At 33.2% G+C, this 72,089-nt stretch overlaps 4 protein-coding genes and 1 long non-coding RNA gene across 6 annotated transcripts in view; 4 read left to right on the top strand and 1 right to left on the bottom strand.

Moving 5' to 3' along the window:
• The window catches only part of UPP (uracil phosphoribosyltransferase), a 4,117-nt gene extending 1,177 nt beyond the window's left edge, over positions 1–2,940 (top strand). Inside the window, exons 4-12 of the mRNA XM_079069623.1 lie at positions 1,093–1,151; positions 1,373–1,450; positions 1,546–1,627; positions 1,877–1,925; positions 2,096–2,157; positions 2,265–2,332; positions 2,448–2,503; positions 2,588–2,635; positions 2,714–2,940. Of these exons, the coding sequence (XP_078925749.1) occupies positions 1,093–1,151; positions 1,373–1,450; positions 1,546–1,627; positions 1,877–1,925; positions 2,096–2,157; positions 2,265–2,332; positions 2,448–2,503; positions 2,588–2,635; positions 2,714–2,765 (554 nt within the window). The 3' untranslated portion in view covers positions 2,766–2,940. The remainder of the gene's footprint in view (positions 1–1,092; positions 1,152–1,372; positions 1,451–1,545; positions 1,628–1,876; positions 1,926–2,095; positions 2,158–2,264; positions 2,333–2,447; positions 2,504–2,587; positions 2,636–2,713) is intronic.
• Positions 2,941–4,092: 1,152 nt separating this feature from the next.
• Positions 4,093–7,229, bottom strand: LOC145128585 (PRA1 family protein A1-like). 2 transcript variants are annotated; one of them, XM_079063397.1, is made up of 8 exons: positions 6,880–7,229; positions 6,552–6,592; positions 6,383–6,461; positions 6,181–6,267; positions 6,016–6,104; positions 5,855–5,926; positions 4,471–4,595; positions 4,093–4,386 (listed from the first exon to the last, which is right to left on the bottom strand). In XM_079063397.1, exons 1-7 carry the CDS (start codon positions 7,035–7,037, stop codon positions 4,492–4,494), a joined length of 630 nt encoding a protein of 209 aa, XP_078919523.1. In that variant the 5' UTR covers positions 7,038–7,229; the 3' UTR covers positions 4,093–4,386; positions 4,471–4,491. The 2 variants fall into 2 exon arrangements, with proteins under 2 accessions (XP_078919523.1, XP_078919522.1); XM_079063396.1 differs by having other exon boundaries at positions 4,093–4,396; positions 6,880–7,228.
• Positions 7,230–23,626: 16,397 nt separating this feature from the next.
• LOC145129302 (uncharacterized) lies at positions 23,627–24,307 on the top strand. The gene is made up of 3 exons (XR_013717441.1): positions 23,627–23,681; positions 23,782–23,863; positions 24,086–24,307. It is a non-coding gene; the product is annotated as an uncharacterized LOC145129302 (long non-coding RNA).
• Positions 24,308–24,946: 639 nt separating this feature from the next.
• Positions 24,947–28,992, top strand: LOC145129896 (Protein kinase superfamily protein). Its single transcript, XM_079064731.1, has 11 exons — positions 24,947–25,491; positions 25,812–25,932; positions 26,012–26,135; positions 26,219–26,312; positions 26,402–26,482; positions 26,579–26,687; positions 26,781–27,203; positions 27,298–27,662; positions 27,735–28,023; positions 28,202–28,272; positions 28,561–28,992. Exons 1-11 carry the CDS (start codon positions 25,246–25,248, stop codon positions 28,810–28,812), a joined length of 2,175 nt encoding a protein of 724 aa, XP_078920857.1. The 5' UTR covers positions 24,947–25,245; the 3' UTR covers positions 28,813–28,992.
• Positions 28,993–30,408: 1,416 nt separating this feature from the next.
• LOC145128239 (heavy metal-associated isoprenylated plant protein 8-like) lies at positions 30,409–32,099 on the top strand. Its single transcript, XM_079063036.1, has 5 exons — positions 30,409–30,477; positions 30,796–31,012; positions 31,251–31,426; positions 31,522–31,612; positions 31,695–32,099. Exons 1-5 carry the CDS (start codon positions 30,466–30,468, stop codon positions 32,051–32,053), a joined length of 855 nt encoding a protein of 284 aa, XP_078919162.1. The 5' UTR covers positions 30,409–30,465; the 3' UTR covers positions 32,054–32,099.
• The last annotated feature ends 39,990 nt before the right edge of the window (positions 32,100–72,089 follow it).

Genomic DNA, 72,089 nt, shown 5'->3' with positions numbered 1-72,089 from the left:
GATTCTGCATTTGGGTTTTCATTTTTTGTAATTTCTTTTGTTTGCTTTTTAATTTTTGCTCAGATTCTGGCTCTGCAGGTCTGATTCTTGCATGTGACATGCTATTGGATGAACATTTGTTATCAATTTTGGTTGGGTCGAATTCAGTTTTCCTTTTTTTATGTTTTGAATTTAATTCAAGCTCTCAAGAAGTTGCTTATTGGTTTTCAATTTTCGTAAATTTTGTTTTCGGGTTTTTAATTTATGCTCAGATTCTGGTCATGCATGTCTGTTTCTTGAATGCGACATGCTATTAGATGAACATTTGCTATCAGATTTAGAATTGTCAAATTCAGTTTTTTTTTTGGGTGTTTGAATTCTATTCAAGTTGTCAAGAAGTTGCTTAGATTGTGATTCTGCTTTGGATTTTCAATTTCGTTTTTTTTTGGGGTTTTAGTTTTTGTTTAGATTCTGGTTCTGCATGTTGTTTCTTGAATGTGACATGCAATTAAATGAACATTTTTTTTATCAGTTTTAGTTTGATCAAATTCAATTTCTTTTTTTCCCTTTGCGTATCTGAAACTAAATTTCATTTAAGTTGTCAAGAAGTTGCTTATATTGTGATTCTGCATTGTGGTTTTCCAATTTTCATAAACTTTATTGTTGCGTTGCGTTTATAGTTTTTATTTTGATTTTGGTTCTGCATGTCTTCTTTCTTGAATGTTCTTCTCATCAGCTTTAGTTGTGTCAAATTTCACTTCCTTTCTTTTTTGTTTTTCGGGTTTTGAATTTAATTCAAGTTGTCAAGAAGTTTCTTTGATTGGAATTCTACATATGTGTTTTTAAAATGTGCCATGCAATTAAATATTGTTAGCATATTTAATCAAATAAAATCCAAAAATAGTTTTAATATAACTTCAATAAAGATGCTCTGAATCAAGATTCATTTTCTGCAAAGAGTGATGGTGCTCTATGTGCAAATTTGGTCCATATTTCTAGGATACACCATTTGCAAATTTTTCATGTAACAAAAACATTAAAATTATATTTCATTCACTCATGTTTTTGTTAAATTGCATGTTATACTTTTGTTTATAATGACTTCATGTTCAGAGAATGCCATGGCTGAGCTGGGAAGGCTTCTTATGTATGAAGCATCAAGGGATTGGCTGGTATACTTTATTTGGTCACTTTTTTCTTTGTTGCTTTTTGCAAGAAATAACAATATGCTTTTATCGATTTATTAACTATAGCATCTTACTTTTACTTCTTCCTATTACAACATTTTGCATTTTATAATAAATGAAATTAAGATGTTATAATACACTAATATATCAAAGTACATTGCAAATTCTTGCTTTAATCATTAATGTAGTAAGTTTATTTATTGCAGCCTACAATTTCAGGGGAGATTCAGTCCCCACTTGGGCCTGCTACAGTTGAATTTATTGATCCAAGAGAACCTGTAGCGGTTAGTATATCAATAATCAATGCCCTTACATTATGCTTTATTATAAACACTTCTGTTATGTGTGTAAATTTACACAAATGCCCTTGTGTTTGCAGGTTGTTCCTATTCTGAGAGCTGGGCTTGCTCTTGCAGAACATGCAGCATCCATCTTACCAGCAACCAAGACATACCACCTAGGTAACTAATTAACTATCAAATTAAATTTACTTTTTTAACCTTGATGGACTTAATGAGGACATGACTTAATCTGGTAAAAGCTATATATGGGTGTTGATTTAATGCAGAAAGAGCAACTTAATACAGAAAATAGGGATTAGCCCTTCGTCAATGATTTTTTCAATAAGTGATGTTTTTTTTTTTTTTTTTTTTTTTTACCTGAGACTAATGCTTGTTTTCTTATTATCTGTTTTTATTTTTTTAATTAAGGTATTAGCAGAAATGAGGAGACACTTGAAGCATCCGTGTATTTGAACAAGTAAGGGGTCCTAACTCAGAAGTTATTTACTGCATATATCTCATGTTTACAAGCTACTCTATGCAGTATAATTTATAAAAAACTAAAAATAAAAAAATTAATACTATTGCATCATTTGTTTATTTTGTGAAAATTTTCATGTTTCACCCTTCTTCATGTTCCTTATGCAGGTTACCTGACAAATTTCGTGCAGGAACTCGAGTGTTTATTGTAGATCCTATGCTAGCAACAGGTAAATCACGTTACTAACCAAATGTCTTAAATACCCTTTAATAATGAAAAAATTACAAAATTTGCTCTTTTTAAATTAATTTCATTTTGCATCTAAATAATCTTCAGGTGGCACGATTATGGCAGCCATTGATCTGATTAAGGATCGTGGAGTTGCCAACCAGCATATCAAAGTGGTAAAATATTTAGTATTGTAGAAAATCAATTATTAAATAATTTCCTCCTTCCAAAATAAAAACCAATAATCAGTTTATTAATTCCAAGATTCCTTAAATTTATCTAAATATTTAGGTATCTGCCGTGACTTGCCCTCCAGCCCTCCAAAAGCTGAGTGAGAAGTATCCTGGGTACAACATTTACTAAATCTCTTGACACTGGATGAAGGGTATATCTGTCTTTTGTGATTTAACTCTTCTATTGTAATTCCTCAGGCTTCATGTATATGCTGGAATCATCGATGCAACACTTACTGACAAAGGGTAAGTTAGTAAATTCAAGAAAATATATAATCTTGTGTTATCAAGTTATCTAAAGATTGTTTGAATGGTGAATTTAAGGATGATTATCCCGGGACTTGGAGATGCAGGAGACCGAAGTTATGGTACATAAATGAAACCGAATGAGGGCGTTTATATGGTACAATGTAACTTTTTTTAAGTTGTGTTGGGTAGTTTTTTAGTTATAAATTTTGCTGAATAAGTTAACACATTCGTGTCTTTCAGTCTGATTGTTGTTGTTATTATTGTGACAATGTGACTTATTTATGCTGAGGTTTCTTTCAGTACCTTTTGCTTGATTTGCTTTACCATAGCATGTATGTATTTATCTTTCTCATTTAGAATTGCAACCAAGTGAACAAACCTTATATTTTTTTAACCTTTCATTTACATTTTTTTTTTAAAACATGGTAATAGTTGGTCTCAAACCCACACATAGTATTAATAATATTTGTTTTGACGGAGAACATTTTGTTTACTGTTAGTCTTAAACCTTTAGATTTCGACATTGAACTTTTTGAACTTTTTGTTTGGACGTTTCTAGAATACTTAAAAATTAGTATGAAGTTACTTATTTTTGTATAATAGTATTTATAAAACTATGTATTTATACAAAATAAAACTTCTCTTCTTATTTATACAAAAATTACACATTTATTCAAAGTTTAAATTTTATATGTATTTATATGAGTAACTAGTTATTTACACCAAAGTTCCCCTGGTTCATTTCCCATTTTGGCCTTCTTATTTATTTCCTCTTCTCTAAAATCTCACATCCCATGAAAAGCTAACATGGGGTTTAATGTTAAAAATTAAAATAATTGTACATTTTTCCAAGATGTAGCGGGTCTGTGCTAATTAGCTAAAGCTAACAGAAAGCAAGAAGGAAATTACAAGTGAGAAGACATAATTGGGTTTTTTCAACAACTCAACGCGACTACTCTTAAGTTTAGACTTGCTACTCATAAGCCAATTAAAAATAAAATGTAATCATGTCTTGGAGAATATCCTTGATCTTAAGTTGTGTTAGTTATTAAGGGTAGAAATTTTGTGCAAAAATTAGGACCAAACATGAATATGAAATAAAACATAAGGGCTTTCTTAAGAAGCTATTAGCTTTTATATTTTATGTCATTTTACACATTCAAAAGCTTATGCATATTTTTTGTCAAACATTTCTATACAAATAAAAACTCCAATTTAGGTGATGAAGATTAACAGAGGGTTGAAGATGAGATTAAGGCTATGTTTGTTACATGGGCCAAAAGACTAGACAAGCCTTGTACTTATATTTTTGGATGATGAAGATTAACAGATGGCATTCAAGTCTTTTGTTAATTCTTTCCTTTTTGAGTGAAAAATTAAAATTTGTCTCATTGAGACTTGTCCAAGTCCAAAACACATCAAACACAATTCAATATGTTATGGCATGTCCTACGTATCAATATCATATGAGATATAACGGTTCAATAAAGATCTCACATTGTATGAAACAATACCAAAAAAAAAAAAAAAAGTTCAAAATTTGATCCATTCACAGGTTTCTGAACAAAATTGAATTACCCTTCCACATAAGCTTTCCCTCTTCTACATTTTTGACTTTTTCCCAATTTTATACCCACTCAGGGGATATTAATAACCAAATATATTATTTTATGTCATGTTATCCAAGACTTCGACCTTCATGCAGCTTTCTACAAGGATTATTCCCTCAAAAATACCACCACATGTTTCTTCGTAACCCTAAAAAGGGATAATATTAATAAAATCATATATATTATTATAAAACATAATGCATTTTTTAAGGTAATACGCACAATCACATGAATAGAGGAGGATTAAAGTTCACTGTAGTTGCGCCAAACTGCACGAAATTCCTCACGGAATGTATTGAGACGAGCTTTCAGGTTAGGTGTTCTAAAGCTTGCATGCACTATAGTAGCTGAACAACAGATGAAGTCAGCAAACAATACTTGATATTGTTACACAAAGTTTATAGAGTAAATTACACTTGCTTTTACCCCTCATCAAAATTATTAACCCACAAAACACAAAAAGACTCCTTTTTAGACTATATCTAAAAAATCTATATAGCGTAGGGACCAAAATTGTAATTTTATCAAGTCCAATTCATGGGATTTGTTTAGATTTTGTTGTGTATTTGGTATTTGAGTTCTGATTTTGATTAAACTTCGACATTGATTTTTGGGGTTTTGGTGGTTTTAGGGTTTGAAGGTGAAGAAAATGGAGAAGACAAGTGTAAAATTGTCAATTTCATAAATTTAACAGTTAGGTTGTTAATAGGGGTGGTCAAAAATATCCGCATCCGAACATCCGATCCGAAAAATCCGAAAATCCGATCCGAAAATATTCGAAAAATCGGATATCCGAAAATTCGGATACCCGAAATTCGGATATCCGGTTTTTCGGATTCGGATACGGATATTAAAAAGTGAAAATTTCGGATATCCGAAATCCGAAATATATAATATAAAAAATTATTAAAAATAGTTTTAATGCATTGGGATTTTTCATTTGAAATTCAAAAAGACAAATTATTAACATTTTTACTTGGTACGCAAAGTGAGGATGGTATAAATGTTATCTTTTTTATGTTGATTTTAGTAATTTGAGTTTGATTTCTCAAGATCTTGAGGTATCATGAGGTAACTTGCATTTAACCGGACCAAATGAAGTCTTATTATACCTAACAAATGCATGGAAACGTTCTTGTTCTTGGAGGGTTTATTTTATTTATTTAAAACTAATGAAATTCGGATATTCGGTTTAATATCCGAATCCGTATCCGAAATTCGGATATCAAAAATCAATTATCCGAATTTTCGGATATCCGAAATTCGGATATCTGAATTTTCGGATATCCGGTTTTGAACACCCCTAGTTGTTAACTCAGACTAAGGTTTTATTTAATTCATGGGATTTGTTTTGATTTTGTTATGTTTTTGTTTATGAGTGATTGAGTTATGATCTTGATTTAACTTTAAGATTCAATTTTAGCTGGGCTGTTAACTTAGACGACCCACGGACTAAAGGCGTATGAAACAGGAAAATAGGGACGAAAGATGCAAAAAGATTTATTTTTGGACCACACCCAAAAAAAAACTAACATAACACAGGGACCCAAAGTATAATTTACTCAAAGTTATACCAGTCATGAAATAAGAAGGTTGTAAGATATACCAAGAAGGCCGGTGGTCAACGCCCATAACAAAGTCAAGAGTCCGCAAGAAACAAACCAAAGAATGAAACTCACTGTGAAAGGACAAAATGGTCAAAATACTAAATTAGCATTTAAAAAACAGAAAATTTTCACCATTAAAGAGAATTAGCAATATCCATACCAGCAGAAAATGCCAGAACAAATGTCCAACGAGGCTGTCCACATATATATATTGTCCTCTTAGATGAAGGGCGCCCACGAAGAACAGGCCTGGAAATTGCAAATCACCATTAAAGAAGATAAGCAGTATATGTTTAATGAGATATTTAAATGGAAAGAGGCTCACGTTAGTGGATGTCTCATTTTTGCAGCTAAATGTGGAGAGAATTGCCTTATAGTTCTTGTTACTTTTTCACTGAATGTGCTTGCAAAGCTGTAAGCCAGTGCAGTATCAAATCAGATGATCTTGATCAAGTTAAGAATGAACATGAATATCAGTATATATAGTAACTTAGGTGAAGATTGGAGCAATGTATGTATGGATGTACCTATCATTTAAGAAAGCCATAGTTAGAGCGGTTGACATAGCTGCAACTATAGCAAGTGGTCTCCTAAGAAATCCCAATCCTACACATGAAAAATTCATAATCATGGCATCTGAAAGAAATTTCAAATTTAGATCATGCCATTTGAGTGTCTTTTATTCAATCGGCTTACCAAGAATGAACAGAATCATGAGAAAGTAATTTGTCCGATAGCTGCAAAAAACACAAGTTCTTGTAAGTTATGTAACCGATTACCCCACTTCAAATTTCTACATCTATTTTCAACAGAAGATATGGAGCTCAACGATGTAAATTACGACAGTACTATTCAGATTAAGTACGGAAAAAGTTGAAACGATATTTAGGGTTTACAGCTGTTCATTCCCCATTCTGATCTCCATAATGATCACCATTCAAACCTATAACTAATTAGATAACTACTCGAAATAATCAAACAAAACGAATGTAAAATGTTAGTAGAGATGAAAATCAGAACATACTAGTAAAGATTACACTTCAGGCGACTGTTCCATTTGTTAGAAGAACGAGGGACTGTGAATTTGGAGACGAATTCATTGAAAGGACGAGGAGGCGACGACCAATCCACTTCTTTAAGTGCTTCGATCAGGTCTTCTGTTGTTACCGTTCCCCAATCCATTTCTTTGATTCTTGTTTTTTGATCGATGAGTCATGAAACCCCCAAAACGAAATCTGATCTCGAATTTCTAGAAAATGCAAAGAATGAATTCGTGAAATGTGAATTTAGATGTTGTGAGCCCCGGAGCCCATCAATCAACAAATCCGATTGGAAATGGTGTCGTATTCATCAGAAGAACTTTTGAGAGCGGGTTTAAAAATTGAGCATGTTACGAAAAAAAAATATATATTTTTTGAATTTTTTTTAATATTTTATAGGGTAAATTACATAAAGGCCCCTATGGTTTGGCGTTATCTACACGTTTGGTTTCTAACTTTATTTTTACTCGGAAGATCCTCCAATTTGGTTTTGTTACGAGTTTGATCCCTAGTCAATGTAGAATGACTCACTGTCTTTTACCTTTTTATATTATTAATTAGATAAAAATATTAATAAACTTTATTATAAATGTATTAGTAATTAAATAAATAGGTCCATTTTAATAGAAAAACCCAAACTACCCTCACCCCTCTTCCCCCCCCCCCCCCTTGTGTTCACCGATCGGGAAACCACGTCTTGCCACCACCAACAAAAGCTCTGACCACCACCTCCATAACTAACCTCTAGAAATTCACTCAGTAAATCAAAAACTTATATAAAACGCACATGCACGTTGGCACAAAGCGCGCAACATCACCAATCTTCAAATATCTGTGAGAAACATCGTCTTCTCCACAAACCACCATCCACTTGTAAATTTGAAACCCAAACCACGATACCCAAAAAAATAAGAGTATATGACAGGAGGGGTATGAAAGGAGATTTGAGAGAAGGACATGTGAGGGTGGAAACAAGAACGAGTTCAGTTTGTCAGGATAGATCTAGTTCGGCGAAATGAGATTCAAGAACTAGTAGTGGGAAAGAAGGTAGTCGTTGGTGAAACCACTCTTTCACGTCGTCGTGGTTCTCGACGTTACCACTCCTTCATGAAAATGTTGTCGGCAATAATAGTAAGGGATCAAAGACATCGCCATCGTCGTCGCTCCAGATGGTGGTGGTTCAACTTTAGGGGCCCAAAGGTAGTGGGTGGATACCTTATCGTCGCCATCGTTCAATATCGGTGACACTCCAATGTCAATAAAGCAGTCAATTACAGTCTCCATTGGCGGTGGGTGGTGGTCCATATTTAGGGTTCTTGAATTGCTTTAATCTAAAGTAAGGGAGAAAGATATAGTGGGTGGGTAGATGGCTTGGGGGATGTGTGTTAAAATGTTTCGGACGTCTTAAGCAAATAAAATTTCACTGTTTGGTTGCACTATTGGGTAGCACATGGAAGCAGGGTTGAATCCCGGGGACACAGCCTAAAAGTCAATGCCTCTTTGCGTAAGGCACATACTAGTCATAAACATAAAATGTGAAATGGGGATTTTTTATTATTAACTAAAACTAATATAGCAGTGAAACAAACTTAAACAAAATTCAGTAATAAGAAGTGAATTCAGTTCTTTGACGACTTTCCTAATCATGCAATCAACACATACCTGATTATTCAAAATGTATTCTATATAAGCTGGTACTGAGAACAGCTAACAAGCTCTATGTTATTCTCTTTTACCTAATTAATTAACCAAAACAAACTCTTCAGTTAATCCTAACTTTTTTACTAATTCAATTACACAAGCTCTTAATTAAAATCAGAAAAGTAACATTAATATATGTGTAAATTCCTAGCAATATTCAATACTTCTCACAAGCTCGGAAGCGTAAAAATATGAAATTTTAGTTTATATCATAATTAAATCCCAACATGGAACCAATCTGATACTTGTTGCTTATTACCAGTTGATTAGAACAATTACATATTCCATTAACTGATTAAGTAGATTGATTTAATCCTATTTTAGGCGATCAGGCTAAAAAGAACCGGAACCAAACATTCATTAAAATCAAAAGTGAAATAACTAGATAGAATCACAAATCAAAAACTAGGCCTAATGATTGATCACATAAAAAGTATTGATCTATGTAGAACTGAAATCTTGGGTTTAGCCAGACATGGCTAAAATCCGATCAAAACTAATGAAAATAGACATTAAACTACTAATTCTTACTAAACTGAATGATTGAGATGATCCACAGCCTCCAGATCTTCAGAAAGTGATGAAAAAGTGTAGAAAATCGCCTTCAGAAGTCGTTTCATCGTCTGGGAATGTCTAGGGCTTAAACTGATCAAAGATGTCGAATTTATATCCAAGCCAACAACTTCCGGAGCAAGAAAAAGAAAAGCACAATCACATTTTGGGCAAAAATGTGATCACATTTTAGGAAAAAATGCGATCGCATTTTTGGTCAAAATTCCCATAAACCCCGTTTAATGAAGTACGTTGATATTTTTGAACTTTTTAAGACATCGAAGGAGAAATGCGATCACATTGTTTTGCTAAATTCGTCAGACTAATTTTTGGTCTAGCAAATCCTTGAAGCACAAATACGATTGCATTTTGGTGAGAAGCACGCTCACATTTTTCATAAAACGCACGTTTCGGACGTGAGCTCTTCAATTTTAGCAAATCCAACCCAACTTCTAGCTTCCTCGGGTGTTTTTAGCTCCACTAAGCTCCAAATATGCATCCAAAGCTGCTTCCAATGTACCGCTCCACTCGAAATATCTAAAAACGACTTAAAAACATGTGCAATACGGGAATTCTGATGATCAACATGACTTGAACATTATTTAACGAACGTATATGAAATAACATAAAATATGATGCAAAAAGTCCCACCGAGATTCGAAGCTTTCAAGAATTAGATGGATATTACAGAAGGTTTATCCAAGGCTTTTCTTCGATAACTGCTCCATTAACAGCTTTGCCCTAGGAAAACCTAAGAAGAGATTTAGAAAATTCGAGTTTCGAGTTTCGGGCTGTGCACCGCTAAGCCAAATCTTAGAAAATTCATAACTTCCTCATACGAAGTCAGATTTGGGCGTTCTTTTTTTTTTTGTATGTTCTCGGTTTAACGTATACTACAACTTTTGTTTAGATTTCTAAGGCTAAAAAGTTCTCCATCGTAAATTCACTATTTACGTCTCCCGGTGCCGTGCCGGTTTTGCCGTAAAACTTCGACGGACCATAACTTCTTCGTTATAACTTGGATTTCAACATTCTTTATATGTACGGAACCCTTGAGACGTATTCTACAACTTGGTTAAGATTATTTATTCTAAATAATCTTTTGTCAAAAAGTCGTTTTCGACCCTTATTATCTCTAAATTGACTAGCTCAGATCTACGGGAGTTACAGGTCAGACTTGCTTCCTGTCTTCTATCGAGACTGGTAGGAGGAGGTTGGACGCTCAATTAGTGATGAGGCTGTTGATTCGGTGACCTGGGATGATTTTACGACCAAATTCTGAGCTGAGTTCGCACCAGTGATTGAGGTGTAGCAGCTGGCGAGGAAGTTCCAGGACCTTCGCCAGACTACTGAGACGGTGGCTGAGATCACTGCGATGTTTCATGAGAGGCGTTATTGGTTCCACAGTATGTGGCGGATGAGGAGATGAGGAAGGCGAGATACCATGAGATGTTGAGGAGCGATATTCGGCAATTTGTGAGCCGATCCAGTTGCAAGATACTGGAGGATATGATTGCGAGAGCCAGAGAGAGGGAGATTGATCTTGAGATGGAGAGGAAGAGGAAGCCAGATCAGGCTCAGGTTTCAGGGGGTTCGGGCAAGAGCCCAATGTATTTGATTCTAGGTTGAGAAGCCAGCAGGGTCGGAGCCACTGTGGCAAGTGCGACAAGACGCACGATGGGGCATGCAGGGTGGGTGGTTATGGCTGCTTCAAGTACGCCGAATGGGTCATATTAGCAGGAATTGTACTGCTACTAAAACAACCATCACCTTAGTATTTGATCCGATTTGCTTCCATTGCAATCAGATGAGCCACAAGAAGGCCCATTGTCCGAGTTTGGTAGCAGCGGGACCAGTGGTAGAAATCGCTCTTCTAACGCCAAGGATCACCGATGGCCGCCAGGGCAAGGCAGATGCGCCTGTGGTAAAGAGCAGGGCTTTTCAGCTGATGGCCGAGGAGGCTCGCGCATCACCTGATATGGTGACGAGTATGTATCTTCTCCTTATCTCTTTATTTATATTGAATTGCCTACTTATATTTATGTGTTTTATTTTAGAATTGTTCCTCACGAACGATATTTCTGCCTTGGTATTGTTTGATTCGGGGGCTACCCAATCTTTTGTATCGCTTGCGCTTAGCAAGAGGTTTGTTGGAGCCCCGGGGGAACTGGATTGTCCTTTAGACGTCGAGATTGCAGATGATCGATCTGTCCGGGTATCACAAGTTCATCACGGTTGTGTTCCTCAGATGTTTATGATGGGATTTAGGTACAACAAATAAACTAGAAACAATTCCTAAGTTCACATGCAACCTACTTTGGATCTATGTTTTAACTATTGAACATACAACTTTGAATTGCAAAACAAGAACCCTAGAGGAGAGAGGCTAATTTCGAAATTAACAAACTAGGGTTTAGGGTTTACATACCTTTCAATTGTTATAGCAAACAATTGATATTCCCTTGATCTTGATCTTGATCTTCTTGGAAGCTTTAGCACCACAAGTGTAATGCCTCTAATGGAATCACACCCAAACTAGCAAGAAGGAAAGTAGAAGAGAGAGGGGAGAGGGAGTATGCAAAATCTCGGCCTTAGGGTTTCTTTAAAAGAAAGAGTGACCAAAAACATGAACCAGGAGGCTCCTTATATAGCTGAGGGATCTAGGGTTTAAGGGAAACCCTAGTTATCCTTTGCTTAGGGCCTAAGCAAACCCAAGGGCCTTATCCAAGCCCCTATGGACGAAATTATTAGGGTTTCCCCTAAAGATTTCGTCCACCCTCTTCCAAGGGGGTTCTATAGCCTTCCACTCAACTATTAGATAATTGCAAACTAGTCCCTGCACCTTATAATTAATTCTTTTAACCCCAAAATCAATTCTGATTAATTTCTGGCTAACAATTAATTAAACATAATGATTTCTAATTAATATATTAATCCATTAACATATTAATAAATCATTTATATATATATATATATATATATATATATATATATATATATATATATATTAATTTATTAATCTTATAAATTAATATCTCTCCTTTCATAATTTCCTTGTCCAGTTGCTAGGTTGAGGGCAACCCAAAAGGACTGTGCTGCTATCAATTCAAGTACATACCAATTATAGTTATGGGCTTAGACACCTAATCCAACAGTCTCCCACTTGGATAAGTCTGTAACTATAATTGCTAGTATGCCTTCTAAATTTGACCAGCAAATTGTAGCTTCCAAAAGCTGCTGCCGAACTCTGACCCAGTCAGTTACGTGTCCTAAGATAAGTGATCATATAACCCTTCGTTCTGCTTGATATCCCCAGACAAAAGACATGGAATGTAATCAATCTGTTTGTCCAGAATCTATGTTTCCCGATTCCTGATTTGTGATGATGTAGGACTTCTAATCGAACACATCAATTTAGTCCTGGCTGGGCCCAGCACATAAGTCAACACCAAATCATCGAGGGGCCCACAGATATCGCTTTTCCTGATAGGGCAAAAGGAACGAATAAACGTTGACTCATATGCTTGTATCTTTTACTCATCAAATTGTGCATGACAATACGTTTTATAACACCAAGTTACTGATGCGTTTTCGTATCACCAATGCACAACCGACTTGTAAATTACAACTCATATATCTTCGTTTCAAGATTATAAGATATTACCGTCTCAGTATTACTCGTGATGAATTCCATGAAGTGATACTCTGAGCGAGGGTTTATCCAATACTCAAATCTCAATTTCTGAGTACTCATGAACATTGCAGCAATTCTATTGCCATGTCTATCCTTAGACAATCTGCAATCCAATTCATGACAGTCTTAATTCACTACTTACTTCCAAGAGTACGAGCGACTGTGGAGTTTGAATAATCTCATTATTCAGGAAGTAAAACATGCAAAAATGAAACACAATAATAAACAATTGACAAAAGGTAGTAGCCAAACTTATAAATAATACTTTATTATTTAATCACCAAAAGTCAATTACATTTACTTTGTTACAAGTTTCAAAAACTAATCTAACTACTAAAACTAATATCATCTTTCAGTCCTATGCTCCGAGCATGCTGAATATGCTTAGCCCTACTCAGACCCTTTGTGAGGGGATCTGCTGGGTTATCTTCAGATGACACCCTCTTTACTATAAGATGGCCTTCTTCAACTCTATGTCTAATGAAATGGTACTTTCTGTCGATATGTCTGGTCTTACCATGATCTCTCGGTTCCTTTGTCAAGGCAACCGCTCCTTCATTATCGCAGAATAGTTCCATAGGCTCCTGGATGGTTGGAACAACTCCGAGATCCCCGATGAAGTTCCTCAACCAAGCTGCTTCTTTCGACGCTTCACTTGCTGCTATGTACTCTGATTCACAAGTAGAATCAGCCACTGTATTTTGCTTGGAACTCTTCCAAGTAACTGCTCCTCCATTCAGTAAAAACACCCAGCCTGACTGAGAACGGAAGTTATCTCTATCCGTCTGAAAGCTGGCATCACTGTAACCATCTACTGTCAAAGTATCACTGCCACCAAGCACAAGGACCCAGTCCTTTGTCCTTCGCAAATACTTGAGTATATTCTTAACTGCTACCCAATGAGCTCTACCTGGGTTTCCCTGATAGCGACTGACCATGCTCAAAGCAAATGCCACATCAGGGCGAGTACATGTCATAGCGTACATGATCGATCCGACAGCGGAAGCATAAGGTACACGATTCATGTCATCTATTTCAACATCTGTACTCGGACATTGAGTCTTACTCAATTTGGTATTGCTCTGGATAGGTAGCTCTCCCTTCTTGGAATTTTCCATACTAAACCTCTTTAGTACCTTATCCAAGTATGTGCTCTGACTAAGTCCAATTAGTCTATTCTTTCTATCTCTCAATATTCTAATCCCAAGAATATAGGCAGCTTCTCCAAGGTCTTTCATGGCAAAACACTTTCCAAGCCAAGACTTAACTTCTTTCAAGGTTGGAACGTCGTTACCAATGAGTAATATGTCATCGACATATAACACTAGAAAAGTTACTATACTCCCACTAGCCTTGATATACACACATAACTCATCTTCACTTCTAGAGAAACCAAACTCTTTGACTTTCTCATGGAAGCAAAGATTCCAACTGCGAGATGCTTGTTTCAATCCATAAATGGATTTCTCAAGCTTGCACACTCTATTGGGGAACTTTGCATCAACAAAACCCTCTGGCTGACTCATGTAAACATCTTCAGCCAACTTCCCATTAAGAAAAGCAGTTTTGACATCCATCTGCCAGATTTCATAATCATGAAAGGCAGCTATGGCGAGCAATATCCTAATAGATTTAATCTTAGCCACTGGCGAGAAGGTCTCATCATAGTCAGCCCCTGGGGTTTGAGTGAAACCTTTTGCAACCAGTCGAGCCTTGAATGTGTGCACATTTCCATCCATGTCTGTCTTCTTCTTGAAGATCCATTTGCACCCAACTGTCTTACGACATGGTGCACTATCAACCAAATTCCAAACTTGGTTGTCATACATGGACTTAATCTCGCTGTCCATTGCCTCTTTCCACTTGGAAGCCTCTGGGCCTGCCATTGCTTCCTTATAAGTGACTGGTTTATCTAAGTTTACCAGTGTTCTGTCACTTATGAATGTGTCACCATCTGAAGTAATATGAAAACCATACAACTCAGGTGGCACACTCACCCTAGTGGATCTTCTAAGAGGTAATGAGTTATCGATTGGTTCAACAGGAACTGTTTCCTCTGGTTGAGTGCTAGTGTCATCTAAGGTTCCTTCATTGGCTGACTCTTGAATTTCTTCAAGGTCAATAGTGCTCCCACTGTCCTCTTTGAATATGAGCTCTCTTTCAAGAAAGACTCCTCTTCGTGCTACAAAGACCACGTTCTCACTAGGCCTGTAGAACAAATATCCAAAAGACTGCTTTGGGTAACCAATGAAAACCCATTTCTCACTTCTAGCTGCTAGCTTGTCGTGAGTCTCTCGTCTTACGAAAGCTTCACAACCCCAGACTTTAATATGTGCTAACGAGGGAACTTTCCCTGTCCACATTTCGTGAGGTGTTTTGGCAACCTTCTTTGTAGGGACAAGATTGAGGATGTGGGCGGCTGTCTCTAAGGCATACCCCCAGAAGTGAATAGGAAGCGAAGCCCGACTCATCATAGAACGAACCATGTCTAACAAGGTTCGATTGCGCCTCTCAGCTACACCATTTAACTGTGGTGTCCTAGGAGGAGTCAATTGTGAGACTATCCCACATTCTTTCAGATAGTCGTTAAACTCGATACTAAGATACTCCCCGCCTCTATCGGATCTAAGTATCTTTATCTTTCTGCCCAATTGATTTTCGACTTCATGCTTAAACTCTTTGAACTTTTCAAAAGTTTCTGACTTATGCTTGATCAAGTAGATATATCCATATCTGCTATAATCGTCAGTGAAAGTCACATAGAATCGATTAGCATCTCTTGTAGTTGATCTGAAGGGCCCACACACATCTGTGTGTATGAGATCCAACAGACCTTCACCTCTTTCACAAGACCCTGTGAATGGTGATTTTGTCATCTTTCCCAAAAGACAAGATTCACACATGTCATCTGACTTTAGGTCAAATGATTCCAACACTCCATCCTTTTGGAGTTGGGCTATGCGTTTCTTGTTGATGTGTCCAAGACGACAATGCCACAAGCATGCCTTGTCTACACTATTAGACAAGTCAATATTAAGTACACTATTTCCTAGGCTATCAACACAAGTCACTGTTTCATACACACCATTACAAGGTAAAGCTTCAAACATAAAAACACCATTCTTATAAACAGAAATTGAACCATTCAAATCATTAAAAGAATATGTAAAACCTTGTCTGAACAATGCATGAAATGAAATAATGTTTCTCGTCATCTCAGACGAATAGCAACAATTTATTAAATCTAATCTAACATCATTACTAAGCAGAAGCTGATAAACTCCGATCTTGGTTACTGGTGAAGACTTTTTGTTTCCCATGATCAGGTTTATCCTTCCTCGCTCTATCTCCTCACTTTCCTTTAGGCCCTGCAAATCAGAACAGATATGAAAACCACATCCTGTATCAAGGACCCATGAACGAGAAGATAATGAGTTATTAGCAGAAATAGTGTAAATACCTGCCGAAGATGGCTTCACTTTGCCATCCTTGATATCTTACAGATATTGTGGGCAAGATCTCTTCCAATGCCCCTTTTGGTTGCAGTAAAAGCAAACTGCCTCTTTTGGATCAGAAACATGGGGAGTGGAACCATTGGGCTTAGCCTTTGGGCCATTACCAGATGACCCAGCTTGAGCCTTGCTCTTCCAGTTTTGCTTGGGAGGACCTTTCCTCTTTTTCCCCTTTCCCTGTCCAATAGCCAAAACAGGGGCACTCGTAGGTGTGAAGGGTATACTTTTACCCTTCATCCCTGCCTCAGCTGTCTGCAACAAGTTGTGCAATTGGGCCAAGGTCTGCTCAGTATTGTTCAAATGGTAAGTTAGAATAAACTGACCATAACATTCAGGAAGTGAGTTCAAGACCATGTCAATGGCCAATTCCTCATCAAAGTGAATATTGAGCTTGACCAAACGCTCTATGTAGCGTTGCATTCTTTGCACATGTGACACTACCGACTCCCCATCCTTCATCTTGCAAGCCATGAGTGACTTGACTACTTCGAACTTTTCTTGACGAGCTCGCTTATGGTACTTTTCCATAAGGTCCTTGTTCATCTCGAAAGGCCAGTAGTCCTCATAGTACCTCTGCAGTTCTGGGGACATAGTTGCCACCATGATGCATGCCACTTTGGTAGCATCATCGTAATGTTTCTTGTAGGCAGCAAGATCTTCAGGAGTAGCTTCATTCTCATCAAGCTCTTTGAGCTCCTTTTCAAGAACATATTCTTTGTTCTCGAAACGAAGAGCCATCTTGATGTTGCGCATCCAATCGTTATAGTTTGAGCCATCCATAACGACTTTGGAGCATATATTGAGCAAAGAGAAGTTCTGGTTGGAGGATGATGAAGTAGAAGTGTTTCCAGGAGTAGACATCTGAAAAGAAAGAAAGTTTTAGTTAGATTTCAAGATACCTTAATAGAATAACCCAAAGATATAATATCAAGGTTAGGATCCAACTATGAAGATTCACAACTTAGAAATGGGATGCCGAGATCCAAGTGCAAACTTCATAAAGGTAGGCGAATGACGATTCACCAATTCCACCATTAGACGAAACAAACAAAGTGAAATTCCTAATTCTTTTGAGATACATTGAAACTATTCAATGGCATGTTTTAATCTCAGATTATGCTCTTCTATTTGTGACTGGGATGCCGAGGATCACAAACAAGATGTGAATAACCATGCAAATGTGCTTGGTAACCTCATTGTCTTTATCATTAACTATTGATGTGCTGGTAAACCACACACGATCCATCAAAATGACAATTATGAGATACCCATTACTACTCTTTATTGGTGCCTTTTAGTGTGCTGGTTAACCACACACGCTCCACTAACGACCAATAAAGCATAATGTGCAATTTCATGGATTAGCATACTTTTCACATTTTTCCTAAAGTAACTAGAGTTGGGATTTTGAAAACAATGTTCTAGTACTTTTAATATCATTATACTTTTAATGAGAAGTAGTTGTCCTATCAAATCCGTTCTGCTAACGACCCTCCACTAATCAAGGAAGCGGTGGGTGAGAGTGGACACCCATTCAACTACCATTTTATAGGCAGTTTCCTTATACCCCCCTTATAGATCAGCTTCGTGAATGAGGCATACTAGCGATTTGACTGACCATATTCTTATACATATAATATTAAACCTTTAATTATAATATATATATAAGGTGTGTTTTAAAACTTCAAGGGTTTATATAAATTTCGAAATTTAAGCTATTAAATTCAAATTTAAATAAACCAATTAACTAGATTTAATATTTATCTATTAATTAACTATTAATCAAATTATTAAATCTTGTAAGGATTATCTAATTAAATTAATCAATTAATTTAATCCTAATCCTTATCCCTCTAATTTCGAAAAATAGGGTAAGGATAATTATCCAATTAATCTAATTAAGTAACAATTATCCAAAAACAAGAAACCCTAGTTATCCTCTTAGCATATTTCGAAATTCATAAGGGAGGAGGCTAGGGTTTTCAAAACCCTAACCCTAATTTTGATTAGGGTTCTTTGGAGGCTAGGGTTTTCGAAAAAAAACCCTTTGATCCAAAACCCTAGAAATCGAAAATTTGGCCTTTAGGGTTTAATAGCTATAAACCCTAATTTGCAATTCAACAATTGTAGCAATTCAATTTAAAACAACAATGGCTCTGATACCACTGATGGGATTTAGGTACAACAAATAAACTAGAAACAATTCCTAAGTTCACATGCAACCTACTTTGGATCTATGTTTTAATTATTGAACATACAACTTTGAATTGCAAAACAAGAACCCTAGAGGAGAGAGGCTAATTTCGAAATTAACAAACTAGGGTTTAGGGTTTACATATCTTTCAATTGTTATAGCAAACAATTGATATTCCCTTGATCTTGATCTTGATCTTCTTGGAAGCTTTAGCACCACAAGTGTAATGCCTCTAATGGAATCACACCCAAACTAGCAAGAAGGAAAGTAGAAGAGAGAGGGGAGAGGGAGTATGCAAAATCTCGGCCTTAGGGTTTCTTCAAAAGAAAGAGTGACCAAAAACATGAACCAGGAGGCTCCTTATATAGCTGAGGGATCTAGGGTTTAAGGGAAACCCTAGTTATCCTTTGCTTAGGGCCTAAGCAAACCCAAGGGCCTTATCCAAGCCCCTATGGACGAAATTATTAGGGTTTCCCCTAAAGATTTCGTCCACCCTCTTCCAAGGGGGTTCTAGAGCCTTCCACTCAACTATTAGATAATTGCAAACTAGTCCCTACACCTTATAATTAATTCTTTTAACCCCAAAATCAATTCTGATTAATTTCTGGCTAACAATTAATTAAACATAATGATTTCTAATTAATATATTAATCCATTAACATATTAATAAATCATTTATATATATATATATATATATATATATTAATTTATTAATCTTATAAATTAATATCTCTCCTTTCATAATTTCCTTGTCCAGTTGCTAGGTTGAGGGCAACCCAAAAGGACTGTGCTGCTATCAATTCAAGTACATACCAATTATAGTTATGGGCTTAGACACCTAATCCAACAGTTTAGCGAGCAATATCCGATTGATTTGGTTCCAATTCCTTTGCGCGAGAACAAGGTTATCGTAGGGATGGAATGATTGAGCCCCAATGAGGTGGTGATCAATTGTGAGCATTAGTTGGTGCGTATCTGGACCCCAAGTGGGGGAGAGTTGGTAGTTCAGGGAGAGAGAGCTCAACGTTGGCTGATTTTATGTTTAGCGGATAGGGCCAGACGCTATCTTCATCAGGGTTATTCCGGATTTGTCACCTATGTTATGGATACCCGAGATAAGAGTAAGGCGACCATGGATGATGTGCCGATTGTTTAGGAGTACTCGGATGTGTTTTCGGATGATTTGCCTGGGGTGCATCCGGAGAGGTAGGTGGAGTTTAGGATTGACCTGGATCCTGGTGCGGCTTCGATAGCCAAGGCACCATATCGGTTAGCTTCTCCAGAGATGCAGGAGTTATCCATACAGATGCAGGAGCTATTGGACAAAGGGGTTCATTCGACCGAGCAGTTCTCTATGTAGAGCATCGATCTTGTTTGTAAAGAAGAAGGATGGGTCTCATCGGATGTGTATTGACTACCGGGAGCTGAATATGCTAATGGTGAAGAACCGTAAGCCACTCCCGATGATTGATGATTTGTTTGACCAACTTCAGGGTGCGTCTTGGTTTTTCAAGATTGATTTGCATTCGGGCTATCATCAGATAAGGGTCAGAGAGGAGGATGTGCAGAAGACGGCCTTCCAGACTCATTAAGAGTTCGTGGTGATGCCCTTCGAGCTCACCAATGCTCCAGCTGCGTTCATGGACCTCATAAACCGTGTGTGCAGGCTGATGCTGGATCGGTCTGTGATTGTATTCATTGATGTCATTTTGGTCTATTCCAAGACCCATGAGCAGCATGAGGAGCACCTGAGGGAGGTATCAGATACTTTGAGGAGGGAGAGACTTTTTGTAAAGCTCTCAAAGTGTGAGTTCTGGTTGCGCGAGGTGCAGTTCTTGGGGCACCTTGTTAACCAAAACGGTATTACGGTCGATCCGGCCAATATCGAGGTCGTGATGAGGTGGGAGGTTCTGAGGTCTCCATTTGAGATTCATAGTTTCCTTGGGTTAGCATGTTACTATCGAAGTATTATCCAATATTTCTCCAAGATAGCGGTTCCTCTGAACTGGTTGACGAAGAAGACCGTCACTTTTCGCTGGGGGCCTGAGCAGCATGCAACTTTTGAGACCCTGAGGCAGAGATTGTGTGAGGCGCCGATTTTGACCCTGCCGAAGGGTGTTGAGGACTTCGTGGTTTATTGTGATGCGTCGATTGCGGGTTTGGGTGCATTTATGATGCAGAGGGGTCGCGTGATCGCTTACGCTTCAAGCCAGCTGAAGCCTCATGAGATGAATTATCCAACACATGATTTGGAGCTAGGGGCTATGGTTTTCGCCCTTAAGATTTGGCGACATTACCTCTATGGGGTCTGTTTTACTATCTACACGGATCACAAGAGCCAGAGGTACCTGATGGATCAGCCGAATCTGAATATGAGGCAACACCGGTAGTTGGATGTGATGAAGGATTATGATTGTGATATCCTTTACCATCCGGGGAAGGCCAATGTGGTGGCCGATGCTCTCAGCCGCAAGATGGTCGCGACTCCGATCAAGGATATTTGTTTGAGGATGACCGTGATTACTCCGCTTTTGGAGTGGATTCGTGAGGCTTGGATCGAGGCTATGAAGGAAGAGCATCGGAAGAGTGAGCGCATAGTGGGTCAGGTGGCTTCCTTTGATTATGATACCCGAAGGTTGTTAACTCTTCATCGGAGGGTATGTGTTCCGTATTGGGGCGGTGTGCGTCAGATTCTGATGGAGGAAGCGCACAAAGCGAGGTTCTCAATTCATCCCGGGGCGACGAAGATGTATAGATATCTTTGTCGTGATTGTTGGTGGCCCTGCATGAAGCGGGATGTAGCTTGGTATATGGAGAGGTGCTTGACTTGCAGGAAAGTTAAGGTCGAGCATCAACGACCTCACAGGAAGATGCAACCGTTGGATATTCCTGTTTGGAAATGGGAGGAGATTACCATGAACTTCATTATGAACTTGTATCGGACTACGTGCGGAGTGTATTCGATTTGGGTCATCGTGGATCGGTTGACCAAGAGCGCGCATTTTATCCCGATTCAAGAGAGTATCTCTACGGAGAAGTTAGCTGAGATATACATCAGGGAGGTCGTAACACAGCATGGGTGCCGATTTCGGTGGTTTCAGACAGAGACGTCCGGTTCACTTTCAGATTTTGGAAGAGATTCAACGACGAGTTGGGTAATCATCTCCATTTTGGAAGAAATCATTAATAGTTGGGGACAGAAAAAAAACATTTGTATTTTCACTTTAATCTACCATAAAACAAAAAACAAAACTCACAAGCCATAGAAGGTGTAACTTATGATCATGTTGCTATGTAAAATAATTGCTTATGAATTCTAAACACATAACCAAAAGACAAACGTCTCTTGATTAATCAAATATAAGCTACACTAAGAAGCACATAACTTTATGTGCTTCAAAAACTAACCATGTCCATTTTGTCTCAAAACAACTACATTTTTCCAAACATGTCAAATGAATAATAATTCTAAAAGGACATAATAACCAACAACTAATAAAAAAATCTGACATTCAACCATGGAAACTAAAATCAAATAAACAGTTAACATTCTCTTGATTTATGTAAATCATTTAAATAACGAGAAAATAATGTAAATGGAGCACATGGCCAAGTAGAAAAATGCAACGTAATCAAATATTAAAAGTGACAATAAAAATTTACTTCTTTGAGTTATTTAATCAAACAACACATATGCATTCCAACATCAAAAAGGTTGGAACATTAGAATAACATGGAAATTAGACCAAAGCATGGGAAAAATAAGAGGAATACATAAATTGTTCACTTTAAACAATAATCACATGATTTGCAAATGAACTCATCATTAACTCAAAAGGCTTTGCTAACCCGATATAGGAAATCACGTATTAGACTGTGATGATGCAAAGCTTTGGAACACGATGTTGTAAACTCAATCTTTCAAGAGATAGTGATAACAGATGAGTGGGAATGTAGTAATACATAATTTATAAAAATGATTTTGGAAAGGATATCAAAGTTCGATTTGAAATTATACAATATTCCAAAATATTAGCTGTGAATGAACCAATCTTTGAAACGATTCTCCAAATTAGCGTGATTTTGAAAGGGATTGACCGAATTTTGGACATGATAATTAGGAAGGTTTATTTGAATTTAATACATTCCTTGCCAAATTACGTGAGAATTTAAGGAGGTATTCAACTTTCTTTAAATTGACCCAAAATTCAATAAAATTATCTTTTTTTCAGATTTAATAAAAAAAACCAAAAAAAATCTGAATTTGCCAAGTGGAATTAAAGAAAATTGAAAAAATAGAAAAAATGTCATGTGACATATTGAATAAGGTGATGACAAGTGGCAATGTTATTTTCTTTTATTAGGGAGGATCGTTAGCAACAATTTTTTATTATTCAATAAAAATACTTAAAAATGTTTGTCAACGGTATTAAAACGTAATAATTTAAAACTATCTGGTAGACATATTAAACTTATTTTCATGTCATTTTTTAAGAGAAAATTTCATTCATATCCTTCTAAATTTTAAGTATTACGTCAATGTCCTTATAAAATTTAAAATTATGTATATATCATTCTAAAATTATAATATTTACATTCATATTTCAATTAAATTAAACTAATATAACATTAAAAACCTTATTTAAAATTCAAGATTATATATGATATTACTAAAATATCCTTCCTAAATGAAAGATTAAACTTAAACCATTTAATTAAGATTAATCCAATTAATATTGAAAAGCTTAAAACCGCTTTCTCATTTTCTTCTCTTACGTGCCATTTTTCTCCTGTTCTTTTCGTTTCTTCTTATTTCCTAATCTTATTCACATGTTGCTCAAGCTACCAAGTAACCTCATGCCCCATCTTATGAAAAAGAAATGTGTTATTTTGAATGAAGTATCAACAATTGCATCCATCCTCTTTAATACGACAATTGTTGATGATTACACATAGACTTTGACACCTCTTCTATTGTCAAACTGCATAATTAATCCATAAGTAACATGTTTGATTATTTCTCATCTTCTTAACCCTATATTCTCTCTCTCTCTCTCTCTCTCTCTCTCTCTCTCTCTCTCCGTCTCTCTCTCTCTCTCACATCACATGTAGACAACCATGACGTCTGATAAGGTACTTTCATCTTACTTTTGTTTCTTTGTTATCTATGTATACAGACCGGTTTAGTTAGAATTATGATCGACTACATGAATGAAATCCTCATGTGTAATAGGTTACCATAATGATACTGAGTGTTGATCATAAATTCCCATGTTGCTACAAAATGGCCAAGAATGTCCTCTCTGATTTCCCTGGTGAGTTAATTAATTTCACCCTGCAACTCATTAATTATTATAAACAACTTCTTGTTCGATTACTTCCTACTTTTTTGGTCTCATGAGAGTTTCAAGGTCAACCATGATCTTGATAATCTTGTTTGATTACCACTTATTAGGTGTAATTTACAAGCAGGGTTAGCTATAAAGATTAGAACTGGACTTTTTTTTCCATGTAGTGTATTTTTTTTGGGATGACAGGAATCAGAGATGAAGTGCTTGATGAAGATACCAAATAACATCCTCCCAATCTTAGTCTCAAACTCATCAAAACTCAATTTACAAGCAGAGTTAGCTATAAAGATTAGAACTAGGCTTTTTTACAATGTGTCCGCAAACTGTTTAATAAAATTACAAATCCAGATATGCATTCATATGAGGTGAAGAAAAAGAGAAAAACTTCACGTAAGAGAAGAAAAGGAGAAGACGGCTTGGGGCTTTTCGCTATTAATCTAATTAAAATGGTTTAAATTTTAAAAAAGGTTATTTTAGTAACTTTGTATATAATTTGTAACTTTAGTCTTTAGATAAGTTTCTTAACATTATATTAGTTTCATTTTAATTGAAATATGATTTGGATATGAACATAAATTATAGTTTTAGAATGGCATACTTAATATTAAAATTTATAGGAATGAAATTTTCCTCTTTTTGATAACTTTTACCAACGTTTTCTCTGAAAGTTAATTTCTTTTAATAATTTTTTTTATAAATTTAATCGATTTATTCTTATTTATCTAAAATAATAATTAATTATAAAAAAACTTCATTCCCGATAATATAATAAAGTTTGTCCATATAAGCAACCATTACTGGGCTAAAACTGGTCCGATATAGTTGTTTTGAATTTACAATGGATTGTTTCCCTGGCAAAAATAATAATAACTATTTAGGTAAAATACTAAAAGCAATATTATAATTTTTTCTTGTAGTTTTGAATAATTTTTGTATAATAATTGATACAGTTAAACTTAACGCAATTAATTCTTCGGATAATGATTAACGATCAAATTTACCAAAGATTTGAAATTCCATGATAATGCGCAGAACGCACACGGCACACAATAGCTTTTGCCAGCGGAAAAACCTTCCAAGAAACATAACACAGCGTATTATATAAAACCCTCTTTTTTGACCTTATCGATTACTCCATCTAATCGAAGATCAAAACTCATGCTAACATTTTAATCGTATGAGACAAAAACTTCCAAATTTTCATCAAAATCATTCATTCATTCAATCAATTTGTTCTCTTTATCTTACAAACGTAGATGTCGCCGGAAATCAGTAGCTGATCTTCTTTAGTTCAAATCGAAGCTACAAGATTAGGGTTTTTTTTGTTTGCTGTTTTAACTTGCTGGATGATGGCTCAATCTTCGTACAGAGTTCGATCGGTTGGGGATTACGTTGTCGGTAAACAGCTCGGGTCGGGTTCATTTTCTGTAGTCTGGCACGCGAGGCATAAGGTCCATGGAACCGAAGTTGCTATCAAGGAAATTCTCACCGGAAAACTGAACAAAAAATTGGAAGAGAGTCTCATGTCTGAGATTGATATCTTGAGTAATATTAATCATCCTAATATTATTCGACTGCACGAGATGATCAAGGTGCTCTGTTGGTTATATTATAATGAATCTCTAATGAAATTAAAGTGCTTTTTCCGTTTTTCATTAGTTGACATTGTGATTACTTTTAAAAAATTGAGGTTAATAAACTGATTTTGTCACTGTGGATGAGTCCTTTACTTGTGAGGATTATTACGATCACTACATTTAACATCATAACGGTCCATACCGGTAGATTGGAAAATCTTGGTGCTAACTTTGCAACCAAATTTTGATCAATCTGCGCATTCGGTTATATTGGATTTCTGTTTCATAGAACTGTTTTCAAATTGCTTATAAAAGTCTCACATGTCTGGAATTAGGAGCCTGGAAAGATACATCTTGTGCTCGAATACTGCAAAGGAGGTGATCTATCTATGTTCATACAAAGGCGTCAAGGTAGAATTCCCAAATCAACATCCTTGCACCTTATGCAGCAATTAGGTATGTATCCAAAAAAAATCCCCTTTTTAAATTACTAGTATTGGTGAGTGCTTGAACTCGATTGGTTTTTTTTGTACAGCTGCTGGTTTGAAAGTCCTTCGTGATAATCAAATTATCCATAGAGATCTAAAGCCACAGAATCTCCTACTCTCTTCAAATGAGGACAATTCAACATTGAAGATTGCAGATTTTGGCTTTGCAAGGTAAAGTAATTCCATCTTTATATATAACCATGAGCCATACCTTAAAGCTTAGATACAAAAATAATATGTTATTGTATTTACAGGTCTTTGCAACCTAGAGGCCTTGCTGAAACCTTATGTGGCTCACCACTTTATATGGCACCAGAAATAATGCAACTTCATAAGTATGATGCAAAGGTACTACTTTCTGTAAAATTTCAGGGTATCCTTTACTTTCCTTTCTGTTTCAATCTATATCCTATATTAACATAGAAATGGAAAAACAGGCTGATCTATGGAGTGTTGGTGCTATTCTATTTCAACTTGTAACTGGGAGAACACCATTTACAGGAAACAATCAAATTCAGGTTTATATATTACCATCAGGTGTTTGGGTTTCAAGGATATAATATATATTTTTTCTATAATAGTTTAAGTTAACAATCATTTCACCTTCCACGCAGTTGCTTCAAAATATCATGAAATCAACAGAATTGCAGTTTCCTCCAGATGTAAAGGACTTAAGTCCTGAGTGTGTTGATCTCTGTCGAAAATTACTGCGACAAAATCCAGGTATTTATAATTTAGACTCATAAAAGAAATTAGAAGCATGGTTTTATTTCAATTGATCAAGAATTATAATTACTTAATTACTTTGATGGACAGTGGAAAGATTGACTTTTGAGGAGTTCTTTACACACCCATTTTTCACCCAATCAAAACCTGATGAAATGTCAAGGAAGCCAAGAAGAATGACAGATGGGTTTTCTTACCCTAAAAGCCCAGCTTATAAGAACAAAGAAGAAAATTCACAAGAAGATAATTTACCATTCACTCTAGATGATGAATCCAATGGTCCTGATATGGTACGAAGGTCACCTTTAAGATCTACATATGGGTTTTCTTTAGATAATGAAGTTGATAGAACAAACTTTTCAAAAGACATGGAGATTTCTTCAAGGTATAGTAGTATCAAACACAAACAAGAAAATAACGGATTTGGACATGGAAATCGTAAATCATCAGAAGGGAATCTGAAAGAATCTTTGAGATCAATCGATCCCAGACCCGTAAATATCCGTTCCAAAGGTATGTTTTTCCATATATTTCCATTGTTAATTTATTCATCTTTTTTTTACATCATCATGAAAGTAAGTTATTGAATTTATCTTGATTTGTACAGTTGTGGATTCATTGGAGTTGATTGATCAGGATTATGTTTTGGTATCTGGTCCACTAGGGGATACTTCATCTGTAGCAAGTGTTAGTAAAGTGAGCCAAAAAGCATTTAAATCAGGAAGTCCACCTGTACATTCTAGGGGGAACATTCATTCAACACCTAGTGCACCTTTGCCCATCATTGGTGGGACCTCTAGTAAAATCCGGTTGACCGGGAGCTTTGAAAGTCAATGCTCTGCACCCTCTGGGACATCACATGGATCGGTTGATATAATTGATGCTTTAGAACAACCATCAACTGACAGCATGGCAAGAATCAAGTCATTGCATGATTGTGCCTCTGCTATCTCTGACTTGGTCAATGAGAAGGTGTGTTGATGCTTTCTGTGAATTAGTTTACTTTTTGTTATTGATTGTTTTCATTTTTTGTTATGAAAAAAGATCGAGTCTGGGAATCGACTTGAAGCATTTTCAATTCAGCTTGTGATTCTTGCAATATGGAAGCAAGCACTGGATATCTGTCACACACAGGCTGCTTCAGCTATTAAAGGAAGTCCAAGCCTAGATATTTCAACTTCTAACAAGACCTCAAAAAGGGAACGCGATAATACTGATATTAATGAATGTCTGGAAAATGCAAAGTCTCCGGAGGATGTTTGTTCTCATATTGAGAGAATATTTCTTGGTGAAGTTGAAACTGCTGAGGAACTTACCAAAGTTATAGAGCCTGGTATGCCTTTTAAATATTTATGATGAACCTTTTTTGTCTTTGGTAAATGATCTTTTGGTTTATCCATCGAGTTAAATCACATTATAATCTGATTATCTGGAAGAAAATATACTATGATGATGATAAGTTAATAATATATTGGCATATTTTTTATTTTATTTTTTTCTCTCTTCTCCAGGAAATGTTGGGATGCCGGATGCAATGGAAACAATATTTCAGGCTGCCCTTAATTTTGGAAGACACGGGGCAGTAAGTCTTTTGTTCACTTGTTAAAAATTTCATACTTACATTACATCTATACGATAATACGAATATAAATAATGCACACGAGTAAAAGAAAATAATTTATTGCTTATGCATCTCAAACGTGAGCGAATTTATTACTTGGGGAAGAACGACTAAATTTGAAACGAATTGTCGCACCTTTTTGGACGCGACAAAGAAATTGCAATTTTTATCGTATTGACATCAGTTCCAGTCTGTCAGTTCCTGTCTTGTCATGTCCTGTCCTGACAAAAGTGTGTGTGGATTTGGTAGGTGGATGAATACATGGGGTTTGCTGAAAATGCGGCGGTGTTTTATTCAAAAGCAGTGCGATTGTTAAGTTTTCTTCTAGTGGAAGGACCTTCGCTGATTCTTAATCCTCCATTTTCTATCACAAATTCGGATCGATATAGGCTCAGAACGTATATCGATGTTATTAACAACAGACAAAGTCATTCAAGATCTCAAAGAATGACACTTCTCAAGGGTGGAGGTGGTGGTGATGATCAACATTCTTCAGCTTGAAATGAAATGAAATGAAATATGCAGTTTATATATTTTTTACTTAGAGAGGAAGGAGCATGAATTGTAAAATTCTTTGTTGTACAGCTATTCTTTATGTGACTGGGATCTGATTGTTATGTGGGCTGCTTGTGAATTGTGAATATTCAACATTTATGTAATTTTTAGACTGATAGCTCAAAAGGGCAGAAATGAATGAAAAGATAACAAAAAAAAAAAAAAAAAAACAAAATTTGGACAAAATCTGGAAATTTGGGAGTTTGAATTCGTAACTCTTCAACTTAGCTTATAATTAATTACAGCATAAAAGGTTTTTTTAACTAGTGATATTTAATTGATTAATTAAAATTTGATGTTTGTTTTAATATTTTGTTAAAGTTATTTTTATTATGAAAAAAATCTATTTATTTAAGTTAGAGAAAATTACAAAGTTAACGTAATTCATTAATCACAAAATAGCAAAAAATTAGGAGTTTTCATAAAATAGCAACACAAATTGCAAATGAGGCCATGAGGGGGCCTCATATGCGTTTTCGTACCTTGTCCTCAATCCTTTACCAAACTAACCAAAATGGTACATATATTTCGCCTCTAAGCAAATATGGTTTATATTTCAAGCTTTAAAAATTTGTGTTAAAATGTATTAATCATTTTCACAATTAGCTTCCCCCATCGCATATGTGTCTTTTTAAGACACATTAACGAGTTTCTATTTTAAGAAAGATGTAATCTTACAATGTAAATATAATATGATTCTTTGAGATCATTAGATCAAAACTCACCTAATATTGTCACAATAGCATTAAATAGACATAATCTCTACCCCCTTGGCCCTTGGTTTGGTAACTATAATCCCATGTAATCTCTGATGATTAATTTTATTATTTTAACAGATCCTAAAAAAATATTTGTTTTGTAGGTGACCAGGTGATTATTTACAGTCCTAATACATCTACAAAGTTATATATAAAAAAAAACTAGACCATCAATCATTTAAATCCTATATAAAATAATTATAAAACACTGTGAACTACGATTTATTTCATCATATGAAATGATAATTTGGGCTGAAACATGAAAAAAAAAACATAAAAAATAAGGTCATATACTTTTATTTTTATGGTTATATAATACAATACATGAAATTGGAGTTTAAAGCCTATATATTATTTAAAAAATATAGAGTTTGACTACATTAAAAATAATTTTAGTTCTCGTTTTAAAATTATTTATCATCTTTAAGTTTAAGACGCGAGCTTTATATCTAAAATAAAGTTAGCAGAAGTTGTAATTCTAACAAAAGTAAAATGTTTTTACACCATTATATTATATTTGAAATAAATATATATAAAAGGAAGAGACAACAATCAGTGTTATAAAATCAAACATTCAAACTGGTTATTTTATCATCGAAAAGAGATATTTAAGACGTGTGATATGTATTTTTTTGTTAAAAACTCCATCTCCTCTACAATTTGATACCATTACTTCTCATACCAAAAAACGAGTGTGTATGTGTGTGTGAGAGAGAAGAGACTAGAGTGGTGTATATATACGCACAACCCACCATAAGCATGCCAATTTCTGTGTAATTGTGCTCCCGCCATACTCTCTCTTTGTTGCATTTTCTTACCATTCTCGATCAAGGCATCAACCATGGGAGGAAAGGTACAAATCCACATTCTCTTCTTTTCCAAAATCGTATGGAAGCCGAACGAGTAACTTTGATTGAATTCGTTATGATACAAGTTTTATGGATAGAATAAACTCGTTGATTCATCTCCATGTTATTTTTCCATTTGTTTCATTATTTTCATCAAATTTCTAAAAAAAATTCTCTGCATACAAACAAAATGTGTGTAAGGGTAATACTGTGCACAGAACTATAGATCATACGATTGGTTGACTATTTGATTATATGATTCATGATTCTACTAGCTTCTTGAAGTATTGATATGTATCTATGTTTGATTTTGAACATGGAAGAACAAGCAACGGGGGAACGTGAATGGGAATGGGAACATCGAAGAACATAATCTCGAGGAAACTAACAACGATGGCACCGATGAAAACTCAAACGAATCAAAAGCCAAAAATAATAACAACAACAACAAGCAAGGTAACGTAGTGATAGTGTTGGGAGTTCACCTTCATTGTCAAGGTTGTGTTGAAACGGTCGTGAAATCGCTGAGGGGATTCGATGGTAATCACTAATTACTCAATAAATTAATCATTTATGGTGTTTGATTTGTATATATATATATATATATATATATATATATATATATATATATATATATATATATATATATATATATATATATATATATATATATATATATATATATATCATGAATGAACCAATATTAATTACTCAATAAATTAATCATTTATGGTATTAATTAGTTGTTATTGAATGATGATTTGATTTGATTAATTAGGCGTCGAAGAAATAGAACCAAACACAAAGGATCATCGTGTGATCGTGAAAGGCAAAAACGCCGACCCTATCAAAGTCGCAGAGCGTCTTAGGAAAAAGTCTGGAAAGCATGTTGACCTTATTTCTCCTATACCCAAGAAACAACAAGAAAAGAAGCAACAAGAGAAGAAGCCAGAGGTACCGAATGAAATCAATTTCAAATGTAGATCGATTCGATGGATGACATTGTACTAAATCTTGTTTTAATTCATGATGATGATGATCTATTATAGGCACCGAAGGTGGTGGAGAAAGTGTTGAAGATGTACTTACACTGTGAGGGTTGCGCCAAAGAAGTTAAGCATTGCCTCCACAAGATGCAAGGTTTGGCAAATTAATTGATGATCGGATGTTAATTTTTTGGTGCATGATAATAACTAATTATATTATTATTTATATATAACAGGAGTACAAACTGTGAACATTGATATGAAGGCATCCCATTCGCATGTAATAGTGAAAGGTAGTTTTGATCCAAATGATCTAGTGGCGTACATTAGCAAGCGAGCAGGAAGGCATGCGGAGATAGTGAATGTAAAGAACAACCAAAACAAGAATAAGAATGAGGGAGGAGTAGGAGGTGATCAACAACAAAAGGGGGAGAATGATCATAATTGGAATGGGAAGAAAGAAAAAGGAAATGATCATAATAATAATAATAAGAAGAACACTAATGGGTTTGCATACCCACAGGTTCCTCCGGAACTTGTTTATGCGCAAGATCTATTTAGCGATGAAAACCCTAATGCATGCTCCATCATGTAGATATAAACATATATAGTCATATAGACAACCTAGCTATATATCATATTTCGAGGTATATTTTTTTTCATCAATACTTTTGAGTTTTGGCACCATGCACAATTTAGTGATATTTTTCATTCAAACTTATATACATGCATCTTGATTTGTCTGTCAGGGATCTTTTATGGTTTCACTAATCAAAATATCAACCTACTTAATTATACACAATCTACTCTAGTTTCTTTATGTTACATATATAACTTTGTTTTCAATTTTTGGTACATTAATCGTCATTCTAAATTCTAGTATTTTCTTTTGTAAAATATCTAAACAATCACAAATAGTTAAAATTACGTTACATGTTTTGAAGTAGCCTTATAATTCTTCCAATCATATCCAGATATGTATTAAATGAATTAAAAGACTTTTTTTTTTTCAGATCAAAATTTTGAATTTAAATGGACCTTTTACTGGAATCATACCCAAATATGATCTCTTCTTCATAAGCGGTTCAGGGGTATTGTTGAACAATATGATCATGTGTTTTCTTGTAAAAATCAAAAGTGAAACAGCTTCTCAAACCTCTATGTTCCTAAAAAATTTAACATACCAAACATAAATATTAATTAGTAAAAGAAGAAAAAACATTATTCTTTTGATAAGAATCAACAAAAAAAAAAAGCATTCTTTTCTTTTTCCAAATATGCCATTGATAATCCCACAAGTTGTAGAGAATCCCAAAAATCATCTCCTAGTTACAAGATGTACATAGTAATAATTTGATTGTGATTACCAATATTTTGACAAATGGTATTGCTGTATTGACCACCTAAACATCCCTTAACTTATAACATATACATATTCTTTCCTACTACTCTTCAGATTCGAAATCAATAATTCAGTTTACTTTTATGTATGGTTTATAGGTATTATGAAATACCTATCAATAATCACCTCCTCTCCTATAGAAGTTCCAATTATAAATTCATTCTTCAACCCTAAATGATTCAACACAGTAACATGAACATGCTGCAAATATGCATAATATGTAATTAAAAAGAATGATACAGTAGACCAATTTCTGAATTACAAATTATAATGAAAATTAGTGATGAAGATGCTATATTTCATAATTGTCAATTCTAGATAACAAAATGGAAGAGTAGGACATATGCTTGTGCCTAATCCACATTAAAGGTGCATATAGATTTTGAGTAACGCATTAAAACAAACAGCTAGTGGGCATTAAAAAACTCAAATTCAATCTGACTAAAACAAAAGAAAATTTCTATCATGTATATATTTATATTAATTATAATAAGGGATCAAGCAAACCAATCTTAGAAACATAGATATTACATTTTTCCGCAAATTACATATCAAATCAGTAAAACTTTGAAGTTTGAGCTCAAGAGAAAAGTTAAAAAAAAAAGATCCCCATTATTTATTTCCGACATCTCCAATCTTCTATAACTTCCAATTACCCGCCACCTGCGACGTCATTAGATGCCCTGGACTCCGGCTACTCAGCTGCCCTAGAACGCGGCGATGTGTTGAATTATCATATATAAATGTCAAACTTATCATTGTGAGTTTTGGTGTTATTCGAACATATTGTTTTCTATAAGGTTGGTTTGGTAAATATAAAGGTATGAGATTTGTTAATATTTTCCAATAAGGGTCTGTTCTGTCTTTTTTGTATATGTTTTAGGCCGCGGTTCGTTTTTTCTATTGTGCAGGTAATGGAAGCACACGAGTCGGCTCCATGACCCGAAGTCCTTGACTCGAAGTATATAAGAGAGTGTTGTTGTGACATCCCCATATTTCAGAACCAATTTAAAAAATTTATTTACGCTTTTAAGTATTGAAATGCGGAAGTTCCCAGTGAAATAAACATTTTTGAAATAACAAAAGTTATTTTATTAAAACTTTTGGGATGTCATTCGTTTATATCCGAACATACGTTACAACGTAAATAAAAAGGTCCTGAAATAACTAATGCAAGTCTATCCTTTATTCCACTAAGCATCTGTGAGAACAAAAAATCAATGCGCAAGGACAAGGTTTGAAAACTCAAACATTGAGTTAATCTTTAAGATCAACGTCTGCTCTTAATAAGTAGTTCCAGTCAAGTCTGGTAAACCAGTCAAGACTTGAAGATAAACAATCAACAAAATATTCAAGTAATAAATGAAGTAAGATTGAGTATAATCAATGCAAAGACAATTTAAGACAAGAAGAATGTAAATGAAAGAAGTTTGACTTGCAAGAGATATTGGATTGATGTGAAGAGAATATCGATAGTTCTATTCTTGATGTTTAACTCATGAAACATTCACTCCTTAAATAGCAAATGAGGAACTTGGTACAGACCGCTGACACATTCTAACCTAAGTGTTTGACAATCTGACACTTACAAGATTCACACGATTTGGTCCTAAAAACTGTTACATCAATATAAAGACAAAAAGCAATAAATGCTTGTACATACTTCTGACTTATGAATATCCTTATCTCGGATTCCATCTTGCTTTGGAATACTTCACATCTCGGACACAGGTTGACTTCGGATCTTGATTACTTCAGATTGCTAGAGGTTCACTTTTCATGTATTAACAATCTCCCCCTAAGTGAACTTAGCAATCAGTCAACTTAGTTGACATCTTCAGATATGAAGAGGTAAGCACTATAAAGCCAACTTTGGACTTCCAAATACCATTTGATATGATTGATGAATTTATTCTTCACATGCTCAGCAACATCACTATTGGCAGCATTGGTGATGAACTTTTGCAGAACGGTTGAAGGAACGAGATTCTTATCCAAGACTCGGAAAAAATTCTTTCCTATTGGTCTTATTTCTCAGATAGATTTATCCGAGTTCAGGTTCTTCAATCAGACCTTCTGCTAGAATTTGGGCTTCAGACAATTCACAAGAAATTTTCGCCAACACTTTTTCTGTTCCAAACAGGTGTGGAACTCGATGTCAGATCTGCAGAACTCACCTACATATTCCTTCATGAAGTTAATTGCATCAATATATGCTCCAATGCTCAATTGATCATTTTGACGACTTCGGAAATGAGCAGCAATTGTGAAGCCTTATCTGCCTCTAGTTATAGTTCTTACTGATGTTTATACATCCACATACAAAAATTAGTTGAGGAAGGATGGCAAAAGGATATATTTTAGTGGGTTGAAGATGACTTTCAATTTCTTCTCTCAAGCATTTCAACAAACTGGTAACAGACGAATCTTGAACTTAATCATTTCAAGCGAAAAAAAAACATACTCTTCAATCTTGTTGCAGAAGTTTCGATCAGAAAAAATTAAGAAGGTTTACCCAGCAAGAAAAAGATTAAAAAAAAAGAACATAATTGTTTCTCTTAAGCACTTGAACAAACAGGTAACAGACGAATCCTGACTCGTCATTTAAAAAAAACAACAAAACCCATCTGATAGAAGAAAAGAACGACTACAAAAGTTCGATCATGGTAAAATTTAAGAAGAAAAATCCATGAACGTACCTTGAAGAAGACGAAAGACCAAGTCTCAGTTGTAACAACTGAAAGATAAGATCGTATCTATATGTTGGGTTGTATTTATATCTACCGGGTTCCATTAGTGGGTTGGTTTTATGAAGAAATAAGATTGCAATTTGATCAAAACAGACCTTAAAGTAAACTTAAAAAAAAACTATGCATTTGATTGATGCATTGTTTTTTTTTCTCATTCACTTTCGATATCAACATTATTCTCAACACTAATATCCATGAATCTCTATACTTGCACAAACAAAATCTTGGTGCAATGCATTGCACCATCTCCGACCATTTGCTCTGTTCTTCAGTATTCCTTCCAATCGAACTTGAAACTTGAGAAAAAGAAGAAGGGATTGCGATCAATTGAAAGGAGAAAGAGGGGCTGAGATCGATTGGAGAGGCTGATAAAAGAGGGTGATTACCTGCGATCGATCTCCAAGGGAGAAGAGGCTGGGGTGGGTGTCGATCAATGGAGAAAAAAGATGCACGGTTCGTTCAGCGCCATTATCGGGGTTGAAGGAGCGACTTCGACCGCCTCTGCCGCCGCGTCCTCCCCAGCCACCACCGCGATTTTGCCGGCCGATGTTGCTGCGAGAAGAGGTAGCAGAGGGATTTGTGGATCGAGATTGATGCTCAGTAGTAAGAACCGTGGGAGAAGAGGAGGTGTCGCCCGGAGAATTCCGAAGAGCTCGTTGTTCTTCTTTCAATAGAGTGCGTTCCTCAAGAGCCAACATGGAACGCATCTCCAAAAATGTGGGGAAGGGCTTAGAATACCTGATTGTAGGAATAATGTGAGCATACTTTCAAGGTAACCCATTGAGAGCATACGAGACAAGGTTTCTGGGAGAAATAGGGGAACCGATATTAGAGAGGAGATCGGAGATTGCCTTGATCTTGTTACAATACTCAAGAATGGTAGAGTTACCAAGTGTCATGTTTCTTAATTCATCTTCCAATTCAATGGCTTGAGATTCCTTATTTTCATGGAACAGATCTTCAAGAGCACTCCAAATGTCAGCAGCTGTAGAACCAGGTTTGATGATAGATTGAAGAACAGGTTGAGAGAGAGTGGCATATAACCATTGTTTGACCACGTTGTCAACAGTGTCCTATGATGAATCTTTAACTAAATCTTCTGGAGGTTCAAGATGGTTGAAAACGTTATAACCAAGGCAGTGGGTCTTAAACAATTCCTTCCATGAATCGTAATTGAGCCTATCGATGTCAAGTGTGAGAGGAACATAGGATTTGATGTTGGTAATGCCGTAGATCTTATCAGTAGGAATAGAGCTGGTGGAGTCTTCTTTAGGAGGCATGGTGAGAAAGAAGGACAAATGAGAAGAGATGATGCAAAAAACACGTTATGAGGATCAGCTAGGGTTACTAGAGGAGAAAGCCTGATACCATGTTATAATCAATATTTTCCCATGAATGGAATTGATTTCATTAAACAATATATAAGAGAGTAGACGTACAACATAAGGGCTACATATGGGCTGCAATACTCTGGGCCCTATATAACAATATACAAAGACTAGATATGAATATAAACAACATCTAACAGTTGTTGAACTTAATTTTATATATATATATATATATATATATATATATATATATATATATATATATATATATATATAGGGCCAAGTTATTGTGAGAACTAAAAAAAGCGTGTGAACTTGCGAACTCATAATCAACTCATCATTTTTCAACACCAAAAACATCAATCTTCTCCAAATGGTGCGTTTATACCATATCTAGGCTAAAAAAAGGATTTGACAAATTTTTTATTTATTTTCGAAATTTGCATGTATGCACAATCAACAGTTGTACGGACTGCTGATGAGTACAATCAGCAGTCATATAGACTGCAAAGGTGCACAATCAGCAGCCATATGGACTGCTGATGAGCAATCAACAGTCCATATGACTGTTGATTGTGCTCATCAGCAGTCCATGTGACTGCTGATTGTGCTCATCTGCAGTCCGTACAACTGTTCATTGTGCTCAACAGTCATACAAAAAAAACCAAAAAAAAATCGTCAAAACTTTTTTTTGAGACTAGATATTAAGATATGGCTCAGATACACCATTTGGAGAAGATTTGTGTTTTTGGTGTTGAAAAATGATGAGTTGATTATGAGTTCGTAAGTTTTCACAAATCTTTTGGTTCTCAAAAGAACCAGTATATATATATATATATATATATATATATATATATATATATATATATATATATATATATATATATATATATATATATATATATATATAGGTTCAACATAGAACCAATTTTATTCATAGAACCATAGAACCATCTATTTGACCATTTGATCAATTTAGAACAAAAAAACGTAAGATGATAAAATAACAATTTTTTTAAAAAGGAAATAATACTTTAAATAATGATTTTCTTAGATTATTGAATTTATTTCCATCAATTTCAACAAAATATAAATCTAAAATTTAAGAATCAATCATAAAAAAAATCTAGTTGCATGAATCTACAAAAAAATCATGAATCGAACATCAATTTTTTTTTATTATGATTAATGTTCATCTGTGAACGTTGATGATTAATGTTCATAAATGAGCATTGGTAAATATAGAAACATTTATTAATGTTCATAAGTGAGTATGTATCAATATCAATCGAATGCATTTTCTTATGTTATGTTCACTCGTAAACATATGTTCATATGTGTATGCATGTTCATAACTGCACATTCATACAACAAGTATGTGCCTATGTTCATGAATGGACATTTATACAAAAACCATTAAATGTGCAACTTATGTTCATATATATTCATAACTGATACAGAACCCAAGTATGACTATGTTCATGAATGTCGAATGATAAATGTTCAACATATGTTCATATATATTCATAACTGAACATTTATATAAAACCAAAATATGTTTATGTTCATGAATGAACATTTGTATGCAACATACATTCATAAACGTCTAGAAGTGTGTGAACCTAGGATAAAAGGGATAGAAAAGAAAAATTAAAGCCTCAAACAACTCTAGATTTGCTTGTTCTTGTCTCATTCTTATGTTTCTCCTCATTGAATTTGAGCTCCCAACAAAATCAAATAATAGCAAAGGCCTAGCTACTCATGCACAAGGTGGGTCCTAGGACCTACATTTTTTCTTTTTTAATACAACAATTATATATAAAAAAGAGTAAATTACACGAATGGTCCATATGGTTTAGGATATTTTGTGCGTTTGGTCCATAACTTATTTTTTTAACTCAGAAGGTCTCTACTATTTGTTTTTGTTATGCGCTTGGTTCCTGTCTTACCTAAAAAAAACTATTTTTCCCTTGATTTTTTAATTTATTTAAATAAACACACCCCAACCCCACCTCCCTCACCTTACCTTACCTACCCCACAAATTTTCGCTATTTAAATAATAGTCTTTTTAGGTAAGACAGGGACCAAACGCGTAATAAAAACAAACAGTAGGGACCAAGCGCGTAACAAAAACAAACAGTAGGGACTTTCAGAGTTAAAAAAATAAGTTAGGGACCAAACGTGTAAATTATCCCAAACCATAGGGATCATTCGTGTAATTTACTCTATAAAAAAACATAAGGAACTACCTTATTTTTGCCAAAAGACCTACATTTTCATATTTTTTCTGTTTCATTTATATAAGAACCACGTTGATTTTGGTTCTAGATTCGCCACTGAATAATAGTATCGTGTTCTTATCCTTGAGACCGATTTTTATTTGCATCTGGATTGCTATCCACTTCTATTTGTGTGTTACTATCAATTTTTGTAGCATCTTGTTCTTCATTTACATCCATGATATGCAATTAATAAAATAAAAAATTAATCAACATATTTAACTAATTAAGAAATACATTACTGTAACTGTGTGAAAATGTATACAAAACATTTTTTATTTTTAAAGCACTAGTTATTATATGCTTATATAAAAAGAGATTACGCAACTATTTTGCAATTATTTAAAGTACAAGAACAATATTTGTTTCAATAAATATAATGAATATAATTACACATAACGTTATTTGCGTGTTATTACATCTTTTAAGTAATGTAGTATATATTATTGGTAACATTATTCAGTGATTCATATATAGTTGATGATAGTAGTAAATTTATAGTAACATAAAAGAAACTTAGAGAAGATTTAATACTCAAAATATCAAACGTATCAAAAAGGTGAAAATATATTCGAGAAGAAAAACCAAAAGAACCAAAGGTCAACGAAATCGGAAAAAGCAAAACAACCAGCACTCAAATAAAGTTCAAGATTGCTAGATGAAAAAAACAATTACAATTTACAAGAAAATTAAGCAATGCGTTCCACGGTTAAAATCCAAAGAATTCGAGAACACAACAACCTTAAACCCACTGTGACCCACCGCAACCATCCCTCTACAACCACTGTAAAATTAAAGACCTTACTTGTTACTGCACTGCCACAAGGAAGAACCAGGTGGCGGTGTTGACGACGACGGTCATACGGAAGAAAAAAGTGGCGGGGGAAGAAGCATATGGCGTCGGGAAGGCCACCGGCGATGGTGATAGAGTAAGAAAATGGTGACAGTTGGTGACTATTTGGGAGAAAGAAAGAGAATCGATGAGTGTAGGGAGAATGACCGACCTCCTCTATTCCTCTTTTATTATCTTCTTCCCCAATGAGAGGCGTGGGCAGAGGCGAATTTAGAACCAAAAACTACATGGTTCCTAATGTAAATGAAATTGAAAAAATATGAAAGAGTAAAAAGTTATGGTCGTGGTAGTGGTGACGGGTCGGGTCGGGTCGGATTGTATGCCTTAAAATATTTAAACATCACTTCAATAGTTCTAATAAAGTTCTTACAAATAAGCCATATGAGGTCTTATATCTTGAAACATATTCATAATTTTGTAGTAATCGATATTTTTTAAAATATTTTTTTCAATATACGACACTAAAGTATCATTTAAAAATTAATCATTCATTTTTTTTTACGTATACAAGAAATCTAAGATTTTAAACCTATGCATTGATTATGGTCGATGGAGGGGATAAACGACAACAAAGGGCGACTGGGCAATGGCCTAGTCAGACGGTGATTGGCAAATGGAAGTCGGCAGACGCAACAATTTAATGCTTGAGGCTGCAGGGAACGGAAGGCATTGAATTGTTGAATGACGTTTCTAATTCTTTTTTTTTTTTTTTGTTTAATTTTAGATGGGTTGGACTATATTTACACATTGGGTTTCTTCTAAATGGTTATTAGATATAAAAAATATGGGTTCATTGATATTCCTTTTCTTTAAAAAAATTGATATTCCTTTCTTAAAAAAATTATTAGGTAGTTCCTTTAAAAATAATAAGGTAGTTCCTAATTATTTTATATATATACCTCTATTATAATTATAAAAAAAAGGTAGGTCCTAGGACCTACCTTCCCTTAACCTAGATACGCCCCTGGTCAGGGGTGTTGATGAACCAAGAGATTGGTGGGCGATTGGCTGGTTTATGGTTTAAGGGAGGGGACGTTATTGAGAAATTAGAGGAGGAATGTTTTCAATTTAATGATAAACTAGTGTACGTGCCCATCCTTTGCATGGGTTGGATGCGAATTACATATGATGCAGTTCATGGAGTGACAGAAAATCTTAAAACAAACTACTATATATAGCATATACAAGACATGAGATGGTGTCAAAATATACATACGAACACCAAAAGCACATGCTGCTTACTCTTTCATTACCCAAGGGCATATATTGTGCCATCATAGCTCTGATCTCCAAATGTATATGTAGTATGTACCTCTACATCAAGATTATGGATATTAATTTCATGGAAGTGGGAAAATGTTTAAAAAAACAATTACAAAATAAATAAAGGGAAAAGGTAATATTTGTAGAATTTGTATCCATAGTTGCAACACCAAGAACAACAGTCCATGCAAAACTCCACCCAGCACTCGTAGCAACATCTTCACCTATATCCCTTATCAATCGTCAACATCACATATACATATGTTAAAATTTAAAAATATATATGTTGAAATTTAAATGTATTTATTTATACAACAAACTCACTTTTCTAACAATCTATGTAACGATGTTTCATCTTTTACCAATAAATTCAACAATGTTTTGTTTTTTCACCAATTTATATGAACTATGTTTTACAGGAAAAATGTAAATATTTTGAAATACTCACTTAGACATGTGCTATGTTCTTTAAAGTGGAGGAAATTGCCAGTACACCTACACTCGTAACTTCCCATGCATTCTTCCATTTGTAGTTGGGATACTGAGATGCTCTCTTCTGATCAATATCTGAAACAATGATAACGATACGAATCACCTTCTATTACCGGATAGCCTGGTTTGCCCATAGAGATCCATCCATCAAATACTCCAGCTAATTACAAGAAAATATCATAATTACAGTAACTAAAAAGGTATAAAATGTTAAAAATTTGGAGATCTGGAATCCTAAAAAGTTTAATATCTATGGATAAAGTTCGAATATGATATGTATTATATTTAATCTTGGGTGGAATATCTTTATGCATTAATCTTTAACATCAGAAGTTGTCATCTATATCTATGACACCCAGAACACTAAGAAGTTAAGAACATAATTACAGTCAATGTTTGGTTTTTTAAAACCAATGTGATTAGACCCAAAACATAAAAATATGCCACTAACCGAAAATGGAGCCATTTAAAATAAATATTAGATCAAATATATGGGTGAAAGTCTACAATTATCATATAGGCTATCCCCATTGATCATACCACCTTGATGTATTAACGTCCATATTGAGAACTATAATACATTGTTTTAAACCTTTAGGCAGGGGGCAAAGAAGAGACCGTTGATAGTTTCATTTTATTCACTTCTTTTTATAGTTTATTTTAGCGCATTTCATCCGCATTTTAGTTAATTTCCATGCATATTTTCTTTTTTGTTATTTTATGGTCATTTCGGGTATTTCTAGTTTCGTGAGCATAATTGCAGATTTTAAGGAGACTAGCGGTGCAGAATCTTTGGGAGGCGATTGGATTTGGAGGACAACAAAAATTTCGGGCTTGGTGATAATGGAGTTGATGCTTGGAGTGGGCTTGCTTATTAATTGAAGGCTTGGAAGAAATAAACTTTAAATTTGCAAGATGCGGGAGAATATTCAAGCGTGCGGAGATTGATGATCGGGCGATTTCGGAAGTTATGGATCATTTGGAGAAGCCAAATTGGGCTTAAAATGAAGTGAACTTAAAGAAAAATGGGCTAGAAGCTGTTTGGACTCGATCTGGGCCAAGTGGGCTAAGCTATGGAGGCCCAATATTCAAAGAACCCATGATCTGAACCCACCTGCGCAACCCACCCGCGCAAGGCTGCGCGGCCGCGCACGACTTAGCAGAGGCAGTTTCGGGATTTTAGTTAAAAGGCTATATGGGGAAGGTTGGTGTGCATCTTTTGCACACTCTTGTACATCTGAAAATTGAACAACTCTCTGAAGATTTTGGAGCTTTTGGAAGGCCAAGAACCCTCAAGAACTTCATCATTTTTGCTTTTGAATCTTGTAGAATGTTTGGTAAAATCTTTTCTAACTTTGTTTCTTTGGGTTTAGCCATGCTTGACTAAACTAAACTTGGTTGACTTTTGTTGAATCCTTTAAACTTTTGTTGAATGTTGAAGAATCCATGAACTTGTTCTTAAATCTTTATGGGAATGTTTTGTGTTTTAACATCTTATCACTACTTGTGTGTTTTTATTCATGAGTTTAAATGTGTTTGTGGTGATTTGTTGGCTAATTTCTTGATTAAGTAAAGGATCCTCAAATTAGCAAGCAACAAATGATTTTTGTGTTGTTTTTGCTTCACACAATCATAAAAATATTTCCTCCAACATGGTAGTGAAAGCATTTGACTCCTCTTGGATTTGGTGACTTTTTGGCTCTTAATGCTAGTTGACTTTCACTAATTACATGCTTAATGGAAATTGTGACTTTGACTAAGGAAATTGTTATGAGCTTCTCTAACCATTTTAACAACTAAGAAAAGTCTAGGTAATCTCAAGCTTCTTGGATTAATATAGCCAAATTAAGGATCTAAAACAAGTATTGCACAATTGGATTCTAATGATATGCTCATCAAAAGTCAAAGTGAGGAAACCTTAAGTCAACCATCCTTCCCTTATTGATTTTACATCAAACTCTTATTTTTGTTGAAATTGTCTATTTAAATCTTAGTTTAATTCTAGTTTATTTCAAGTATTTCAAAATACCAAACCCCCCATTTTTAATTTATTGTCATTTTACAAGTATTTTTACAAAGAGATTTTTCATAGAGTTATAAAATTGAACCAATCTCCGTGGATTCGATCCCTTACCACTATACACTATTTTAGTGTGTAATATTTAGGGTTATTAATTTTGTTGGCCTCGACAACCACCAACCGTATTTTAAGTTAATATACACAATAACTTACATTACAAAGGTTCATTAATTTGAAGGCTGACTTATCAAATTTGTCACAAACTAAGTAATATTGTATCTTCATAATCTTCTTCACACACATAAACACTATTGTAAAAGAAGATGAACTGAAATTATTATGTAAATTCTTCATTCCCAAGAAAACAGAGTGAGAAAACAAAACAGTACAGGAAAAAGAACATAGAATAAGAAAAAGGCAAATAAGAAAGAAGAAAATCACTCTCGGTAAATCTTTGTACTTGTTTGGCTACATAAAAGATAAATGAATTATGATACATATTAACAATTGAATTTGTAATTGAACCATAAATCAACTTGACAAAGGAAGTATTTTTGAGATTGAAAGTGTCAGATTGATAAAGCATAATACACTCACCTGATGAAACAATCACCAACAATAACATAAGCACCATTCCGGGTAGTTTCACGTGCAGTTAATATAGAAACCCCCACATCGAAGCAAGATAGACATTGGGCTGTTGAGAGGTAGCGCCTGCATTGCGATGTATCATAGACTGTATCTGCATTCCCTAAGTTATGGCTTGTGGCAAAATAGACACCTTTCCTGGATAACTCTTTTCTAAGTGAAGCAAATGTGGAGTTGAGATTGGTGAAAAATACACTTCAGACATTACATCAACAGGACGACAAAATGACCTAATCGGCATGTTAACAGTGCTACTGCTATCATTTGACTAAACTGCCAGCAACATCACAGATGATGAATTAGGGAAGAATAGAGGATATAGTATGACGAATTAGGGCAGGAAAAAGATAAATTACCACTTACCAGGGCATCGTCGTTCGATTTTAGAGAAGGGATGTGACCGCAAGTCGATTTTAGACAGTCGAGTATACATGAAGTCAAACACCATTTGATTGTCGAATCGATTTTCAGCAAAACGAAGGTCGTAAAGATCGACCGAAGGGCGTCGGCAGGCGGAAGGCAACCTATGGGCAGCAGACGATGACTCTGTGTCGACGAAAACATGGAGAAACCGATGGCTTCTTCAACCTTTGTTTCATCACCGTCAGTCACTTTAAAGGTCGAATATACAGATGATAGCGGGGTGCAACGACCCGAAAGTGTGTAGGGCTAAGGGAAACCCATCGGAGAAGGTGAACGGTGAAGAAGGTAGAGTAGACATCGAGAAGTATTACTGTGAGGTTTAGAGGCTGATGATGGAGGCGGTGGATCGGTGGACATGTTAAATAAACTATGGTTGATTCAAAGCAACCCGTTGAACAGTACCTCGAGTTAGGTACTGATCATAAGGATGTTGTGATTTAATTATATATATATAATTATGATTTTAATGGATGGTTATTTCCTTTATTAGTTTAATTTCAATAATCTATAATCCTTATTATACCTTTTTGTATATGATTTTATAGATAAAGGTAGACAATTTTTATTGAGCACCTTTTTAATTTAATTCATTCATCTAATAATTCTACGGTTAAAAATATGGTTTTATGAGTTTAAGTTGGTTTCACACTGATCCTTTATCTTTATATATCCGTTAAAATGAGTCCTCACCCGATCCTGTTTCTATATGGGTCCGGTTCCTGTGAGCACTCATTTTAAAGTGAGGACTCGTGATAACACCTTTAAAAAATTGAAAAAAAATACAAATCATAAAATCTTTTTTTTGCATCATTAAAGTTGATCCATAATTCAATTTTAATTTTTTATTTTGCATCATTATGATCCATGATTCAATTTTAATGATCCATTTTTTTTCCAATTTTTTTCTCCCGGACATAGATCTATGCTCGATTTTATGATTTGTATTTTTTTTAGATTTTTTTTCAATTTTTTTAAGGTATCTTCACGAGTCCTCACTTTAAAATGAGTCATCACCTGATCCTGTTTATATATATATATATATATATATATATATATATATATATATATATATATATATATACTAGTTTATAACCCGTGGGAACCACGGTTATAAAATTAATTAAACTTTTATAATAAAATTTTATAATTATTAGTCAATTATTTTAAATAAGTCATTTTAAATAAATTATTAATTAAGAGATATATCAAAATTTTAAAGTTATTATAACTTCAAATTTAACATATAATTTGAAAATGTAAATTTGAATTTTGAAATGATTTGCCTAATATAATTACATAACATAACACATGACACAATATTAATGATGAATTGTATTAGAGTGACACTTGGCATAAGGAGATTAAAACTATTCATTTATTAGAATAGGAATATATATATATATATATATATATATATATATATATATATATATATATATATATATATATATATATATATATATATATTGAGAGTTATGTTCAAATGAGAATATTTTTTAGAATGAGAACATTTGAGAACATTTTTTAATTAGACTAATACAAAAGGCCGCACTCTACTATGACGTCTCTCAGCCTTTTTTGAACTTGCACCACCCAATTAGACCACCGAACCATTACCAGAGTCAGCGTCCGTCATCGGAATTGTCGGACACTCGCTTGAATCAGCCAACTGTTTCCTCTCCCTCCATCTCCACTCGTATTATCGTCAGAAAATATCTTTTTCCGGCTTTCATCTTCTTGAAACGTCTCCCTGTACCACCTCCTTGAATCAGTCGTGAAACCACCTTTTCGGCAACCACCTCCCTCTCCTTTACTCTCTCATATTGTTTCATCAGCTACCATATATGTTTTCACCAGATCTGAAATAGAAGGCTACGAAATGAACTATTCGGAAAACGAAGATATCGGATACCGCCCCTCTCTTATCCTCTCCGATTTCGTTTCACTGGTAATTTAATTTGTGATTTGTGTGTTTGAATGAAAATGGGATCATCATGTACTGATATTTCACATTGATTTGGAGTTTTTTGTGTTGCACACCAACTGTTTGATGAAAGTCCTCTTAGAATTTTTTAATAAGTAGGGGCTGATTTGACGATGACAAAAAGCTTTGCAAGGATCTGTTTAAAAAAGTGTGAAATCTTGTATTTGTTATAAAGTATAATACAATTCTTTCAATCATATATCATTAATATATGTTATAATCATAAATGTTTTAGTCATATATTTTTAAAATCACATATGACTGATATATGTTATAATCATAATTTTTTTTGAATATTTACATTATATGTTATAGTTTTTTAAATCATATATTATTAATATATTTTGTAATAATAATTATTTATGTTGTTAATGACAGGTTCTATTGTTTCATAATGTCTTTTACAAGCGATAATGTTAATTTCTTTAGAAATGAAAATGAAATTAGTAATGAAGAAGTTAATGAAGATGTTGAACATTCAAGTCATCAAATCACAAACTATATGGATGAAGATTTTGAACATTCAAGTCATCAAATCCAAAACTTTAGTGTTTCAGGTAAAAAAATTTAAATACTTATTTATTATTTTATTATTATATATCAAGTTTTTTTTAATTATTAATGTTTTTTATAATTGAATATATATCAATGTATGTAATGTACAATCACATGTGATTGATAATGAATTTGTTATATAATCACATGTGATTATAAGTAATTCATTATTGTTAATTTAATCTTTTTTGTTAATCTTATGTGATTATTAATTAGTAGTTCATTATTAATGTTTTTTTAGAATTAAATATATATCAATGTATGTAATGTACAATCACATGTGTTTGATAATGAATTCCTTATACAGTCACATTTGATTAATAATGATATCCTTATATAATCAGATGTGATTATAAGTAATTCATTATTGTTGATTTAATCTGTTTTGTTAATCTTTTTGTTATTATTAATTAGTTTTTTTTATAATTATGTTTAATATAGTGTTAATCATATCTGATTATCCATTTTTTTATATTTGAATAAATATTGACATATTTGTAGTTTATATATGTTCAATTATTTATTTTAATCATATATGATTATATAACAAATTCATTATTAATGACATATGATTTTATATTGTTTTGATTTATGTATATTCAATTGTTTATTTTATAATAATATATTATTAAAATGTTTTCTATATTTGATCATACAGGTGACTGTTCTAATTCTTTTAATGATGAAAATTCAAATAGTAGGACTAGTTCAAGTTGTGTATCAGAGTTTTATATGTCAGAGGCTCTACATGATATCAAACCAGATGTTCCTGAAGGGTTTAAAGCTACTAAGGAAGTGAGGTTCAAAGATGTGGATGAGGGAATTAATTTTTATAAAAGATATGCAGAGAAATTTGGTTTTGATGTTCGTTTGAACACATTAAGGAAAGTTGGTGATATAATAAAGCATAGGTTTTTGGTTTGTAACAGGATGGGTAAACCAAGATTGAATCCAACAGAACGTAATAGAATCTACAGGGTTACAGATTGTAAAGCTAAAATTATTGTGAAACGTGTCAAAGGAACAAGTGAGTATAAGTTTGATAAGTTTCAAGAAAATCACAACCACGAGCTTGAAGATACATTTCATTTGAAAAGTATAAGGACTCTTTCATACTCTGACAAGGAGTTCATTGTTCGGACGTCTACTACAAAAGTGGGTGCTAGAAAAGCTTACAAACTGAAATCAACTTTAAAAGGTGGTTTTCAATATGTAAGGGGCAAGGCTGTAGATTACAGAAATTTTAAGAGGGATATGGGCTCTATTATTGGATTCAGAGATGCTCAACTTATTGTGAACAAGATGAATGATCGGAAAAACAACTATCCGAATTCTTCGTTTTTTTTATAGATGTGATGAGAATAATGTATTAAATGCAATGTTTTGGGCCGATGAAACAGATAAAGCATACTACAGTGAATTTGGAGATGTTATGTCACTTGATGCAACATTTCGTACAAATAAGTAAGTTTTTTTATGTATTTATGTTTATAATCATATGTGATTTATATTTTTTCAATAATTATACTGATGTGATTATTATTGTAATGATATATGATTGACTAATGCTGAACATGTCTGGTATTTTGATTATGATTATAATCATAACTGATTGATCATATACAATCATATGAGATTGATGATTGATTAATGCTTTACAACTAGTCTGATGTAGTTATTTTCAAATCACATATGATTTATCAATGCTTAATAAGTACTCTGAAGTATATTGATGTGATGATGATTGTAATCATATGTGATTGAATAATTTCTCATCAAGTATTTGTAATGTGATTTTGATTATAATCATATGTGATTTATCATTTATTTTCAAGTATTCTTATGTTATTTATTTTTATGTTATAAATATGTTTAATATTATTTTGATTATTACATGAAATAGGTATTCATTGGTGTTTGTTCCATTCACTGTCACTGATCATCATAAATCATCTGTTACTGTTGGAGCCGGGTTGTTAAGCACGGAGGATGTGGATTCGTATAAATGGCTTCTTGAGCAATTTATGAAGGCTCATTCAAATAAACAACCATTACTTGTTTTAACTGATCAAGATGCAGCATTAAAGCAAGCAGTTGAGTCTGTTTTTTCTCAATCCAAGCATAGATTGTGCATGTGGCATATCATGAAGAAACTGCCAAAAAAGGTATATTTTTTTAAATCACATGTGATTTTACATAGCATATATTTTTAAATCACATATGATTTTTCAATTTGAACATATTTGAATCATATGTGATTTGTTTTCTAATGTTTACATATTTAAATCATATGTGATTTTGTTTCAATATTGTGATCAAATGTGATTGTCTAAATCATACGTTTATTTTAATATTAATTTATAATATTTGAATCACATGTGATTATTACAGCTATCTGTGGAATTTCTTAAAAGCACGAATTTCAAGAAAAGGTTCAATAAACTTGTTTGAGACATTTATATCGAGCGTCATATTTTCGAGAGGAGTTGGGAACTTTTGATGAAAGAATTTAATCTTGAAGATGAGAAATGGTTTAAAGATATTTTTGAAAATAAGGAAGCATGGGTACCTGCATATTTCAATGATTTTCCAAGGTGTGGGTTGATGAAGACAACACCAAGGTCTGAGAGTATCAATTCATTTTTCAATACATATTCAGAAACTGAAAATTTCTTTCTAAATTTCATGATGAATTATGACGCTGCCATTAAAAAACAACGTTTTACACAACGTGAACTTGATCGTAAGACCAAGGGAGCAAAGTATTATTGGAGGTCACCACGTATGATAGAACAACATGCAACAAAGGTGTATACTGTTGGATATAATGTCTAAGTCCATAACTTTATTTGGTATGTACTTGACCCGACCCGGCATGGTCCATTTGGGTTGCATGGCATTGCAATACTTGGATAGACTAAATGAGAGAATAAGGCACTTATGATTATTAATATATTATAAGTTCTAATATATTAATAATAGTATTATTTAATTAGTATTGATCAAGTATTAATCTAGTATTAATTTGGTGATCAAAGTGAGACTACTTAAATATATAGGGTTGATTATGACAATCATCAATTCTTTTATGGTGGATTAATGATCCATGGTTTATGGGTTATGGATGTAACCATTTGGAGCCCCATGGATAGTCCATGGGAGTTACAAACCCATGGGTCATGGGAAATCAAGAGTCATGACAATTAAGGGCATTCATGTGTAAACCCTAATTGTGACAACACTATAAAAGGAACCCTATGGCTAGCAAAATGGTGACCTAGGGTTACTAGAGAGGGCATAACCGATTTTGAGGCTAAGTGACATTCTCTCAAGTTATTCCAAGTCTTGTGGTGTTGTGTGAAGCATTTGAGGCACAACATTTGGGGTGCTAGGCTCACAAAGTCTTGAAGGAATCCAAGCAACAACAAGGTATGCATTTCTACTAGTTTTATGTTTTATGTAATCCCCATGCCATGCTAGTTAGGAAATAACCTTGAAAAAGAAATTTGCATGTATATAGAGAAAACATAGATTCAAGGTTATTAGGGTTGCATGTACACTTAGGAAGTGTTAGAATGCTCAAAATCCCATCAGTGGTATCAGAGCCTAGGATTGTTTTCTGTATACTTGATGCAAAACTGCTTAAAAATCGAAAATTTTGCACTCTGACGACTGGACTCGCCGAGTCCATGGGGAGGACTCGCCGAGTCCATGAACAAATTCATTCTACTCGCCGAGTAGAATAATGCACTCGGCGAGTAGGAGCGTGCTGGGCAGTTTTTTCGAGTTTTGTTGCTGGAAATGGATTAAGATCATTATCCCAATCTGTTTTGGACTTGTAAAATCTGTTTTTCAAAATGATAATGATTATGTTAACCCATTTTACATGGCTTTTATCAATTTTCAAGTATTGTATATAGTTATATGATTTCTTGAAATTGCTTGACATGAATTTGTGTTCTTATGAGTTTTTAGAAGATCATAGGAATTATATGTAACCTCCATGTATGTTTAATTCATGATCTTAATGGCAATGATGGTGTCCATAACATGTCCTCAAGTTATGGATAACCAAAAGTCACTTCTTTAAATTGTGATTAAAGAACTAAAGAAGTTTCATAAAATGAAGAGTCTTCATTTTTATGAACCATTAAAACTCATAAGTTACAAATTGAAGAGACTTGGAATAGTTCCAAATCTTGCCCTCAAGTTTTGGAATTTGAAAAGTCTTACACTTTAATACTTTAATTCCAAATTAAACCTTAGATTTTAAAAAAGTTTAAAAATCAACACTTATACTATTATTATAATTTTATTATATAGATATGTATAAGAATATGTCATTCTTACTGTTAGTAGGCCTCATTCACGAAGCCGGTCTATAAGGGGGGTATAAGGTTGTTGCCTATAAAATGGTGACTTAATGGGTGTCCACTCTCACCCACCGCTTCCTTGATCGGTGGAGGGTCGTTAGCCGAACGGGTAGGATACGACTTTAAATACTTGTTAAAGGTATAATGAATTATAAAGTAACTATACATTATAAATTCCCAATCTTAGTTACTTTAGGAAAATGTGAAATTGGTGCTAGCCCATAAAATTACACTTTGTACCTTACCAAGTCGTTAGTGGAGCGTGTGTGGTTAACCGGCACACTAACATGGACTAGTAAGAGTGGCAAAGGGTAACTTGACTTTATTATAGATCGGTGGAGCGTGTGTGGTTAACCGGCACATCAATTAGGTAATATTGTTGAGGGTACCAAGTCAATTTGTATGGTTATTCACACCTTGTTTGTGATCCTCGGCATCCCAGTCACAAACTTGAGAGGGCACAATCGAGATTCAAACATGCCATTGAAAAGTTCAATGTATCTCAAAAGATCTAGAAGTTTCAAAACCAATAAAACCTAATAATAAAATATTTCGTTCTTATGGTGGAAATTGGTAAATCATCATTTACCTACCTTCAAATATTTTATAGTATGGATTACGGCATCCCTCTTCCAACTATAAATAGTTTGTTCGATCCTAGCCTTAATATTTCATTTGGGTGAATTATTAAGGATTCCTAATCTAATGAAACTTGTCTTTCTTTCCTTTCAGATGTCTTCCAACAATGCTTCTGGCTCAAACCCAACAGACTCCTTTTCCCTTATAAACTTGTGTGGTAAGGTCATCTTTGATGGATCCAATTTCAATGAGTGGATCATAAACATCAGAATGATTACCCGCTATGAGGACAAAGAATATGTCCTCGATAGGGAGCTTAAGGTTGTGAGTGAAGCCACTGCTACTCCTGAAGAGTTTGTGGAGTTTGTTGCACATGAAAAGGATGCTACTAAAGTAGCATGCATCATGATGGCCACCATGACTCCTGAACTTCAAAAATCCTATGAAGATTTCTACCCCTATGAGATGCACCTGGATCTGATGGAAAGGTACCATCAGAGCGCGCGTCAGGAGAGGTATGAAATCATCTCCTCCATGATAACCGCAAGGATGAAGGATGGTGAACCCATCACCGGTAACTTGCAGAAGATGCAAAGGTTCGTTGACCGGTTGCTAAAGCTAAATGTTGACTTTCCTGAGGAAATGGCGATTGACATCATTCTCCATTCCTTACCTCCAAGTTATGATCAGTTTCGTATGACTTATCATATGAACAAGGAGGAAGTCACACTTAGCAAACTTCAAGGACTCTTAAGGACAGCTGAAAATGGCCTTAAGGGTAAAGCGGTTGCTACTTCTACTCCTTCAACAGCCCCTGTTCTGGCTATTGGGCAGGGAAAAGGTAAGAAGAGGAAAAGCCCTTCGAAGGGTACCAAGGGTAAGACTCTTGATGGTTCCTCTTCAAGTGGGACAAAGAAAGGTCACATTACCCCTTCTTCAAACCTAAAGGAAGCACAGTACTTCTATTGCCAGGATAAGGGACACTTCAAGCGAAGCTGCCCTAACTATCTGCAAGATGTAAAGGATGGGAAGGTTAAACCCACCCATGCAGGTATTTACACAATATTGTCTAATAACTCATCTAATGCTAATTCTTGGGTGCTTGATACAGGTTGTGGTATTCACATCTGTACTGATTTGCAGGCACTAAGAAGAAGTGAGCAAGTGGAGCACGGGAAGATAAACTTAGTCATGGGCAACAGGAAAGCATCACCTGTTACCAAGATAGGAGTTTATTCTTTATTGCTTAATAATGGGTTAATGTTAGATTTGAATAAGTGTTGTTACTCGCCCGAAATGGCGAGAAATATTATTTCTTTTCATGGCTTGTACAAACAAGGGTTTTCATTTTCATTTGATAATAAAAATGGTGCTATTAATGTTTATTACAATGATGTATTTTACTTTAAAGCATTACCTTGTGATGGTGTATATGAAGCCGTGAATGTTGTAGACAATCTAGGAAATAATGTGTTGTATATTGATTCTTCAGATAGCTTGGATAAAGCATCCTTGTGGCATTGTCGTCTTGGACAGGTTAACAAGAAGCGCATAGGCCAACTCCAAAAGGCTGGAGTCTTGGAATCATTTGACCTCAAGTCAGATGATAGTTGCGAGTCTTGTTTACTTGGAAAAATGACAAAGTCACCCTTCACAGGTACTTGTGATAGGGGTGAAGGTTTGTTGGACCTTGTACACATGGATGTGTGTGGGCCCTTCAGAGTTGCTACAAGGGATGCTAATCGCTATTATGTGACTTTTACTGATGATTACAGTAGATATGGATATATTTACTTAATCAAGCATAAGTCGGAAACCTTTGAAAAGTTCAAAGAGTTTAAGCAGGAAGTGGAGAATCAATTGGGCAGGAACATCAAGATGCCCCGATCCGATCGGGGAGGAGAGTATCTTAGCATTGAGTTCCTTGACTATCTTAAGGAATGTGGGATTGTCTCACAATTGACACCTCCCAGAACACCACAGTTGAATGGTGTAGCTGAGAGGCGCAATCGAACCTTGCTGGATATGGTTCGTTCCATGATGAGTCGAGCTTCGTTACCAATCTCTTTCTGGGGGTATGCCTTAGAGACTGCCGCCCATATCCTTAATCTAGTCCCTACTAAAAAGGTTGCCAAAACACCTCACGAGATGTGGACTGGGACAGTTCCCAATTTGGACCACATCAAAATTTGGGGTTGTGAAGCTTTCGTGAGGCGTGAGACTCATGATAAGCTTGAACCTCGAAGTGAGAGGTGTATTTTCATCGGCTACCCACAAAGATCCTTTGGTTACCTCTTCTACAGACCCAGTGATAATGTGGTTTTTGTAGCAAGAAGAGGAGTCTTTCGTGAGAGAGAATTCATAAGCCAAGGGGACAGTGGGAGGCAAATTGACCTTGAAGAGCTTCAAGAGTCAAGTGGTGAAGGAACCTCAAATGCTATCGACCAACCTGAGGAGGAAACTCCTGTTGATCCGATAGATGAGTCTGTACCTCCAAGACGTTCCACTAGGGTGAGGAACACACCTGATTTTTATTATGGTTATCACATCACCACTGAAGGTGATACGTTTATTAGTGATAGTACACTAATAGACTTGGATGAACCTAATAATTACAGGGAAACCATGGCAGGCCCTGAGTCTGCTAAGTGGAAGGAGGCTATGGACAGCGAGATTCAGTCCATGTATGACAATCAAGTTTGGAACTTGATTGACAATGTACCAGGTCGTAAGACAGTTGGGTGCAAATGGATCTTCAAGAAGAAGACCGAAATGGATGGAAAGGTACATACTTACAAAGCACGACTGGTTGCGAAGGGCTTTACTCAAACTCCGGGAGTTGACTATGATGAGACCTTCTCACCAGTAGCTAAGATTAAGTCTATTAGAGTATTGTTAGCCATAGCTGCATTTCATGATTATGAAATATGGCAAATGGATGTCAAAACCGCTTTCCTTAATGGAAAGTTGGCTGAGGATGTTTACATGGCTCAACCAGAGGGTTTTGTCGATACAAGATACCCTAATAGAGTGTGTAAGCTTGATAAATCCATTTATGGATTGAAACAAGCATCTCGCAGATGGAATCTTTGCTTTGATGAGAAAGTCAAAGAGTTTGGCTTTTCTAGGAGTGAGGATGAGTCTTGTGTGTATGTCAGGGCTAGTGGGAGCATAGTTAGCTTCTTGGTGTTGTATGTGGATGACATACTTCTCATAGGAAACGACGTCCCAACCTTGCAGGAGGTTAAGTCCTGGCTTGGGAAGTGTTTCGCTATGAAGGACCTTGGGGAAGCTGCCTATATCCTAGGGATAAGGATATTGAGAGATAGGAGTAAGAGACTAATTGGACTTAGTCAAAGTACTTATGTGGATAAGGTACTGAAGAGGTTCAGTATGCAAGATTCCAAGAAAGGAGAATTACCAATCCAGAGTAATGCCAAGCCGAGTAAGACTCAGAGTCCGAGTACAGAGGCTGAGATAGCTGAGATGAGTCAAATACCATATGCTTCCGCTGTGGGCTCGATCATGTATGCTATGACTTGTACTCGCCCTGATGTGGCCTTTGCTTTGAGCATGGTCAGTAGATATCAAGGGAACCCTGGCAAGGCACACTCGACAGCGGTAAAAAACATTCTCAAGTATCTGCGGAGGACTAAGGATTGGGTCCTTACCCTCGGAGGCAGTGATGACTTGAGAGTGGAAGGATATAGCGATGCTAGCTTCCAGACTCATAGGGATAATTTCTGCTCTCAGTCAGGCTGGGTCTTTATCCTAAATGGAGGGGCAATTACTTGGAAAAGTTCCAAGCAGGAGACAGTAGCTGATTCTACTTGTGAATCAGAGTACATAGCAGCAAGTGAAGCAGCTAAGGAGGCGATATGGCTAAAGAACTTCATCGGAGACCTTGGAGTTGTACCAGCTATAAAAGAGCCAATGGAAATTTTCTGTGACAGCGAAAGTGCGGTTGCTTTGGCTAAGGAACCAAGAGATCACGGGAGATCTAGGCACATTGACAGAAAATACCATTTCATCAGACATCGAATAGAAGAAGGACTCCTCGTGGCTAAGAGGGTATCATCAGATGAGAACCCGGCAGATCCCCTCACGAAGGGACTGAGCAGGGTTAAGCATTTATAGCATGCGAGGCGCATTGGGCTGAAGGATGATATTAGTTTCAATAATTAGATTCCTGAAACTTGTAAAATGTAATTGACATTTGATGATAAATAAAAGTTGTTATTTATTTATGAGTAAGGTGTTACTATCTTGTGTTGATTGTTTACTATGTTTCAATTTTGCATGTTTTTACTTCCAGAATAATTATGTTATTATTCAAACCATCCACAGTCAGTCAAACTTTGGAAGTAAGTATTGATTTAAGACTGTCATGAATTTGGCTTGTATGATTTGTCTAAAAGTGCTTTGGACAATGCAATGGTTGCTACAACATTCATGAGTACTCATAAGGGCTGAGTATTGGATCCAACCCACGCTCACTTGCATCACTTCATGGAATTTATCTCGAGTGATCGTGAGACGGTAATATCATATAAATATTCAAACCTAGAGATATGAGTTGTTGACTATGAGTTGGTTATTCATTGATTGTACGAAAACGCATTGGTAACTCGATGTTATAAAACGTGCCTTTGTGAATAATTCAACAAGTAGTTAGTACAAGCATATCAGTCGAAGTTTATCTGTTCCTTCTAGAAATAGAAGCGATATCTGGGCCCCTCGATGATTTGGTTTTGACTTATGTACCGGGCCCGGTCAGAACCTAATTGATGTGTTCAATTTAGTTCTATGTCGAAACAAATCAGAGATCGAGAAACAAATGCTGGACAATAAGTAAGACCATGTTCCATGTGTTTGTCCGGCTGATATCATGAGAACAGAGGATTATATGATCACTTATCTTAAATGGCGTATCATCATCATCTCAGTTCCGAGAGACTTTGAAAGAGCTACGATTGCTAGTCGGATTTTGAAGTCATATTTACAAATATAGTTATTAGACTTATCCAAGTGGGAGACTGTTGGATATAGTGTCTAAGTCCATAACTTTATTTGGTATGTACTTGACCCGACCCGGCATGGTCCATTTGGGTTGCATGGCATTGCATACTTGGATAGACTAAATGAGAGAATAAGGCACTTATGATTATTAATATATTATAAGTTCTAATATATTAATAATAGTATTATTTAATTAGTATTGATCAAGTATTAATCTAGTATTAATTTGGTGATCAAAGTGAGACTACTTAAATATATAGGGTTGATTATGACAATCATCAATTCTTTTATGGTGGATTAATGATCCATGGTTTATGGGTTATGGATGTAACCATTTGGAGCCCCATGGATAGTCCATGGGAGTTACAAACCCATGGGTCATGGGAAATCAAGAGTCATGACAATTAAGGGCATTCATGTGTAAACCCTAATTGTGACAACACTATAAAAGGAACCCTATGGCTAGCAAAATGGTGACCTAGGGTTACTAGAGAGGGCATAACCGATTTTGAGGCTAAGTGACATTCTCTCAAGTTATTCCAAGTCTTGTGGTGTTGTGTGAAGCATTTGAGGCACAACATTTGGGGTGCTAGGCTCACAAAGTCTTGAAGGAATCCAAGCAACAACAAGGTATGTATTTCTACTAGTTTTATGTTTTATGTAATCCCCATGCCATGCTAGTTAGGAAATAACCTTGAAAAAGAAATTTGCATGTATATAGAGAAAACATAGATTCAAGGTTATTAGGGTTGCATGTACACTTAAGAAGTGTTAGAATGCTCAAAATCCCATCGTATACTAGCAAACGTTTTTTTGAAGTTCAAAAGGAGATTTATAAAGGAGGTTGGTTTTGTGAGGTTAAAGATTTAGGGGAGGGAGATGGATGGGAAATTTTTAAAATTATTCACAAGAACCAAAAACACGAAGTAAAATCAACATATAAGGTATTTTATTTTTTCATTTATATCATTTATATATGTTTATATATGATAATGTTTTGATCAATCACATGTGATTATAAAGATAATGTGCATATGTCGTTAGTGTGTATATTGTTTTCATGTGTGTAATCATATGCGATTGATATATTTTGTGTATATAAAACATTTTAATCACATGTGGTTAAACAAGACTGTGATTTTTATTTGTATAATCATATGTGATTTTTTATTGTTACATGTGGAACTAAAATATGATGAAAAAGAAGTGAGTTGCATCTGTGGACATTTTAATCGATTTGGTATTCTCTGTAGACATGCTTTTAGAGTATTGATGGACAAAATTTTTAATGAAATACCGGAACAATATATTCTTAGGCGATGGACAAAGGATGTAATATCTTTGAATTATCAGTTGCCGAGAGATCTTTTTGATGAAGAGGATGAAGAAGTTACCAAACTGGTTAATGAAGTATTTTTGAATGTTGAAACTACTTTAGACATTGTGAGACATGATAAGCAGAAGTTAGCATGTTTGGCTAAAAAACAGAAATTTTGTTGAATGAGGTGAAGAGTAATTGTTCAAGTGAAAAGCCTATTACAAATTCGGATATCCTTGAAAAACTTTATAATGTTACTATTCCAGAAGAAGTCGAGATTTTTGTTCCAAAAGTTCAACATAATAAAGGATCACGAAAGAAAAGGCTTATTGGTGAAGTTGAAAAAGCAGTTATGAATGCTCAAACGAATACCACAAAATGCTCATTATGTGGTAAAAGAGAACCACACAACAGGCGTACTTGTCCAAGTAGATTTAATGCTCAGAATTGATGAATAGACTTTTTATTAGTTTTCAATTTTTTAAGTAAATAATGTTCATAACAGATGATAATCATTTGTGATTCAATTTATTTTTCCTCATTCAATTTTTGGGTTGTCTGTTTATAATTATATGTGATTGTAAAATTTTTACTAGTATAATCACATGTGATTTGTTTCAATAATTTGTCTATAAAATAAGTATAAACTTTTAATAAAAGATCTTAATCACATGTGATTTTATAATATCATATGTTTTTATATACATAATCACATGTGATTTTATAATATCAAATTTCCACATGATAATCTAAGTATATTACACATGATAATATAAGTATTATTTTTATAATGTGTACATGTTTAATTATATGTGATTTTTCTTTTTGTGTATGTATATATTGCACATATGATATTATTTTTCTAATCACATGATAATCATATGTTGTTGAAGTATAAAATATACAATGATCATATTTGATTATTTTTCTAATCACATGTGATTATTTTTCTAATCACACGTGATTACGTATATAATCACATGTGATTGTCGATATCACATCTTATTGTACAAAGAACAAGGCATTTTATAACTGTTAGAAATATGAAAGTCATATGTGATTTAAAATGAAACATTCTGTAAACTTTAATTTATAGTTAAAATACTTATCTATATTAAGTTTCACAAATCCATGATATCATATATATGTTCAAACATTTATCTAATTAAAACCTAATTATTGTCTTAATAAACTAGCAAGCATTCATCTAATTGAAAACTAAACATTGTCTAAATAAATAAACAATCAAATCATCCATTTACAGACACTCTTTCAAACTTCAGTATTTGAATCTTGACCTTCGCATCAAACCTCTTCCCACATCTTCCTCTTCTCATTCACCACTTTGACTTCCATTATCCTTATTGGCAATCACTCAACCTTTGATGGATTTCTGCACAAGCATTTCTTTGATCGCTTTCTTTCTTCTCTTTATTTTGTTTGTTGTACTCATGTGCAAGTTCCATGACATCATCCTTCATGAAATTAATCTCAGAATCTATCAATGCATGAGCATATTTGGTTCTCACCAAATCAAGCAGTGCATCTTGAGCTCCTTCCTTTGGGAATCCAGTTTTGTATTCTGGTTGAGCCATATACGTTTCCATGTATCTCATCACAAATATTCCACAGTCTCTTTTGTTATGTTTAGTTTTGCATAACATATCTGGTATTTGTGGTTTGATATTTGGGTCTTGAAGGGCATAACATCTTGGATGATTTATTTCATGCAGATATCTCAAGAAGTATTTTTTTTCTGAAAATTAAAAAAATAAGAAAGTTAACCACATAAAATTAAACATAAAAATATATTATTAATATCTACATAATCACATGTGATTACAAATATGAAATAATGTTTTGATTATTTTTTAATTCAAATGTATAATCAAATATGATTTGAAATGTTTATTCAAATGTATAATCACATGTGATTTACTTATATAATCACATGTGATTTATTTATATAATCACATGTGATTTATTCATATATGATTTATTTTATCTAATTATATGATTTTCTTATTTAATCACAGTTGATTTTTTACATACCAGGTTTTTAAGTACATGCATGTACTTTCCTTTAACAGTTGCGTCTGATCTGCTGTTATCCAAGATGACAATGTTTGGATTTTTTATGTTGAAAATGTAGAGAAACATGTGTTCTTCCCGACAAACAGGGAAGAATATCTGCATTTAAATATTTATTGTCATATTTATGAATATATATATAAAGAATAATTTGATATTGAATAACTTACCAAATCAACATCTTTCAATTTTATTTTTTCTTCATCTCCATTGAACCAATCTACAAAGTATTTTTTGAATAGATTGTATCTGTACTCGCCTTTCTCCTTTGCTTCCTTTTCCATTTGTTCTTTTACTTTTTTGTCAATCTTTTTCCTTTTGTCATCTTTTTTTGGTTTAGGAAGTTGCTCATCCTCAATATACTTTGTCTACATGTTAAATGATTTGTGATTTTAGTGTATAATCATATATGATTGAAATAGATAATATTATTTTAGTGATAGAATCATATATGTTTCACTTACAGTGATTTGGACAGACAAGAAAACTCTGTATGGAGAATTATTAATGTCTCGGTCCTTGTCATTGTAGTTCAACAGTTCAGACCATGAGTCTATGACATCTGGAAATAGATATTCTCCGGGAAAAAAAATTTCAAATACATATCGGAATACAACTCTTTTGTTTATTGTGAATAACAACTGATCACTATAAATATAAAAAAAATTGTAATTTCACTGTAAATATAATGTTGAACAAGTATATTTAACATATTTTTTTAAATCACATATGATTAATCAAAGATTAGAATGCATAATCACATGTGATTTACTAATATTAAACAAGTATGTTAATGTTTATTTTTTGTAAATGATAATCAAATATTAATAACTTACTATTCAGTTCCCTGCAAATGGAACAACCATTCACCAAGCATTTCCTCTTCTTTTGTTAATTTTGTTTTCAAGCAAATTGCTCTCTCTTTATATGGAGATCTCCTTACTTCGGCTGGTTTTTTCTTTCTTTGTTTCCGATGTTCCAGAGTTACATTTTGTTTTGGGTGGGTCTTCGCTTTTGGATCTAGCGCATCTTTCACCAGATTTTCTTTTTCACCTTCATCTTTTTTTTGTCCAGCAGTATTCTGCAATTGATATATGGTTATAACAGTTAGAAAAATATTAGAATCATAATTTTAAAATTTTAATAATTACTGTTAATCACATATGATTGTAAGTTTAAATAATGTGATAATTAGTTTTAATCACATATGATTGTACGTTTAAGAAATAATAAAATCATATGTGATTACATTCATAATGATATGATATTGTACGAACAGACAAAATAATATTTAATCACATATGATTGTACGTTTAAGAAATAATAAAATCATATGTGATTACATTCATAATGATATGATATTGTACGAACAGAAAAAATAATATTTAATCACATATGATTGTACGTTTAAGAAATAATAAAATCATACGTGATTACATTCATAAAGATATGATTTTGTACGAACATACAAAATAATATTTAATCACATATGATTGTACGTTTAAGAAATAATAAAATCATATATGATTACATTCATAAATATATGATTTTGTACGAACAAACAAAATAATATTTAATCACATATGATTGTACGTTTAAGAAATAATAAAATCATATATGATTACATTCATAAAGATATGATTTTGTACGAACAGACAAAATAATATTTAATCACATATGATTGTACGTTTAAGAAATAATAAAATCATATATGATTACATTCATAAAGATATGATTTTGTACGAACAGACAAAATAATATTTAATCACATATGATTGTACGTTTAAGAAATAATAAAATCATATATGATTACATTCATAAATATATGATTTTGTACGAACAAACAAAATAATATTTAATCACATATGATTGTACGTTTAAGAAATAATAAAATCATATATGATTACATTCATAAAGATATGATTTTGTACGAACAGACAAAATAATATTTAATCACATATGATTGTACGTTTAAGAAATAATAAAATCATATATGATTACATTCATAAAGATATGATTTTGTACGAATAGACAAAATAATATTTAATCACATATGATTGTACGTTTAAGAAATAATAAAATCATATGTGATTACATTCATAAAGATATGATTTTGTACGAACAGACAAAATAATATTTACCTCTGTCATCTCTGGAGGTGTCAACTGACTTATCTTGAGATCATATGAGGGCATCATACTCTCTTCTTTTTTATCTTGGTATTCTTTCATGGTCTTTTCATAAACCGAATTGAATTCATCATCATTTAACATTTCGGTAATGCTAAACTCTGATGTGTTTTCAAAAATACTTTCAATAACGTTTGTTATTGTTTTGTTCACATCTTCTTCATGAATCACATAAACAAAATAAGTTAGTAGAAAAATCACTTGTGATTATAAGTAAAATATATTGTTGTTTACCTTCTCCTTCAACATTTTGTTCTTCATTATCACCACCTTTTTCATTTTCAACACCTTCATCATGCAAATTAATGTCATCAAAACCTTGATCGTTATCAATCATATATGATTCAGTAATCATATGTTCTTAAAAAAATGTTGTACAAATATATTTGTATTGTGATGTGAATATAATCACATGTGATTAAAGAGATGTAATCATATATGATTATTATGTGTACAAATATATTATATTGTTATTTTCAATATATTTATATTTACCTTCTCCATCTCTTTGTGGTTGTTCACCAGTTATTCCTTCTAATTTCTTATCATTCTTCCTTTCTATATTCATCCCCTCCACAGCTGAATACAATTAAAAAGAAATTATTAATGATTTGTGAATGTAGTCACATGTGTTTACATAAATTATAATTACATTTGATTACTTTATTAATTTATATTGTTGTTTACCTTCTCCTTCATCATTTTTTTCTTCTTTATTATTACCACATTTTTCATTTTCAACAACTTCATCATGCAAATTTATGTCATCCAAACCTTGATCATTATTATCATTTTCATCTTTCTCACCATCCGCATATATAAAAAATTTGTAGTTAATCACATGTGATTTGCATATAATAAAAATTTGTTGTCTATTACATGTGATTGTAAAAAGTTACTTTTTAAGAATCACATATGATTGAGTAATCATATGTTATTAAAAAAATATTGTACAAAAATATTTGTATTGTTGTGTGAATATAATCACATGTGATTACAAGAGATGTAATCATATATGATTATTATGTGTACAAATATATTATATTGTTATTTTCAATATATTTATATTTACCTTCTCCATCTCTTTGTGGTTGTTCACCAGTTATTTCTTCTACTTTCTTAGCATTCTTCTCTTCTATATTCATCCCCTCCACACCTAAATATAATTAAAAAGAAATTATTAATAACTTGTGAATGAAATAACATGTGTTTATACAAATTATAATTACATTTGATTACTTTATTAATCTATATTGTTGTTTACCTTCTCCTTCAACATTTTGTTCTTCATTATCACCACCTTTTTCATTTTCAACACCTTCATCATTCAAATTCATGTAATCCAAACCTTGATCATTATTATCATTTTCATCTTTCTCAACATCTGCATATATAAAAAATTTGTAGTTAATCACATGTGATTTGCATATAATAAAAATTTGTTGTTAATCACATGTGATTGTAAAAAGTTACTTTTTAAGAATCACATATGATTGAGTAATCATATGTTATTCAAAAAAAATACTGTACAAATATATTTGTATTGTTATGTGAATATAATCACATATGATTACGAGAGATGTAATCATATATGATTATTATGTGTACAAATATATTATATTGTTATTTTCAATATATTTATATTTACCTTCTCCATCTCTTTGTGGTTGTTCACCAGTTATTTCTTCTACTTTCTTAGCATTCTTCCCTTGTATATTCATCCCCTCCACACCTAAATATAATTATAAAAAATTATTAATAACTTGTGAATGAAATCACATGCGTTTATATAAATTATAATTACATTTGATTACTTTATTAATCTATATTGTTGTTTACCTTCTCCTTCAACATTTTGTTCTTCATTATCACCACCTTTTTCATTTTCAACACCTTCATCATTCAAATTCATGTAATCCAAACCTTGATCATTATTATCATTTTCATCTTTCTCACCATCTGCATATGATAAAAATTTGTAGTGAATCAGATGTGATTTGCATATAATAAAAATTTATAGTTAATCACATGTGATTGTAAAAAGTTATTTTTAACAATCATATATGATTTAGTAAAATATTACTTACCTGTTATTTTAATATCTTCACCTCCCTTATCTTTATTTTTTCGTTGCTGTTCCTCTCCTCCTTTAAGATTCTCATTTTCTTGTCCCGTAACTGCATATAATTTAAGATAAGTATTTAATCACATGTGATTGTATACGTAATCACATGTGATTATATAGAGATTTTTTTAAATATACTTACCTCTTTCAATATTTTCCCCTCCAATGGCAGATCACTGGACGTGTTCTTTCAATGTTAAGTACATCAGATTTGATTCTGTCTAAATAAAGCAACTGCAAAAAAAAAATTATTAATTTTGTAACAAATTCTACTAATTATATATGATTTAAGAATCTGACATTTAAATCACATGTAATTATAGATACTCATGTTAGAACATACGTTATAAATAAATAAAAATCATATGTGATTTTAAAGATATTTAAATAGTGTAAAACATATTAAACATACCACCAAATAAGCAGATGGTCCATTAAAATTGCTTGTTGGATTTGATGGATCAAAAGACTGTTTGTTTTTAACCAAACAGTCTATCAGATAAGAACACGAGTCGATGTTTTCTATTTTCGTCTTGCTTGTTATGTAGTATAATGGGTTGGTGTTTGCTTTTCCTGAAGAGCTTGATTCTATCAGCGAGTTGATCAACAAAGCTATGAAATTCATCCTGAAATTCATATATGCCTTGTTGGTGGAAACAATCTTCATCTTTATATCTTAAAGTCGAATCATCTTCTTGTCATCAAACTGGTTTGTCCATTCTTCATAACATTTATCTTCTTTTTTTCTGAATTGAAGTTTTGAAAACTGTTTTCTTCCCAAAGGAAATCCAAGAATTTCTTTGACGAATTCTTTGGTGACATCAATAACTCCTTTTTGAAGAACTATCTTCTTTGTATCGGAGTTAAAATTATTAAGAACAAAGCAGCTTAAGGCCCCTGGGACCTCTGTCATCTTCATATTTAATATTCCCCCAAAACCCATCTGTCTGATACAATTTTTTTGTACTTCATTGAAGCCTTGTATAACAGACAACAAAGCTCCAGGTGTACATCTATCATCAAATATATCACATAATGAATTTAATTCATATGTTATGATAATAATTAATGAAGGTATTATACATGTTTTATAATTTTATCACATGTGTGTTAACTGAATAATCACACATGATTGATTTTTGAATCATATATGACTTAATAAATTTTTGTATAATCACATGTGATTGATATTTTCGTATATAAAAGATATTAATCACATGGTGATTCATCTTTGAATCATATATGATTAAATAAATTATCTTCTTTGTATATTGATTTTTTTTTTCATACATAAAAGATATTAATCATATGTGATTTACTAAAGTTATTAGTATATCACATATGATTTAATAAAATTATTTTTTTGTATAAAGTTGTTAATCATAAAGTTATACATGTTTCTGATTGTATCAAAATGCTTCTTTATTATCTTCTTCTTTCTTTTCTTTATATCTTTTGTTGCAGAATCGAAATCTTCTTCATTTTCATCAAGTAGTTGATCTTTACTTTTTGAAGATATAGCTTTTCTCTTTCTTGACTCAGTTTTCTTTTCAGCTGTTATGAAAATAATAATCATATACTAATTGAGAATCAAGTAATAATTAATAATTATGTGATTTTTAATACATATTAAAATCATATGTGATTGAATTATATCTTTGTCGTGTTTTAACTTGGACCTTCTTTCTGTTGTGTCTTCTTCATTTGATCTTTTTCCTTTTCCTTTAGAGAGACAAATTGTAAAAAAGGGAAAATCATATAATCATATGTTTATAACATGTCTTCATAAACCACATGTGATTTATATATACCTTTTTTTTCTATTGTTGTTTGCTTTTCTTCTGTGAATACTACAATAGTTGTAATCAAATTCATATTTGTATACAAATCAATAATAAATAAGTATAAATATAGATAAAAGTCAGAATCAATAAAAGAATGTTATTATAATAAAGCTTAAAGTGTTATTGATTGATGTTAATCACATGTGATTGATCATGTTTTTTGCATATAAAAGCAGGTAATCATATTTGATTAAAAACATATGGTGTTTTGTTTATGTGTATAATCATATGTGATTGAGCAATACCTTTCTTATTTTTTTGTTCTGTTGTTATCTCTGTTTCTTCTGTTACACTGTCCTTTTTTTTTTGCTTTTTGTGCTTTTGTTTTGGATTTTCTGATATATAAAAATACATATATAATCAGAAAATGAGAAAGTCTATTTCAATCAGATGTGATTGAACACAATCATATTATTTATCACCTTCGTTCGTGATTTTTCTATTTGTCCTCCTTCTGGAATATTTTTTTTCGAACGTTTTAGTATCATCTGCAATTCCAAACAGACTTTATTTACACAATACATGAATTACAGAACACTAAATCGAGAAATTAAACTTTAATATTCGTAAAATTGAGAGTTTAGTCGTAACTTTTGAATAGATGCATATTTCATGTATATTGAACAAAGCAATAGTAGAAAAACTCTATATACTCGCAACGAGGGTTTTAGTTTGAAATAACGTTTGAATAAATGCAGATTTCGTGTATATTTAACAAAACTGGAGTAGAAAAACTCAATATAAACAGAACACTTTCAGTAAATTGTTCGACATCGAAACTAGGGTTTGATTTCAAAATTTTTTTTGAGTAATGTCGATTTCCTGTATATTGATGAAACTAACAGTATTCGAGTGATATTCATCAAAAAAACCTCGATAATAATGAGAATCGAGTGATACTCAGCAAAAAAAACGTCAAATATGCGTTATGATACCTTTGGATGAAGGTTTTGATGGCGTTATCTCTTTTTTTCACGACATTTCTTCGTTTTCGTTGAAAATGTTTGAAAAAGGATGAAATGTTAGAGAGAGAAGAGGGTTTTCTGTTGAGAGAAATGATGTATTTTGATGGCGTAAATGGAAGATTCCGATTATGTATGCACAATTCAGTTTATATTCCTTTTTACGATTATACCCACTTATTTTCTAAATGTGATATGTTTGGAACCAATTGTTAAGTTATTTACAATTATGCCACCTTCTAAATTCTACATATAAATCCCGTGGGGGTTAGGTAACAGAAAACTATTTAGCTTGTATATTTTGTCACATTTTTTCAACTTTTATCCAGATTGAGCCAATACTTTTATTTTTACACATGATAATCTAACTATTATTTTTGTTTTTCTGATCATATATGATTGATGTATAAATCATACATTGTCCTTAATAAATGCAAATTAATCACATGTGATTTAAAAATTGTTTTTTGTATTTGTAATCATATATGATTGATGTATAAATGATACATTGTCCTTAATAAATGCAAACTAATCATATGTCATTTAAAATTGTTTATAATCACATATGATTACGTATATAACCACATGTGGTTTCAACCCATGCGGAACATGGGCTTCTCCTAGTTAGAGTGTAATTTATATGTATACGTATATTACACATGATAATCACATGTGATTATTTTCCTAAACACATGTGTTTATATTAATGTTTATATGTTTAATCACATATTATATACTATTGTACGTTTTGCTTTTATATTTATAGTCATATGTGATTGAGTATTCAAATTTTTTTTTTGTGTTTTTAATCATATATGATTGATGTATAAATGATACATTGTACATAATAAATGCAAACTAATCATATGTGATTTATAAATTGTTTATAATCACATATGATTACGTATATAACCACATGTGGTTTCAACCCATGCGGAACATGGGCTTCTCCTAGTTAAAGTGTAATTTATATGTATGCGTATATTACACATGATAATCACATGTGTTTATATTAATGTTTATATGTTTAATCACATATTATATACTATTGTACTTTTTGCTTTTATATTTATAGTCATATGTGATTGAGTATTCAAAAACAATTTGTGTTTGTAATCATATATGATTGATGTATAAATCATACATTGTCCTTACTAAATGCAAATTAATCATATGTGATTTAAAAATTGTTTATAATCACATGTGATTACGTATATAATCACATGTGATTGCAACCCATGTGGAACATGGGCTTCTCCTAGTTAAAGTGTAATTTGTATGTATGCGTATATTACACATGATAATCACATGTGATTATTTTCCTAATCACATGTGTTTATATTAATGTTTATATGTTTAATCACATAGTATATACTATTGTACTTTTTGCTTTTATATTTATAGTCATATGTGATTGAGTATTCAAAAAAAAAATTGTGTTTGTAATCATATATGATTGATGTATAAATCATACATTGTCCTTACTAAATGCAAATTAATCATATGTGATTTAAAAATTGTTTATAATCACATGTGATTACGTATATAATCACATGTGATTGCAACCCATGCGGAACATGAGCTTCTCCTAGTTAAAGTGTAATTTGTATGTATGCGTATATTACACATGAAAATCACATGTGATTATTTTCCTAATCACATGTGTTTATGTTAATGTTTATATGTTTAATCACATAGTATATACTATTGTACTTTTTGCTTTTATATTTATAGTCATATGTGATTGAGTATTCAATTTTTTTTTGTGTTTGTAATCATGTATGATTGATGTATAAATCATACATTGTCCTTACTAAATGCAAATTAATCATATGTAATTTAAATATTGTTTATAATCACATGTGATTACGTATATAATCACATGTGATTGCAACCCATGCGGAACATGGGCTTCTCCTAGTTAAAGTGTAATTTTTATGTATACGTATATTACACATGATAATCACATGTGATTATTTTCCTAATCACATGTGTTTATATTAATGTTTATATGTTTAATCACATAGTATATACTATTGTACTTTTTGCTTTTATATTTATAGTCATATGTGATTGAGTATTCAAAATTTTTTTGTGTTTGTAATCATATATGATTGATGTATAAATCATACATTGTCCTTACTAAATGCAAGTTAATCATATGTGATTAATTTGTGATTACGTATATAATCACATATAATCACATGTGATTATTTAAAATAAAACATTGAGTAAACTTCAATTTTCAGTTAAACAAAAAAATAGAGATTGTTTTCTAAGGCAATAAACTACTTATCCATATTAAGCTTTACATATCCATGGTATTATATATATATGCTCAAACATTTATATAATTAAAACCTAATCATTGTCTTTAATAAATTAGCAAGCATTCATCTAATGAAAAAGTAAACATTGTCTAAGTAAACCATCAATCAAATTATGCATTCACAGATTTCACCATTTTCAATCTTAAACTTCACATGAAACCTCTTCCCACAATAACACTGTTCTCTCAATCTTTAACATTGTCATTATCTTAATTATCTTCATCATCATCATCATCTTCATCATCATCATCATCATCATCATCATCATCATCATTATTTCTGTTGTCTTCTTGAGCAATTTGATCTCCATCATTAAAAAATTCATCGATCATACTTTTCAAATGATTCAATCTTACACTTGTTGGGAAGTTATTGATTCCATTTTCAATCAACAAATTGATCTTCCTAATCTTCATCAAAATCATTTGTTCATAGTCCTAAATCAGAATTAATTTGAAGTTTATATTAGCAATATACATCATTAAACATTATAACTATTAAATACTGATAAGTTTTTTTTGTATAACTGCTATAAATACATTTACCTCCTGATTAATATCTTCTTCAACAAAATCTTCATTTAAATCTTCTGTACCAAATTGCTTGACGATTTCTTTTTCATAAATTTCTCTAAGCTTCATTTTTTCTGATGTCCAGTGACAGATAACTGGTCGTTTTCTTTCAGCAATAACTACACTGCAATGGACTCTATCTACATAAAGCAACTGAAAAAAAAGAAATATTTGTTATTATAATCACATGTGATTAAATTATTATGTCTTTATAATCATATGTGATTTAAAACATTTTACTGTTAAACCACATGTGATTATAAATGTTATTAAATAATAGATAAGTTATTAAGCATACCACTAAAAAAGCAGATGGTCCAACAAAATTGCTTGTTGGATTGGATGAATCAAAAGATCGTTTTGTTTTAACTAAACAATTAAGCAAGTAGGATCACCAGTCAATGTTGCTTATGTTTGTATTCTTCATGATGTAGTTTAAGGGATATGTGTTTGCTTTTCCGCATGAGCTTGATTCTATAAGAGAGTTGATCAACAAAGCAATGAAGTTCATCTGGAAGTTCATATCCGCATTGTCCGAGGCGAGAATATTCATTTTAATCTCATGCAATCTGATCATTTTTTTGTTTTCAAATTGTTCAGTCCATTCATCATAACATTTATCATTTTCTTTTCGAAATGGAAGTTTTGAAAACTGTTTTTTTCCCAAAGGAAATCCTAGCATTTGATTCACTGATTCTCTTGTCACATCGATCTCAACCCCCTCTCGGAGAACAATTTTCATTTTTGTCGGATCAAATTTATCTATAACATAACGGCTTAATGCCCCTGGCACTTCAGTCATTTTCATTTTCAATAGATCACTAAATCCCATTTGTTTCACACAATCTTTTTGGATTGTATTGAAACCTTAGATGATTGATAACAACGCTCCAGGTGAGCACCTATATTATCAAAAATAACAATTAATGAATTTAATTATATTTGATTTAAAACAAATTAATCAAAGAGTTTTCAAATCATATATGATTTTAGGGATATATACAGTAAAGTCCCAATATTTTCATCGATTTGACAAGAAAGTCCTAAACTTTATTTTTTTGACAGTAAAGTCCAAATTACCGGCAGTTTTTGACACTTTTACCATTTTTTCCCGGTTAGCCGGTAATTAGGACTTTTTTGTCAAAAAAAAAAGTTTAGGACTTTGTTGTCAAATCATCAATTAGGACTTTACTGTCAAAAAAATAAAATTTAGGACTTCTTTGTCAAATCG

This window comes from Lactuca virosa, chromosome 8, assembly GCF_052849685.1.
Source record: "Lactuca virosa cultivar CGN04683 chromosome 8, Lactuca_virosa_CGN04683_v6, whole genome shotgun sequence".
In the NCBI taxonomy this organism is placed as follows: domain Eukaryota; kingdom Viridiplantae; phylum Streptophyta; class Magnoliopsida; order Asterales; family Asteraceae; genus Lactuca; species Lactuca virosa.
The sequence above is the reverse complement of the archived record's forward strand: the minus strand, read 5'-3'. Positions and strand labels throughout refer to the sequence as shown.

Coding starts and splice junctions, on each gene's coding strand:
- LOC145129896 (XM_079064731.1), top strand. CDS start 25,246: ATGATGGCTCAATCTTCGTACAGAGTTCGATCGGTTGGGGATTACGTT. Junction 26,136..26,218: donor GCAGATTTTGGCTTTGCAAG/GTAAAGTAATTC, acceptor TTGTATTTACAG/GTCTTTGCAACCTAGAGGCC. Junction 27,663..27,734: donor CTGACTTGGTCAATGAGAAG/GTGTGTTGATGC, acceptor TTATGAAAAAAG/ATCGAGTCTGGGAATCGACT.
- LOC145128585 (XM_079063397.1), bottom strand. CDS start 7,037: ATGGATTGGGGAACGGTAACAACAGAAGACCTGATCGAAGCACTTAAA. Junction 6,268..6,382: donor ATGGCTTTCTTAAATGATAG/GTACATCCATAC, acceptor ACTGGCTTACAG/CTTTGCAAGCACATTCAGTG. Junction 4,596..5,854: donor GTTGACCACCGGCCTTCTTG/GTATATCTTACA, acceptor TCTGTTGTTCAG/CTACTATAGTGCATGCAAGC.
- LOC145128239 (XM_079063036.1), top strand. Junction 31,013..31,250: donor ATCGCTGAGGGGATTCGATG/GTAATCACTAAT, acceptor TTGATTAATTAG/GCGTCGAAGAAATAGAACCA. Junction 31,613..31,694: donor TTGCCTCCACAAGATGCAAG/GTTTGGCAAATT, acceptor TATATATAACAG/GAGTACAAACTGTGAACATT.